This window comes from Gopherus flavomarginatus, chromosome 5, assembly GCF_025201925.1.
Source record: "Gopherus flavomarginatus isolate rGopFla2 chromosome 5, rGopFla2.mat.asm, whole genome shotgun sequence".
Taxonomy (NCBI): domain Eukaryota; kingdom Metazoa; phylum Chordata; order Testudines; family Testudinidae; genus Gopherus; species Gopherus flavomarginatus.
The window spans coordinates 66,907,836-66,979,924 of NC_066621.1; the positions used below are offsets into that span (position 1 = coordinate 66,907,836).

At 43.8% G+C, this 72,089-nt stretch overlaps 2 protein-coding genes across 2 annotated transcripts; one reads left to right on the forward strand and one right to left on the reverse strand.

Annotated features, from left to right (window-relative positions):
- Window positions 1-12,358: 12,358 nt before the first annotated feature.
- Window positions 12,359-38,821, reverse strand: RCN1 (reticulocalbin 1). Its single transcript, XM_050955152.1, has 7 exons — window positions 38,628-38,821; window positions 38,109-38,344; window positions 27,120-27,313; window positions 22,733-22,911; window positions 21,642-21,702; window positions 15,944-16,143; window positions 12,359-14,981 (listed from the first exon to the last, which is right to left on the reverse strand). The coding sequence occupies exons 2-7, from the start codon at window positions 38,333-38,335 to the stop codon at window positions 14,874-14,876; spliced, it is 969 nt and encodes a 322-aa protein (XP_050811109.1). The 5' UTR covers window positions 38,336-38,344; window positions 38,628-38,821; the 3' UTR covers window positions 12,359-14,873.
- Window positions 38,822-63,405: 24,584 nt separating this feature from the next.
- On the forward strand, window positions 63,406-63,741 carry LOC127052023 (histone H4-like). The gene has a single exon (XM_050955193.1). The coding sequence runs from the start codon at window positions 63,418-63,420 to the stop codon at window positions 63,727-63,729; it is 312 nt and encodes a 103-aa protein (XP_050811150.1). The 5' UTR covers window positions 63,406-63,417; the 3' UTR covers window positions 63,730-63,741.
- The last annotated feature ends 8,348 nt before the right edge of the window (window positions 63,742-72,089 follow it).

A 72,089-nucleotide genomic window follows, 5' to 3' on the forward strand; every position in this document is an offset into this window, starting at 1 on the left:
AGTGCAGACCTCACAGAGGGCTTATGTGGTACTGAGGGCCAGTCCTGGTCACTGTGCTGAGATTTGGTGGTGTGCCTGAATTATTTTATTACTTTCCAAACAAATGGAATTTTTATACTTTAACCTTAAAGGCACAGGAGGTGAAATGTATCCTTTTCCTAATGGTATTGTGGTGATCACACACATACATACACACACAGCACTCGTTGTGGAAATCACACACACCTCGTTATGGCCTCTCTAAGCTATGCCATTGATATAATGAGGGAATAGCTGTCTGGGCAATGCCTCGTGCATAAGAGGGTTCCCCACCATGGGCACAGAGCTGATGGAGCAGCCCTCTTGCATAGCCCCAGCACAGGAGTATTTCCTGGGTATGCCAGGAGAGGGAGGAGTGTGGGAAATGGGAGAGTGTAGGGTTGGTCTGGCAATATGAGGTTGCTGTAACATATAGTAGCCTTTGGGGATGCTCTGAGTTGTACCAGGGGCCAGGTAAGTCCACAGAATTAGGAGGGTGCAAAGGTAGAATAAAGCTGCTTGTGCCCTCCTCCTGCCTGTATTGTCTTGCTGGATTACACGGTTCCAAATTAGCCCACACTGTGCAGCACTTTTCCATTTACACTTTGGAATTCCTTTTCTTTAAAAACGTAGAGAATGACTGTCAGAGGACCTAAGTACCCCTCCCCCAGACCCTTGGAAGCCCAGCATCTCTGAAAATCGGTTGTGCTGTCAGGATACAGTGTTCAGACATACTCCCATATATTTTTGTTAGAAGACCTGCACTCTTCTTTGTACAGCATGTGTATATAGGAGCATTCTTAAGTACCCAGAAATGCAAACGTATATTTCTAGTTATATTTTGAGGAGTATGCAACAAAAATAACCTATGTCAAATACTGTTTGTATATTTTTTCCTAATATGTCCAATGCATTTATTTGTTATGTGAGCACATTGATATGTCACATCTTGCAAAATGTAAAAACATATTCTTTTTAAAAAGATCTGTTTCTTCTGCCTCTAGGTGTTCAGAATTTAGATTCTGGGTTGCATCCTGGACTCTCCATAGTTTTGTTGGTGACTGAATGATGTGATTCTTAGGTGCACTAAATGAGAGAGCTTGATGAGTCTCACTTGTTTAGTTAAACATACCTGTTACCAAATCCAGCCTCCCTGAACAGGCAACTCCTGCTCTCTCTTCTTTCTCTTAGCCCACAACAGGGAGTGCTAATCAAATTGCCATAAGAGATCAGTACAAGGGTCCATCTAGTCTGGTATTCTATATCCAACAATGGCCAATGCCAGATGAAACAGCTATGGAATAACTTACCCAGAGGAGAAGTTTCTCCCTAACCCCAGACAGATGAGCCAGTGCATCTGCTCCATGAGCAGGGAAGAGGAGCACCACAATAACAAAGTGAATGGTGTGTCATGGCTGAATTTTATCTTAGGGCTTGGCTACACTACAGAGTTGCAGCGCTGGTGAGGGGGTTACAGCGCTGCAACTTAGGATGTGGCCACACTTGCAAAGCACGGCCAGCGCTGCAACTCCCTGGTTGCAGCGCTGGCTGTACACCTGGTCGAGCCTCGGGTGTAGGGATTCCAGCGCTGGTGATCCAGCGCTGGTCAGCAAGTGTGGACACCCACCAGCGCTTTTATTGACCTCTGTGGTATAAGGAGGTATCCCAGCATACCTTAGAAGCCTCTCTGGTAATCATGCACACTCCACTGCCCTGGGCTCAGCTGACCCCTCCTTTAAATGCCCCGGGAATTTTAAAAATCCCCTTCCTGTTTGCTCAGCCAGGTGTGGAGTGCAATCAATCATTCAATCAATCAGCGACCATGCCTCCACGCCCCAAACGAGCCCCAGCATGGAACAATTCCGAGCTGCAGGACCTCATCAGTGTTTGGGGTGAGGAGGCTGTGCAAGCACAGCTGTGCTCCAGAAGGAGAAATTATGATACCTATGGGCAGATATCGCAGTCCTTGCTGAAAAGGGGCCATGAACGGGACGCGTTGCAGTGCAGGGTCAAAATAAAAGAGCTGAGGAGTGCTTACTGCAAAGCCCGTGAGGGAAATCGCCGCTCAGGAGCTACCCCCACAACCTGCCGTTTTTACAAGGAGCTGGATGCCATACTTGGGTGTGACCCCACTGCCAATCCGAGGACCACGATGGAGAGTTCAGAGCAGGGAGAAGTGGGGGAGGGTGTAGAGGAAGCCGACAGTGAGGCTACTGGCGTGGAGGGAGACACCCCGGAGTCCCAGGAGGCATGCAGCCAGGAGCTCTTCTCAAGCCAGGAGGAGGCTAGCCAGTCGCAGCAGCAGGAAGTTGCTGGTGAGGAAGAAACTGAGGAGCGTGCTCGGGGTAAGCAGATTTTTATGTTTTGGGAGAGGAGGGTTTGGGTTATGGCTGCCTGCATGCATGCCTAAACGTGGAATAGCCCATTGATGTGCTCTATCACGTCTCTGTAATCTGCCTCGGTAATCTCTTGAAAAGTTGCGGCCAGAGCGTGCGCTATGTGCTTTCTCAAGTTTATCGGGAGAGCCACCGTGGTCCTTGTCCCGGTCAGGCTAACTCGTCCAATCCACTGTGCAGCGAGGGGTGGGGGGACCATGGCTGCACACAGGCAAGCTGCATAGGGGCCAGGGCGGAATCCACATTGCTGTAGAAGACCCTCCCTCTCTTCCCAGGTAACACGCAGCACTGATATATCTGGCAGTAGGAAACCCTGTTGAGAATTTAGGGATACTTGAGTGCAGGGCGCCAGGTTCGCGGTCCCCCCCCAGCCCCGCAGTGCGTTCCGGTCTCCCCACCCCCTTCCCAGCAGGCAGCCAGCCCCGTGGTGCACTCCGGTCTCCCTTCCCCCTTCCCAGCATGTAGCTAGCCCTGCGGTGCGCTCCGGTCTTCCCCCCCCCTTCCCAGCACGTAGCTAGCCCCGCGGTGCGCTCCGATCTTCCCCCCCCCCCCTCCCAGCAGGCATCCAGCCCCGCGGTGCGCTCCGGTGTTCTCCCACCCTTCCCAGCAGGCAGCCAGCACAGCTGTGCGCTCCGGTCTTCCCCCCCCCCATTCCCAGCACGTAGCTAGCCCCGCGGTGCGCTCCGGTCTTCCCCCAACCCCCCTCCCAGCAGGCATCCAGCCCCGCGTTGCACCTCCGTGTTCCCCCACCCTTCCAGCAGGCAGCCAGCACAGCTAGTGCGCTCCGGTCTCCCCCCCCTTCCCAGCATGTAGCTAGCCCCGCGGTGCGCTCCGGTCTTCCCCCACCCCCCTCCCAGCAGGCATCCAGCCCTGCGGTGTACTCCGGTGTTCCCCCACCCTTCCCAGCAGGCAGCCAGCACAGCTGTGCGTTTCCCCCCCCTCACCAGCAGGCCGGCAGTTACGTGGACCCCCCCCCCGCCAGCAGCTCGCCACCTTCCTGTTCACTACTGTCCCTGTGCAGGACACCAGCTACCTCCGGTACCCAGTGCAGATAAACCCCAGTGACCCAGGTGCACTCGGCGGCAGAAAACACTCACCCCATTGCTCGCCATGACTTTCAGCTTCCCTGGCCTCTCTGGGTTATGTGAGGGTATGTGGGAAGGGATGCTACAAAAAGTCTAAAACTCCTTCACTGTGTGATAATAAACAATGTAGCCTCTGTGTATTACATGGTTCTATCTGTGTTTTTTCTAGTGACCTTGACTAATGCAGCCGGATCACCGCCTCACGTCGCTTGCAGAACTTGAGAAGAAATCCCGAAAATCAAAAGAAGAATTGATCAAGCAGTTATGAATCACTACACAGAGAAAGTAGGAAGACGCAGGAATGGAGAGAGAAATGTATGATGGAGAGAGAAAATGTATGACTGGAGGCAAACAGAAAGCAGGAGAAAGGAATTGGCAATCAAAAAAACCTCAAAGCAGATGATAAGCCTCCTGGCTCGCCAACTGAGTCTTTCGAGTCTCTCGTAGCCATGCAGGCAGATATGTACCGTGTAACCCACAGCCCTCCCAAGCTCTCTTTCTTGTTCCCAGTATTTGCACAAAAACACCTTTCTCCAGCAGCCAGTTTCTTATACCCCAGCTGCCCCCAACACCTGTATGATCACCTAGCCAGCCCTGATAACTATAATTCTTACCCTGTGCCTCTACCCCCATTACCCTGCAGCATAGTAATCCTGAAGTGCAGCAGACATTGAACAGTAATCAAACAGGACATATTCAAACCTATGAAGTACAGTCCACCACCCTAACCCCCCTGGCCTTTATGTACTGTACTTGTGAATAAAGGATTTTTTATGGCTTTTACAATACTTTTATTATTGCAGGAAGTGGTAAATATTGGACCCCAAGTAGAACAAAGCACAGCAAAGGCACCAACATTACTGTTGGCTCTCAGCATCAAATTGCTCCTTAAAGCATTCCCTAATCCTTGAAGCCCTTTCCTGGGCCTCCCTAGTACCCTGCTCTCTGGCTGTTTGCAAATTCATCCTCTAGGCGTCGAACCTCGGAGGTCCATTCCTCACTGAATCTTTCACCCTTCCTTCACAAATATTATGGAGGGTACAGCACGCGGATATAACAGCGGAGATGCTGCTTTCCCCCAAATCTAGCTTCCCATAAAGACACCTCCAGCGGGGCTTTCAAACGGCCAAAAGCACACTCTACAGTCATTCTGCACCGCTCAGCCTGTAGTTGAACGGTCCTTGCTCCTGTCAAGCTTTCCTGTATACGGCTTCATGAGCCATGGCATTAAGGGGTAAGCGGGGTCTCCAGGATCACAATGGGCATTTCGACGTCCCCTACTGTGATCTTGCGGTCTGGAAAAAAAAGTCCTGCCCTCCAGCTCCTGAACAGGGAACTGTTCCGAAGATGCGTGCATCGTGCACCTTTCCAGGCCATCCTGAGTAAATGTCAGTGAAATGCCACGGTGATCCACAAGCGCTTGCAGAACCACGGAGAAATACCCTTGCGATTAACGTACTCTGATGCCAGGTGGGGTGGTGACAGAATAGGAATATGCGTCCCATCTATTGCCCCTCCACAGTTAGGGAAACCCATTTCTGCAAAGCCATCCACAATGTCCTGCACGTTCCCCAGAGTCACAGTTCTTCTTAACAGGGTGCGATTAATGGCTGTGCAAACTTGCATCAGCACCATTCCAACGGTGGACTTTCCCACTCCAAACTGGTTCGCCACCGATCGGTAGCTGTCTGGAGTTGCCAGCTTCCAGATTGCAATAGCCACCCGCTTCTCCACTGGCAGGGCAGCTCTCAATCTCGTGTCCCTGCGCCGCAGGGTAGGGGCGAGCTCAGCACACAGTGACATGAAAGTGGCTTTTCTCATCCGAAAGTTCTGCAGCCACTGCTCGTCATCCCAGCTTGCAGGACGATGTGATCCCACCACTGAGTGCTGGTTTCCCGAGCCCAAAGGCGCCGTTCCACGGTGCTGAGCACGTCTGTTACTGCCACAAGCAATTGAGTGTCTTCAGCGTCAGGCGTTTCAATATCATCGTCTGACTCCTTAGTGTCACTTTGCAGCTGAAGGAATAGCTCCACTGCCATGCGTGATGTGCTGGCAACATTCATCAGCAAGGTCCTCAGCAGCTCAGGCTCCATTTGTAACAGAAATCTCAGAAATTGCGCTGCAGACTCACAATGCCGCCAAACTGCTCGGAATGTGTAGCAAAGCACCACGGGGCATTGGAACAGGAAGCGGAAAGACCCGCACACTTCCTTCCCCTTCCCACAAGCCACAGCGCCAAAATGGGACGAGGTGCTCTGTGGGATAGCTGCCCACAATGCACCACTCCCAACAGCGCTGCAAGTGCTGTAAATGTGGCCACACTGCAGCGCTGGTAGCTGTCAGTGTGGCCACACTGCAGCGCTGGCCCTACACAGCTGTACGAACACAGCTGTAACTACCAGCGCTGCAAAACTGTAAGTGTAGCCATACCCTTACACTGTTAATATGCAAAAACAATGAAGAATTAAAGACAGCAGCCTAAGGCTACTGTTATGAAAACTTAAGTATTAAATCGGTCACGTGTATTAAAGCCCAAGAAATGAAAGTCCTTTTGATTTATAGGTATAGACTTTAAAGTAGAACTTCTTGCTATACGGTAAGTAACCTTTAGCTGTATCTCAGATCACAGAGTGTGGCATGTCAGACTGTAGATCACCACACCGTTTCGTTGACTTATTTTGACAGCTTACATCCAGTCACTTTCAGTGATTTGTAAAACTAATGTTTCTCCTTTGTGAACCTTACATTCTTTTCTGCTGTGTTTGCTGGGTTCTTCACATAAAAGACAAGGAGGAGAGTATAGGACCTCATTCTCATTTACACACACTTGAAGGCTCATTACGCTGGCAGAGTGGTATAACTGGCTTTAGTGTAAATGAGTACCAGGCCTTAGGCTTGTATGCATGCAGCCATAGAGAGGTACTTATGAACTTCCCATGATATAAATTTGTCATATGATTTTTTTGTTTCTTACCAGATATTTTCTGTTTCACAAATTGGCATTATAACATTGTCTTACTTTCATGGCAGAGCATATCTGAATGAGCCATTTACTACTGACAGCTTTCTTAAATTATTGTCTGTGAATTCCCAATCTATTTAATATTTTCCTGTTGCTTTCCATATTTTAGGCACCTTTTTTTCTGTATCTGAAAGATAGAAAGCAGATAGTTATTTTATATTTATATTTCAAGACTGTTTAATGTTTAATGAAGCTGAATACTTTGTAAAAGCTTCAAAACACTCAGGCTGGTTAACATTTCATGATTGTCGACAAAGACAACTTTATTGATCTTTGAAATCATCTGCCAAACAAGACATGGAACAAATTGGATTTTGGACAGTCTGATTTGGCTGGTGTCTTAAATAATTTTTGGTCCACAAGCATCTTTTAAAATGATTTGTTTCCAGTTGAATGAAGTAGAATTTGGAGGCAGTATTTCATTGTGTGTATTGTATGTTCTGTATTGCTCTGCATGCTGCAAGTTGTTTCAATTTTATCACATTTGTATATGCTGCATATGTATGTTATAAAGGGATACTGATACTTAGTGTCTTGTTTGTGAAATTGCAACCAGGAGTGTAGTCAGCTTTGGGGGCAGAGCCTTACCTTACATATGTTCCTGACTGATTAGTTAAACTTTAATGTAGTTCTTTATTAGGTATATTTGATATTGATATGGTGTCTCTTACTCCAAAGAACACACAGATGTTTTGAAACTTCAGTGGTGCTTTATGCATGTAATTCATCCACTTTTAAGCTGGCGGGTTGCAGCTACACAAAAATATTACTGCTTTGTAGAAAATTGTGCATATGGGTAAGTTCAGTAGCAAGTCCACGTAAAGACCCAATAACTCAACCTCTAGTTCCTTATGTTGGTTTGAAAGGTTCTGTTCTATTTACAAAGTCAATTCCTAGCCTTTGTTATGACCATAAAACCAGGGCCGGATTAATTCCCCTGTGGGCCCGGGACTATTAGATTTTGTGGGGCCCCTGTGTAGAAGTCTTTTTCCTGATTTAAACAGAATTATCACAATTATGGCATCGAGGCTATTAATGCTATACTAAACTTGGCTTTTAATTGACATAAAGCCGTTCCATGATTACATTTCAGTCTTAAAACAAGTTGAATATAGTTAAGTTAATTGAAAATAGCCTACGTCTTACCTTAGAACAGCTGTTATATTAGTTTCTTTCTGGGAGGGAGTTTGGGTGCAGGAGGGGGCTCCAGGGTGGAGCAGACTGTTAGGGTGCAGGAGAGGGTGAGAGGTGTGGGCTCTGGGAGGGAGTTTTGTGCAGCAGGGGATTCTGACCTGGGGGAAGGGTGCTCGGTGTAGGCTCCAGTCAGGAGGTGCTTACCAAACAGTGAGTGGAATAAGGAAAGACTTTGATGTGATGAAGTTTTAATTTGGAAAGTGATGGTATGGGGGAAGAAGCCTTTGATTTTTTTTTTATATTTTTTTGCCAGAGTTATAGGACCTGTCCAGTCACTATCTTCTCTAATTCTCATTTCCCATGAAATTCACTTGTGGTTCCTTATGAGGTTCTCCTTATGATCTTGAAATGTATTATCTCTACATTATCATCAAATGAAAGATTCAGGAAATTTGAGAGATGCAATTGTATTGTACCCTTTCAGTTGATGAATTCTGGGATAGCATTTCTTTCTTTCTCTTGTGTCTTGACATTGAGAGTCCGTGTGAGATGGAGTGGAAGCAAAGAACATCAGCTCAGCTGAATCTAAAATGTATGGCATAAGGCCGGGAGGAGGGTGCTTGTCGGTGCAGTCAGTAATCTCTTGGCCTTTGGCATGCCAATATAAATCTTGCAGTTGATGTAATACTAAAATAAAGTTGTTTATCTTCTTATTGAAACATAAAATGTGCTGGCTTTTTGCCCAACAGAACCAGGAAGTGCCAGTTCTGAGAAATCCATGCCATATGGGGTTAGAAATTAATATCTGGAATGATTTTTGTTTAATTTTCTAGGTATTGTGCGCTTGATACCAATACATTAACCTCTTCAATGGTGGGATTCATGGTGACCACTAGATGTTCATTTCATAGGCCCATCGAATTTCCTCAGAATCCACTGGGTGCTTTAGGAGTGGAGAAGATAAGACGATCCAGTGTACACTACTGTCTAGCCTTATTTCTACCTACACCTCATTAGAACCTACCTGGATTACATCACAACACACTTATTGGTGGCTGTTTCTTAGACAGTCCAGTACTGTAAATGTTTGAGAGAGTAGCATGTGCTGGATTATCAACTCATGTCTTTGTAACACCAACCACAAAAACACCAATAAGCCTACCAGATGATTTTAAGAGATGCTTTCAGAAGCTGCAGTAATGTCTTTACCTTTCTTTCCACCTTGATCCTATGTACTTTTGTTTTATGGACGGTCCATCTATGTTCATGTCAATTTCCCATTTAATTGGTTAAAGATTTCTATGATAGATCCCGAAGTTTCTATTGTTACAATGAAATGTCAAACGTATTTCTAATACCACTGCTGCTTAATGGTCAGATTCAATACCATGCCTCTGGCTTTATATAGCGATCTTGGAATTAAAATAGTCTGTTTCACATGCAATAAAAAACTCTTGTAAACAAATCATAGCTTCAAACACTATACACCACTATCACCAACTGAACTTGTCAGACTTAAAAACTTGCCAATTACCTCCGGTAACTGGCTAGTTTACACTAGAAGCACTACAGCAGCGCAGCTGTGCCACTGTAGTGTGTCTGCTGAAGCTGCTCTCAGCCTACGGGAGAGAGCACTCCCATCAACTTCATTACTCTGCCTCCGCAAGAGGTGGTAGCTATGTCAGCGGGAAAAGCTCTCCTGACAACATAGCGCGGTCTACACTAGCGCTTAAGTCAGTTTACTTATGTTGCTCGGGGTGTGATTACTTACACCCTGGAGTGATGTAAATTATACAGACGTAAGTGGTTGTGTAGACAAAAGTATTTTTTTATCTGGGTATCTGCAGTATTCTGGATTTTCCTTGTAATAACTATAGAGAAAGTTAGGTATTATTGCAAGTACTGAGCTAAATGGTATATATTTATCTAAGACAAAATAGGCATGATTTTAAAGGTGACCAATGTAAATGGCAAATGTGCAGAGTGAGGATTGGAACTTGGGAACTTCTGCTCCCAAAACAAGAGTCCCTAACATTTTGAATCTCTCTTAGCTGTCAGTACAAGTATTAGTGTGTGTGTGTGTGTATAGATAGATTGTGGGGGGTGGGGGGTTGTGACTAGCCTACATTGAGTAACAGAATCCTAAGCACTAGAAAAAAGTCTCTCATTCCATCAAGTGGAGAAGCGGAAGATGCATATGTGCTTACACAAACATGCATGCACAATCAAAACCGGTACATTACACTTCACTGCGGGAATGCTAATACCTGCTTTAGCTTAGATTGCTCTAAAGTTTATCAGATTTGTAATAATGGCATTCAATACTGGGCTTAAAATAAATAAAATGCCATGGTTTCTGAGAAACTTCAGTAGAGCAACTAACGTTAACACCTCATTTGCAGTCAGCAGCCTTGGCTTACCCACCCATCTCTGTGCACAAGACACTGAAACAATTTTTGACTAAGAACACATTGGTACTTTGAGTTAGAAGCATAAACTGAATTATATAGGTGGAGCAAAATTAAGATGGTGCTTGCTCATGATGGAAACCTCTAAGCATTTGAATGCAAGTCCTCTGTTCCCACCATATGTCAGACCAGACATGAAGCTAAGATTGCCCCCTGCCCCTTCCACTATAGACATTACCAGTTTGCTGCTTATTGTCTGACTGGCTAAGGAATGTTGGTTACATTTGGTAGGAGTTACTTGCACTGTAAGAATGGCGCCAATACCATTCAGTGAATTGGCAAGCAAGAGACTATTGTAAGTAGATTTGTCATTCAAATAGGCTGACAGTTCATTGTACCTTAGCTTCACTGAAATGGAGATTACTGACCTAAATCTGCTCTTAACTTATTTCAGTGTAAATCAGGACAAACTCCCTAGAAGTTAACAGAATTACACTGGTGTGAGAACAGAATCAGGACCTGAGCGGGCACAAGATTGTTTCTACTCTGGCTTCTGATTGGCCCATTGTTCTACCATTAGTTTATATAACAGGTAGAAGCTAAGGCCTCAATCTTGCTTTCTTTAAAGTGACGGAAGAGAGGCGTTTTGCCATTGACTTTAGTGGGAGAAGGTTAGCTTCCGTATTGCAAATAGTAAAGCATTAGGCAACCATTTTAATATCATTGTGGAAAGTAATTAGATCAGTATGTGCAGTATTTTACCTTTCCTCAGGGAGTTACATATAGTACCTTGACTGGAAGACGGGACAGATTTAACCTGATTGAATCATTAAATGGAAATATAAGTCAATGAACATTAGCCACTTAGTTCATTTCATAAATTCTAATAATTAAAACTGCATGTACAATAATAAAGACTATTCCAGATATCTAAAAGGATAAAACATGCATCGTTGATGTGTCATGGCACCGCCATAATGAAAACATTTAGTTAATGGAGGATCTGTGTAATAAAAGTGACCGCACAGAACCTGCAGGTTGAAATATACAAACACATTTCCCAAAAGAATTTCACCATTTCACAATTCATTATGAAAATCTGCAATAACTGACAAGATAGGCACAAAATGGATTTTCATGTTGCTGGGATGAATTGTGGCTCCCAGCAATTAATGGTTTTAGTCATATTAAGCAGATAAATAATGCTATCTGACATTACAGTATTTCACATTACACTAAAATTTTGTAACATTTGCTCATAATCGAACTTGAAATATGTTACCTAGAAAAAATATGTTATCTCTGGAACAGTCAAACCCCATTAGAAACCTTAGGTTTGAAAAATCACAATGTTAACAGTTATATCCCCTAGCAAAGGTTTGCTTTCCTTAAATAGTGTTAAATTTAAACCCAGAAGCTCTAGTCTCTTTTAGAGTTACTCTTTCTTAGTGTATTGAGGTTGAAAGGAAGATTTATTACACAAAATGTACTCTATTCCTGAGCCTTGGTAAGTGAAACTTAAAAGAACTGCAGAAAGAAGAGAAGCCTTTAGAATGAAATTGTAAGCTGCCTTTCTAAATACCTTTTAAATATTTTGTAAAGCAAAATGTAAATGTGCATGGTCATGTTAAGGTTATTCACTAATATTGATTAACTAATTATTTTAATCTAGTTTTAAGCAGGTGATGAATTTTCTCCACAAATGGACACTTTAAAACCTATTTAGCATTTTCATTTATTTGATTTAAATCTTTCAGTAAAATTTCATAGGCCTAAGCTTACAGGCCATACTCATGTGAGTAATCTCACTGACGTCAATGGAGCCTACTTTTGTATTTGGATATTACCTGCATAATTAGACATTCAGAAGACACTGGGCTGCAGAATTGTGTCCTGTTTGATCTTAGTGCTCTCAAATATCCAAACAATATATAGAAGAAACTTTGCTTGTCAAAACTTGCATGCAGCGCTGTATGAACAGAATATGGTATATTCAGCAGTGTCATGTTTGGATGGAGACATTGATGCCTGATGTCTCAGCACCGAGCCCCCATTGGAGGTTTGTTTGTTTGTTTGTTTGTTTGAAAGAGCATTTTGTCTGAAACATTTAGGAGCTGCAGTAGAATTGGCACATGCTAGCTGTGTGTGGGAAGCATTCCAAAGTTTTTTTAAAATATCGAAATCTCAGTATGAAACCACTATTCAAGATGAACACTCCCAGAAATGTTTATGACTAATGAAGTATGCAGTAACGTGGCTACACAGTCAAATAATAAACTAAACACTGCAGAGAAATTCTGTTTCTGTGCCAAGACACAGTTTTATTGTTTCACAGATAACATTGCATTGAAGCATCACTTTGAACTCATGGGTACTGGAAGAGCAGAGACAAAAGTGTTTGCTTGTGGCTTATCACATTTTGTCCTACTGCATTTTAGTGTAAGAAGCAGAGGTTTTAACAGACATTTTAGGCAATGTCATAGTAAGGTAGAAACCAAGTTACAACACGTTATCAAAATTATCTATACTAGCCGAAACTAGATGGAATCTAGTTTGAATTGAAACAGAGGATGACCTAAAGTGCACTTGTTCTCTGAAAAGTGACCCTGTAAAAATGACATTGTTTATGGAAGAGGTGGTTCCAGGGTTGCCTTTTCAGCAATTTCCAGAACAAATCTGCTCAGTTTACAAAAAAACCAAAAAACCCAACCAAACAGAAAAAACACACACGATCTGTCAGAGATAAAAGCTGTGTTCTTTCTGGCTCACTGTATTATTACCAGTGTATGACTAGGCAAGGCAGATTATACCCCCAGTGATACCCATGCATGCCTTGTATACCTTGGAGTCACATAGTTATAACTGAAGAAAGAATTTGAGCTTACATTTGGAACTTAATTGACAATTCTGTTGACTGATAAGGCATAAATCAGAACAGACTCCAGCTCATTCTCCCATAGCTGCATTGACTCTGCATTGCCAACTGGAGTAAAAAGGAGCACAACTTTTCTTTGTTGTTTTAACTCTGCAGATATAATTCAGAATATGCACAGGGGGAGAAATTCAACCTCATGCAGAGGATTAGAACAAGGCCTATGCAGCATTGAATAAAATGGTGCCATTTTTACACAGTCACTATTAGTCACTTTTCCAAGTAGAAATGTATTTTTAAGGATTTTTTCCCTCTGGCCTAGATTATCACTTTTTAATTTTTTAGCTGGTCTTGAAATTAATTTGCATCCAAAAATAATATCCCCAAGTGTGAAGTCACCAGCAGAATGACCCTGCTCAGTGTTTAAAATGGGGGTTCTCAAGCTTTTTTCAGAACATGGAGCACACATCCTAAAGGGAATGTCTTGTGGATGCCTCCCCTGCCAGGGGTGATCCATTCTTTACATGGAACATAACATATTTTTATCTTCCTTTGGTGTGATTTATCAGTTGGAGATAAGAAGGAACCATGGCATGTGCCCAGCTAGCTCTCTGTGGGCCACCAGCAAGTGCTTCGTGGTCTACCTATGGTCCGGAGACCACAGTTTTGGGAGCTACTGTTTAAAAGCTTGCTGTTGGTTCCTGTCTTTACTTCCCCCTCCCATATGACTCCTCTAACATTTCTGCACGTTCATAGTATCAAAAAGAACGTCATGGTTTTATTGTGCATGTCAACACAGTAAAGGAGCTAAAAAACCCACACACGTGTATATAAAAAAGAACAGCTCATATTATACAGTAAAAAATTCAGCCATATGGAAGGTTTACTGTTCTGAAGGAAAACCATCCATCTATGGTACAATTTGGTGATATAAATGTGTGTATATATACAAACCAGCACTTTAAACCACATGCATCCCTGATGCAGCACAGAGGAGAACAGAAGGCCCATAATCTCAAGAAGGGTCCAGAGGGTACATGTCTCATTTCTTTTCCATGTGACATGAATGAGTCAGCAAAGGCCCTCCATGATAAAAGTGGAGTGTGTAACTCATACAAAGTGTGGGATGAGTTGGAAAACAGGTCCATGTGCCATAATTATTCTCAGGAAACAGCATAACCAACAGCCCACCAACCATCCCATATTACTTCTGCTGTTAGTAGTAGTAATTGTCAACATGGACTTTATTGTCCTCATCAAAGAACAACCTTGGGGTGACAGCCAGTGTGACAGATGTGCTACTTCTGATTAGTGAAAGGGAATTGGGGGCAGTGAGTAGTTGTAGGTGTTGCGCTCAAATGGTTAAGATCCATAGGGCTGGTGCACATGCCTATATTCCAAGAGGTCTTATTCATTCAGCACTTCTGGACCCAACCAGGAGGAAAGACTGCAGCATGGAGGAAAAAAGGCGATGGCTCTTATCAGGTAAGATCTCTCCTTTACATGGGAAAGGGAGAATATGGTTCTAAATTCTTAGTTACTATTTAAAAAAAAAACACTAAACTTGGAATCTGTTTAAACATTCAATAAGTTTCTTCCTGATCAAAACTGCATTTCCCTACAGAAAAAACAACGGCATTTAAAGAAAATATGAACAACTTCTAATGAGCCTAAGAACTAAGTCTTAGACATTCATTCCCAAAGTGATACTGCAATCTATTCAGAACAGTGAGGGTTTTTTTTAAATAAAATCATAGTGACTAGCTCTTGCATTTAATGGTGCAGAGTAAGAGGCTATTTCTACCCCGTTTCTGAGGTAATAAGCTGCTATGTTAAAAACATATTGGTGCAAGTTATTCAGCTGGAAAAAAACCACAGTCATGTCATTAATGTGGTAAGAAACTGAACAGTCTGTGGCACACTGAGTTGTAAAAAATATCATAGTTCATCGTGATTTTTTGTGAGATCTTCCCCATAATTGGTAGCTTGGCTGCCAACAAACATGTTCCAGTTCTCTAGAATCTCGTCTTTGGTTAACTTTTGATCCTGGGAGGGGGGAAAAAAATTAAGTCTCTATTAGAACATTTTAAATACCAGGTAAAAGAAACATCAGTACAGGTTTCCGAGATGCCCAGTAGGAGAAAATTCTTCAGAGAGGCTGCAGACAGTGGGTGAAATGCTGGCCCCTAGTGGAAGTCAATGGCATAATCCCATTGGTTTCACTAAGGTCTGCATTTCACTCAATTTCATAATTAACTGATTCCTACACAGAACTTTCAGCAGTAGGAATGTGGGACTCGTCTACTTGTGCAACCTCACCTTTTGTTTTTAACTTTTCTTTTTTGATTATTAATATGAAAATATTTTCTCTTTGGTTTTGGTGATAATGATCACCTACATTTAATAACTGAAGTGAAATCCTTCTAAAGTCAGTTCTATATAAGGGTGTCTTGATCTTCCAAACTCCAGCAGTGGAGCATCTGCAGGATTGGAGAGAGGGGAAAAATCCTGCTGAGCAATGGCTCCTATCCAGGTGCTGCTGAATTATTAGTCCCCATCATAGTGGAGGCAGAAGGGATGGGCCAGACCTTAAGCTGCAAATCTGTCTTATTTCTTATAGTCTTCTATTTTTATCTCTCTCCTATTTATCTCTTAGTCCAGTTTTATTCATAAATGTCCATGCACCCTTTCAAAAGAGAAAAATCTCTGTTAGAATTTTTGGGTGTAGAGACATAGGTTGGAAATCTCTCTAACACTAGGACAGCCAATGGGCCTACCTGAGTTCATACTTATTTTATCAGCTATTTCTTGTGGTTTCTTACTTTTATCAACTCAAATTTATTTTGTTGCAGTAAGGCATTAGCAAAACCATTTTTATCATCTGAAGCTCTACTCAGACTCTACTAATAAGAAAAGTCATTAAGAATCATCTCTTGCTGGCTGACACTAAAGGGAGCCACTTAAACTCTTAATCTAACATTTATGAAATATACCAGAGCAATGAGTACCTTGTCTACGTCGGATTCATAGACTAAGTGCCTGGCTTCAGCTTGTGCGTGATCATAGTCTTGTGGGAGAATCCAGTGCCGAATCTCCTCTTTATCCAACTTCCCATCCTTGTTTATATCTCGAAAATCTGAAAACTGCTCACGCTCAGTAATTACCCAGTCAGGTTCGGGTCCACCTTCCTCATGTGAAAACATATCAGCTAGAGGGGAAACAAAGGTTTCAAAGTCCTATTTAGCTTGCAAATTATGCACAAAATGAAGACAGGCTAGTAGTAGAAATATCACAGTAATAGCTTGCACAGAGGTATTGTATGTTGTGTGGGGCAGGGCATAGGTGGAAGAGGAATAGGCACATGGATATGCACCTTGCTTTGCTCAAATGGCTTCACTATTGTTAGTTTTAGCCATTCTAAGATCACCCTTTTAGGATGCCAGAGCAATGCCACTTAAGTTAATGGGCAGTCCCAGGTGTAACTGAAAAGCAAATTGGCCCCGAATGTCTTCACTCAGTGATTTTTTTTACCCAGGTTACAAGCATGTGGTGATGTACCGCTCTTGCAGGATCCTCTCTTAATCTGCACTCATGCTCTTTCAAGATGAGCTCAGAGGTATTGGGGAAAGAGGAGAAGACCCACAGCTGCACTGCATCTTGTCCCTGCCAGCAAATGTCTTTGTCGATAACATCAGAATCCAACCAGAGAGTGGACGAGGGAATAAAAGGCACAGGAAAACTTAAGGAAACAAAAATCTGCTAAATGGAACTGGGTGGCTTTTGTCCTGCTTTTATGGAAGTCTCTGTGTGAGAGAAATACAGCTGAGTAGATATGTACCTTTTTAACCCTGGACTACTGAACAAACTGCAGCAAACTCCGCTGGAAGGTAAGGGGCTGCGCTATACTAGGAAAAGATCAGAAGAGTTGTGATGCAGCATGAGTTGATATACATGAGAGAGGTACCTACTATGCGGAAACTACACCTTATGGACATGATACAGCCCACTCATTGGTGACCTGGGCTAGGGAAACAACTTGTGATAGACAGTGGATGATCAGTTCTGTTGCTCATTGCCCTGGTCCTCCCATCAGGACTCGCACACCAATCAACTCCCCCTGTCAGCGAGGCTCATTCTTTCCCACCCCCAACCTCTACTACTGTCCTGTTTAAAACTAAAACCTATTTTTTGGCCTCTGCTCGCAGCCCAATATGGTTTTGGTTGTCAAGATTGTTCACATGGTTCTAGGTCAGGCTAAGCTTGAGGCCAACTCCATCCATGGGAGGTGTAGGTGCAACCCTCTTGAAGATTTGGTCCAAAATTAGCAATAAAAACAACATGTATGTACTGTACTAGGCTGGATTCTCCACTGCCGTAAGTGGATGTAGCTCCCATGACTAATAGAACTGAGTATGCCCATTTTAGTGAGAATTTGGCCCATTCTATCTAGGTGTTGTAACATGATTGGGAATTTTTAGTTTCTAAACTTTCTTGGGACCTGATACAAAGCCTATTGAAGTGGAGAAGGGCCAGTGCCTTCAATTGACTTTAGATTGGGCCTTTGATGGGGAGGAAAAACAAGCTGTGCAATGTCTGTGCGGGATTTATTTATTTTTAATCGACACAAAGCAAAAATGTGGGTATGACGTACTGTAGCCATAGTTTAAAGCAAAAAAAATTGCTGCTCTGTTTAGTCTAATCAAAGCACATGGGAAATTTGTGCCTAAATTATCGTAACTGTTGAAGAAAACTTCAAGAACCACGCAATGTTACTCTTTATTTTATTTTTTAATAAGTGCAGGCATACAAGAGTTACATTGTTTATTTGAAGCAACTGACATGTCCCGTCAATTTGATTTTATCATCTTTGCCAATGTGAGGTGGTCGTGACAAGAACATTCTATGCTCCTATCTATAGAAGACAAGAGGAACCAGCATTCATATGGTAACGAATGTTGACAACTACCTTGTAATTATATGTAGGTAGTGTCACTGAATAAACTTAAATTACTGTGGAAATTATGCTGCTCTGTTATTTCAGTCATACAAAAGCATTCACATCTTAAGGCTAAATATATTTCCAAGGAATAGAACCCCCTATGATTAATTAAGGTGTGGATATTGTTCCTGATTGTATGTGATGAGTGATCTTTACAGTAGCATTAGAAACAAAAAGATTTTATCTGAGTTTGGTCCAATGCTTTTATGGTGCAAATTTCCTGATTAAAAAAAATCAGTCACAAAGGGGCAGAGTGAGATGCTAGCTTCAGTGTCAGCATGACCTTTCACAAGTATAACACACACATCCTGTACTGCTGAGTCCCTGTCTTATGCTGCCACTGTGCCTTCCTGGCTCTGAGAGCAAGAGAGCAGACAAAAACCCAGTGTGCCTGAATTTTGACTAAAATAACTTGCAGGAACAGACCTGCAGTTTACATTTCCCATTCTGCTCCCTTTGTGCCACTAGAGTGGTGCACGACTAATCTTTAATTCAGGTATTTCACAACTTCTGAGTGCTTGCCTTTGCAAATTTAATGTCCTGGTAATAGTTTATTTTTAATGCAAGTTTTAAAAAAGTCAAAATTGAAAAACTAAAAATTCCATCCTGTGGAACCATCCTAAATCCCACACATGCATCAACAGCAGCATTGGGATCTTTAGAGCTACACCACTGTCCTCCACTTGAGCTAACAGAAAAATTGGTAGTAGTGCTGTTAGGCAATTAAAAAAATTAATCACAATTAATCGTACAATTAATTTTTTGATTAATCGCGCTGTTAAAAAATAGAATACCTATTTTTATTACAAATATTTGCCCTTAAAAGAAATAGTATTTTTCAATTCACCTCATACAAGTACTGTAATGCAATCTCTATTGTGGACGTTGAACTTATAAATGTAGAATTATGTACAAAAAAATAACTGCACTCAAAAATAAAACAATATAAAACTTCAGAGTCTACAAGTCCACTCTTTCCTACTTCTTGTTCAGTCAATCATTCAGACAAACAAGTTTGTTTACATTTGCAGGAGATAATGCTGCCTGCCTCTTGTTTACAATGTCACCTGAAAGTGACAACAGGTCGTATGATGGCACTGTTGTAGCCAGCATCACAAGATATTTATGTGCCAGACGCGCTAAAGATTTGTGTGTCCCTTCATGCTTCGACCACTATTCCAGAGGACATGTCCAGGGTGATGACGGGTTCTGTCGATAACGATCTGAAGCAGTGCGGCCCGATGCATGTTCACTTTCATCATCTGAGTCAGATGCCACCAGCAGAAGATTAAGATTCTTTTTTTGGTTTGGGTTTTGTAATTTCCACACTGAAGTGTTGCTCTTATAAGACTCTGAAAGCATGCTTCACACCTCGTCCCTCTCAGATTTTGGAAGGGACTTCAAATTCTTAAACCTTGGATCAAGTGTGTAGCTATCTTTAAAAATCTCACATTGGTACCTTCTTTGCATTTTGTCAAATTTACAGTGAAAGTGCTCTTAAAACGAACAACATGTGCTGACGGGGTCATCATCCGAGACTGCTCTAACTTGAAATATATGGCAGAATGCAGGTAAAACAGAGCAGGAGATGTACCATTCTCCCCCAAGGAATTCAGTTAAAAATGTAATTAATACATTTTTTTTTTAACAAGCCTTATCAGCATGGAAGCATGTCCTCTGGAATGATGGCCGAAGCATGAAGACGCATATGAATCGTTAGCATATCTGGCACGTAAATACCTTGCGATACCGGTTACTAAAGCGCCATGAGAATGCCTGTTCTCACTTTCTGGTGACATTGTAAATAAGAAGCGGGCAATATTATCTCCCATAAATGTAAATAAACGTTTTTGTCTTAGTGATTGGCTGAACAAGCAGTAGGACTGAGTGGACTTGTAGGCTGTAAAGTTTTACAGTTTTGCTTTTGGAGTGCAGTTATGTAACAAAAAAAAAATCTACATTTGTAAGTTGCATTTTCAGGATAAAGAGATTGCACTACAGTACTTGTATGAGGTGAATTGAAAAATACTATTTCTTTTGTTTATATTATTTTATCACAAATATTTACACTGTAAAAATGATAAAGTGAGCACTATACACTTTGTATTCTATGTTGTAACTGAAATCAATATATTTGAAAATGTAGAAAAACATCCACAAATATTTAATACATTTCAATTGGTATTCTATTGCTTTACAGTACAATTAATGCTACGATTAATCGTGATTTTTTTTAATCGCGATTAATCTTTTTGAGTTAATTGTGTGAGTTAACTGAGATTGACAGTCCTAATTGGTAGCAGTAGAAGGCTGTTATCTTATATGGACCGGCCACTAGAAAGGATGGAGAGGCCCATTTTGTCAGTGGGTGTCACAGCTATTTTCTAGACAGCAAAGGAATGATGAGACTCAGACATAAAGGGTTCGATTCTGGGTTCTGTAAGGGAGTGTTCTCTAATGGTTATAGACTCTTTTGCCCCAGTCTCTCCCTGTCCTCTTCAGCTCCTACCCTCTCCCCAGCTTCTGCCCGTTTCCCTGCTGCCAGTCCCCAACCCCCGCTCCTAGCCTTCCCCAGCTCCTCCTCCTGTTCCCCTCCCTGTCTCCTTCCCCAACTCCTTCCTCTGCTTCTGCCCCTTACCCAACTCTTGCCAGGACCTCCTATCTCCAAGAATCCCCAATCTGCTTGTATCCTCCCCCCTCCAGCTCCTGCTCTCTCCACCACACACATTTTTCTATTCCTGTCTCACTGAGCATTTTGTTCTTATCCCACTCCTATATCCTGCCCCACCTCTGCTCCTGCTCCAATCCACTTCCCTCCCAAATGTCAACCCCTCCCCTGCCTATGCACTCTGCCTCCTCCCCTTCGCGGTCTCTCTGCACTTGAGGCAGGCTCCTCCATGCTGCCTGGGTTCCATCGGGGAAGCATTGACATCACAGCAGGGAGCCCTGGCTCTTGGGAGGAGCAACCTATCCCCAGCTCAGCTCCTGTAGCAGAAGGTCAGAGCGTGATCACTCACTATGGAGATCGCACCTGAACGGAACTGCGTGAAGATGAAGCATGGTCAGTGCAGGTGGAATCTTCAGAGAATTTAGCTGCCAAATGCTAACAAGACCAAGCATATGGGAACTGATTTTTTTTCAGAAACTTGTAATTTGGCCCTATTTTCACAGGTGCTGCAAAAGGCACATCCCTGATGAGAGGGTGACCCTTTCCACCCCTCCCTCACCAAATTTCAAGTCTTCACTCCAAAACATGAAAGGACTAGAGCTTCACAAGGAAACAGTTAATTTTTTTTTTTTAAACATGGGAGAAACAACATTTTTCTCTAACCTTTTTCTTGGAAGTGGCTGAACCATTTTACCTGACTTCCTCAGGGGGAAAAAAATGACTTTTAGGTAGACATTGGGCATGGAAAAAAAAATCAGCCCTCATCTTTTAAGTTTGCCAAAGTTGTAAGAAACTATAAACAGAGTCTTATAAATGGAAAGCATTAGGTAGACTTTGCTCTAGGTGTCACTACATGCCTAAAATTGACAGAAACTTTTTGGTTTTCTTTGTTTAAAATGACTGAGTATGGGCATGGAGGTGTTTTTCCTTGTGATACAAGTGTTGACTTAGATTTGAGATGAGATGGACTGGTGGAGTGGAGATTTCTAAAGTACTTGTGCTAAATGTTAAGGAGAGTCAACCCCATTCCAGCACTTACCAATGTACTCATCTTGATCCACAAAACCATCCTCATTTTTGTCTATGTCCTCCAGTGTTTCCTGGAAAACAATTTTTTTGTCAAAATGATCAAGAAATTGCCAAAAATTCCAATAGCTCTCTTTACTAGTAGGTACCACTTCTCAAAATTATCAAAACTGAAATCCTAAGGGAAATCCTGAGTTATTGTACCATGTTTGGCTTTTCTCACTGCCCTTTTGGCAGATTTCACATTTGGGAGATGGCCTGCTCTTGTATTCCTGGTGCACAGAAATCTTGACACTGACCAACTCCAACGTGAGTTTCGTATTCCAAGGAACACCCAGATCTCCTGTCTTAGGGCTGGTCCACACTACGGGGGGGAAATCGATCTTAGATACGCAACTTCAGCTACGTGAATAACGTAGCTGAAGTCGAATATCTAAGATCGGACTATTCACCCGTCCACACCGCGCGGGATCGATGTTCGCGGCTCTCCCTGTCAATTCCGGAACTCCGTTGGGGTTGATGGAGTTCCGGAATCGATATAAGCGCGCTCGGGGATCGATATATCGTGTCTAGATTAGACGCGATATATCGATCCCCAAGCAATCGATTTTAACCCGCCGATACGGCGGGTAGTCTGGATGTGGCCAGAGTGAAGAAATTCCATGCATATGAATGGATTTGGCCACTTTGCTGTTGAACTATCTAGGTGGCACCTATCACTCTTGAATCCAGACACCAACTCCAAGTTTTAAGTAAGGGCTTGTCTATATACAAACTTGCACCAACACATCTAAATCAGATTCTGTTCACAACTACTGCTATTCCGGTGAAAGTTGGTGCCATGGATACTTTTATTCCCCCCTTTTTAAAAAAAACTCTAGTTAACCTGAAACAGGACTCTTACTTATTAATTTCACTGCAAGTCTATGTGTAGACGAGCCCTAAAAGAAGTGAATTCCATGAAGCACTTTCCTTTCTGTCCCCGAGCTGGCTACTATTTATGTGCAAGCCTGGTTCTAAAATCCTGAACTGAAAGTTTAGGGAAGTGCATCACAGCTCAGAGGAATAAAAGCAAAGGAATTCAACTGGTTTTACTCTACTTACTAAGACAACAATGTCTTTCATATGCTCAAACTCCTCTGGATGAAGAAAGGCCGTGAACTCCTCACGAGTGGCAGTTGAGTCTCCATCCAGGTCTGCAGTTTTGAATCGCCTTTCATCCCTGGGCAGCATTTTCTTAAAACTGTGTTGATCAGTCGCATCTTGAAATTCTTCTGGGTTTTCTAGAAATTAGTTAGACAATCTCAGAAGTGTGTCTCCCTGAAAATATTGCTGCATTGTCACCATACAATACTGCAATAATAGTGTATAGAAAAAGCTGCTGAAATACTTAGATCCTGTAGATTCTAAAATTACAATAGTTCATTGTCAGGATGGTTGCTAAAGTATCAGGATTTCCCTTGTGAAATCTTAAATTCATGGCCAGCCATTAAAGTGTGTTTGTGATCACAGGACTTGTGCTTACGAATGACTAGCTCAGTTTAGTAGTAATTGTGGTCTACAGGTGGGCAAGTGGAATTTACCATAAACTAAGAAATTAAGGTCCTCGAACAATCACTGTCATTTAGATCCAGTTTATCTACATATACGCTGAGTCTTGTACAGAGCTTTAGACTCTTGCTGTATAGGGCTGATGAGGTAGTTAAGAGTCTGTATCCCAGCTTGTAGGAGGGAGATGTTTGTTCTGTTTTTTTTTTTCCTGGTTTTGGACATGATCTTGTTGCATAGAATATACAGGATTTAGAGAAGCAGATTCCTCTGTTTAGCAGGGTATAGTGCTGCCACCTTTGCCCCTTCCAGCTGAAAGTGCGTCTTTATAGCGTTTAGGGCCCCAATTCAAATTCCATGGAAGTCATTCTGGGTGGATCTGTTGATCCAGAAGCTTTTATCACTCAGTCTTTATCTCTTAAGTCTGTATCACATAAGAGTCCCCAGTGCAGGTTATTGCAAGCAAGTTTTGATTTGATAAGATTTTTCAATGATGGGAATTGATGTCTGTTTACTCTATGCTTATGACTGGGAGAAATCCTTTATGTCTGGGCCAAGCAGCTTCAGGACCATGATAAACACAAAGTTTACCGTGTCCTTGTGTTCCTGCACAAAGATTTTTTGCCCAAGTCTGATTGTGTAAGGATTCCACTGATCTTTTTAAGGTGATTAATGACGTGTGAGCAGTTTAGAAAAGCTCACTTATCTTTTTTTGGTTTGGTTTGTTTTTTTAAAAGAAGAGCATGATCTAATATCTCTAAAAAGAAATCATAAAGATTTTATATTGCAAATCTCAGCCAGCCAGCATCACAGTGATGAATGCAGTATAAAATGCTTAGCTAGATGAAACTGCTGATTGGCCTGCAAAAAATCCTTACCATCTCCAATTCCTACATCATGAATAAGGCTACGATTTGGTCATGGAGGTCGCAGAATCCGTGACTTCCGCAGACCTCCGTAACTTCAGTATGCAGTGGCTGGGAGCTGCACGGTACCTGTGACAGTGTACCCCAGGTGGGAGTGCTCATAAATATGTATGATATAACTGGAATAGGGTTTTACTACATATGCCATGTAACATATCTATGTAAAGGTTATGTTCATCCTAGTTGTATGTAGGCACCATTTGTGTGTTCAAAGTTATGAACACTGGCTGTATAATTGCTTGATTTCTAAGTAGCCTTAGTTAAAACATTTGGTCACTTCTCGGGAAAGGAATGTGCAAATTAAGTGCTCAATCCAGAAGCACTTAACAGACAAAAGAGCTTGGAAGGCTCCAATCCACATAAGAAGTCTTCCTGGAGACATACAAGATACCATGTGTAAATTGGCTTCTGCCTGTAAAGACTGAGTCTTGCATGGACATGTGACTTGCCCAGGTGACTCCAGAACTCCATCTTGGAGCTGGACTTTGCATAGGAGTGAGGAAGGGGGTCTCCACCCACAAAAGAGAGTCTATTTAAACCCATGAGAGACCCCTCCATTTTGTCTTCAGCTGGCTAAAGAAGGAGACTCTCCACACCCCCAAGAAAGGAAACTGGAACAAAGGACAGTGTGCAAGGGATGTGAGTGATTGCTGGACCCAGGCTAAAAGGAGATTAGCCTGTGAAAGGGAACATTCTGGAACTGGTGAGGAACTTACCTGTATTTAGTTTGATTAGACATAGATTTGCGCAGTTTATTTTCTTTTGGCTGGTGATGTACTTTGTTCTGTCTGTGACTACTTGGAACCACTTAAATCCTACTTTCTGTATTTAATAAAATCACTTTTTACTTTTTAATTAACTCAGAGTATATATTAATATCAGGGGGAGCAAACAGCTGTGCATCTCTCTCTATCAGTGTTATAGAGGGCGAACAATTTATGAGTTTATCCTGCATACGCTTTATGCAGGGTAAAATGGATTTATTTGGGTTTAGTCCCCATTGGGAGTTGGGCAACTGAATGCTAAACCAGCACACTTCTGCAGGTAAATCTGCAGCTTTGGGGCAGGTAATTCAGACCCTGGGTCTTTGTTGGAGCAGACAGGAGTGTCTGGCTGGCAAAACAGGGTGCTGGAGTCCTGAGCTGGCAGGGAAGACAGGAATAGAAGTAGTCTTGGTACATCGAGTGGCAGCTCCCCAAGGGGGTTTCTGTGATCCAACCCGTCACAGTACCCCCACCTCCTGTGGTAGCTGGGAGCTGTGGGGTACCCCTGCCACCCAGAAACAACAAAACTGAAGAGACTAGGGAGTTCTGGTTTCAGAAACTCACTAATGTTTATCTAGCAGCTACCTCTCTCCTAGGTGGAACCTAAAAAATATTTTTGTTTATAACAATGAGATTTAAACTCAGTGGTATGAAACGAATGAGAATTCTAGAAAAACAGCATCACTAAACTAATTAAAAATCTTGAAAAAACAATTTCAAAATGAAGGCCTTTATAGACGCATCTGATTTTTAAATGACTACTTTGGGAAATGGTTTTGTGAATTTTAATTGTGCATTAAAACAAGATCAAGTTATATCTGCCGCTCTCCAAAGCCTGGCTCTTGCACACAGTGAAATGTGTGTGTAGAAAGTCAGCACAAAACTGGGCACATCCTGAGTCTCACTTACACCCTCAAAATGAGATCAAAGTGGTGCATAAGAATTGTGCTGACCCTCTGCGTAGACATGAATTTCATCCAGTCATGTAGAGCAGTGTGAGGTGGCCTTTGAGTCTGTAGGAGACCTTTTCCTCCAGAATGAAAGTCAGAATGTTGACATATACTTCAGTCAATACCTTCCTTCAAGTGCTTTGGGTCTCTCTCTGATTACAACTTGCCCTAATTAAAGAACCTTCAGATGGTCTCCTTTGATCACATCTGAAAGCTGTACTTTTTAAAATAAGATGTGCAGTAGAATATTTCAGTTATATCTTATTTAACCTTGTGTCATCAGTGATTAACTTTTTTTCTTGGGTAACCATTTTTAAAACACACGTATGCCATTTTCATTTTAAAACAATTAAATGCAGAGGAGATTCACGTTTTTCAGAGTGATTTCAGTGCTTATGAAAGAGCTTGGGCTTATGGCCCTGGTGAGAACTGGAGTATCAATAGTAGCAGCACAAGTTTCCTCACCCCACCCAAATACGTATTAGCCACATGCTGGAGGGTCCACATCCATCTTGGAGGGAGAAGAGAACCGTAATTCATTCAGGGCCTGGCTTCAATGGGCTTTGGATCAGGCCCTTAATCCAAAACCCTGCTGTTGAAATTGCAAACAGAAGTGCTGGTTTCAATGGTGGATACTTGCCCAATCAGAACTGGATCGAGACACCCTGACCCCTTATGCCATCCAATTTCTGTACATGAAACACACTAAAACTGTTGAACTGTTGCCATATCAAGCACATCAGATTAAATCTTCCATGGGGACAAAAGAAAAGAATCACATCTTTCAAATGTATTTTCAAATAAATGTTGCTTTAGGGGTTTTCATTTATAATTGATCATAATCTGTGGCATGTTCTGACAGAATAATTACATTCTATTTAGACCTGACATAAATTTTTAGCATCCAAACCGAAACTTCAGAGAAACAATGCAGCAAATACTTACTGGTCTCAACATATTTCTTTTGAAAGAAAGGTTTAAAAACAACAACACAGTTCCCTTAGTTTACTAATAGGAGCAGAGGCTTTTAACTTAGCTTTGAAATTTTATTCACTTATTCTTCCCCTCCTGAAATCCCTATGCATAGAGGTGACCATGGTGCAGATTGGCTATATTTTTCAAATGCACAACCGAGGAACTTTTGATCTTTGAACTATATTAATTCACAATTTCACATAAGACTAGAATCTCCTAAGAGAGTTAGGTGCCTGTGTCCAGTGATTTTGATAGACATGAAATTTCAGTCTCCCTAAGGGTTCTTTGAAAATTCCAGCTTAAAATGTTGCTTTTTGACTAATCTTACCTAGATAATAACCATACGTGGCTTGTTTGTATTCTTCCCAGGATATTTTGTTATCCTTGTTTACATCATAATCTCTCCAGACTTTAGCCACATTTTCATAGATATAGCGTTTCTGCACTCGCTTAATCCAGTTTTTCAGTTCCTCTGTTGTGACGTAGCCATCTTTGTTATCGTCTATTCTATCAACAATTTTCCTGCGAAGAGAGTCACATCTTTAAGAGCTGGTAAAAAGAAATAAAATGCACATGCTGGTCCAGCTTTGCTAATCTACATAGGACCCTGACTGTGCCTGCCCTCTCTCCACAAAGAGGTACAGTAACTCCTCACTTAATGTTGTAGTTATGTTCCTGAAAAATGCGACTAAGTGAAACGATGTTAAGCGAATCCAATTTCCTCATAAGAATTAATGTAAATGGGGGGGGTAGGTTCCAGGGCAGATTTCCCTACTCTGCAAGCACCAGAGACGGGAGGTTCAACCTTCAGCCCACCTACTCCACTCCTTCCCCCAAGCCTCCACCCTTGACCCACTTCTTCTCCCCCCACCTCCTCCCCCTTTACTTCGCTGGCTGCGTCCCAGCTCCTCCCCTCTCCCTCCCCTCCCTTCTAAACGCCAAGCCAGCTGATTGTCACGTAGGGGAGGGAGGGGGGAGGCGGGCTGAGTCCTCGCTCCTCCCCCTCCCTTCTGCCTGGGGAAATCAGCTGGCCGGCCACGTTCGGGAGGCAGGGGAGGGAGGGGGAGCCTGCATGCCGAGTCCTCACTCCTCCCCCCTCCCTCCAAAATGCCGCAAGCCAGCTGATTGCCATCAGCAGGAGCGGGAGTGGACGTGCGCCGAATCCTTGCTCCTCTCGCCTCTCTCCTGCCCAGGGCAATCAGGGAACTTGCCGCATTTGGGAAGCAGGAGGGAGGGGGGAGGAGCGAGGACTTGTCAGGCCTCCCCCCTCCCTCCCCTGCCTCCCAAATGCCACAAGCCAGCTGATTGCCGCCAGCAGGAGGCGCCTGCGCGCTGAGTCCTCGCTCCTCCCCCCTCCCTCCTGCCCGGGGCAATCAGCTGGCTTGCCGCGTTCAGCAGGCAGGGAAGGGAGGGGGAGCCTGCACACTGAGTCCTCGCTCCTCCCCCTCTCTTCTGCTTCCAAAATGCTGCAAGCCAGTTGATTGCTGCGGGTAGGAGGAGGAGGGGGAAGGCACTGATCCACAGAGTCTGCCAGCGGGCGGGAGGCGCTGGGGCGAGGGAGCCGTAAGAAGGCTGCCAGCTGTGGAGAAAGCAGGCAGCCAAACAACGTAAGGGTGGAGCATTGCAAACTTTAAATGAGTATGCTCCCTAATTGATCAGCAACATAACAAAACAACGTTAAGTGGGACGACTTTAAGTGAGGAGTTACTGTACGAGCCGAAAGCTGCAGAAAGATGCTCTATCACAAAGCCCTGGTCTACACTGGGGGAGGAGGGATGAGGGGGAAAAATTGATCTAAGTTACACAACTTCAGCTAAATGAATAACGTAGCTGAAGTCGATGTAATTAGGTCGACTTACCGTGGTGTCTTCACCTGCTCTTGAAATTAGGTTAATTCGTAGTCACTGAAGTCTCAGCTGCCAGGTGCAGCCAGATTGGCCTTATTTAATTCAGCCACCATCAAGCAATATAAAAGACCCAACAGAATTGTCTAGTCTTCATTGACCCACAATGAGTTCAACCTAAGTGAGTTGGCTGACATTTTGTTCAGTGAAGACTAGATGATTCTGTAGGATCTTTTATGGAGAAAGGGATGGGTGAGTCTGCCCCTGTAACTGCTCCTTCCATCTAGGGCAGCAAATTGCTCTCCATCTAAAGAGTGTTCTTTTCTGAGCTACTTCAGTTCAATACCAAGTATGGGTTTTACTTAATTTTCAGCAATGATGCGTTTGATCTGCTATCGTCATTGGATTTGTAGCACATTGCATCTTTACAGATCTCATTCCAGACACAGGGTACAGACACATGCAGAGTCTGCCTTCTGCATTCATAACCAAGACTTTTCTGAAGGGGGGAAAAGAGAAGTGCTGCTAAATTTCACCTGAGAAATAAAAAAAAGCACGTTACCTGATTGGCCAGCCTTTTTCTTTTTGTATGTACCCCTCAGTGAATCTCCCCTGAAAGTCTGACACCACAATGGGACATATTCATTGATGGAGTTGTCCCACAATGAATTTAACCTAAGTGAGTTGGCTGACATTTCGGTCTATTGTTAAATGCTAAAAATAACTGAAATGTTTCTGCCAGAGGCCTAGGAAATATTTTACTCTATTGTTATTTTTAACACTTCCTCGGTATCTCCAGAACTGGTCAGAGCCAAGAGCTATGCTGCTTGTAGTCAGCACTGTTTATTTTTCCCTCAAGTGCAGTCTTCTATTTTTCTAGCTTAATTGCATCTCTGCCATGATCTATATGACTTATGGCTGCTTCCCACTAAAATGAGGGTGGGTAAGAAACAAAGTCTTATGTCTTTTTAAGGATGATGTGGCAAGAGAACAATAGCCTTCCGAGTGCTTTACAATGCAGCTAAAATTCATTCTTCAATCACAAAAGTCGTAGTGTCCCCATTTGAAGTGGCTCATTCTTTAACAAAATGAAAATTCAGAGGTTTCACCGCCACAAGGCTACAAAACCAAAACTATACGCAATACTCGTTAAGCTGTCCCCACAAGCCCACAAAACTAAAAACCTCTTTCTCCCAGGGCTAAAGGGCCTGCTGCACCAAACCTCATATAGTCCCAGCAACTTCAGCGGGACTATGTTCAATACAAACACTTAGGGAACGTCCTGCCCCCAGCTCTCTAGCAGTGAAATCAGTTGCCCAAAGGGAGGGCAAATCCGGAGGGACACACAGAGGGTGCACAGAACCTACAGGTGCAGAACCTTGCACTACATATGGTAGCAGGGATATTTGGAGACGGGTGAAAGTAACTTAAAGGACTTACCAGTACTCCGGAGTCCTTAGGAGGGGGAGGGGCCTTTAAATACCCAGCACTTTAAATCAGGATTTAAAGGGCCCGGGGCTGGGGCTGTGGTAGCAGCAGCTGGAAGCCCCGGGCCCTTTAAATCACCCCCGGAGCTACCAGCTGCAGAGGCGGCTGGAAGCCCCAGGGCTGATTTAAAGGGCCTGGGGCACCAGCTGCTGCTACTGCAGCAGAGCCCTCGGCACTTTAAATCACCATCAGAGGGGGTCCCGGCCTCTGGTGGAGCTTAAAAGGTCCTGGGGCTCCACTGCAATAGCAGTAGCTGGGAGCCCCTGGCCCTTTAAATCACCGCCAGAGCCCCGCAGCTGCTACCCAGGGCTCCAGCAGCAGGGCTTGGGTGGCTGCCCCGGGGTAGCAGCGGCAGCCGGGGGTTTGGGCTGCTGCTACCACCCCGGGCCCTTTAAATAGTCCCTGGAGCTCTGGGGTAGCGGCAGCGGTGCTCTGGCGGCAAGTTAAAGGACCTAGGGCTGTAGTGGTGGCCAAGCACCTGGCCCTTTAAATCACTGCCAGAGTCCCACCACCGCTACCCCAGAGCTCCGGCAGGCTCCGGAGATGATTTAAAGGGCCCGGGGTGGTAGCGGCTACCGAAGCCCCAGGCCCTTTAAATCATCCCCAGAGCCCTGAAGAGGCGGTGGCAGGGCTCCCACGGCTATTTTAAGGGCAGGAGCGGTACCGGCTGCTGCAGCCCCAGACCCTTTAAATAGCCACGGGAGCCCTGACGCCGCTACCCCAGGCCTCTGGGGACAATTTAAAGGGCCTGCTTCCCCAGGGCTCTGGCAGCAGGGCTCTGGCGGAAATTTAAAGGGCCCAGGGCTCTAGCCACTGCTGGGAGCCCCAGGCGCTTTAAATTGCTGCCCAGGGAAGCTGATCCGCCCCGGTACGGTGCACCGGCTCTTGCCAGTACACCGTACTGGGGCATACCGGCTTACTTTCACCTGTGTTTGGAGATGAAACAAGGATGAGCCAGCTACAACGGGAGTTGGAAGGGGAGGGATTCTGAACTTCAGCCTTTTCTGCTTATGCCTGGTTGCTGGGTTGGGTGTCACTGCTGGTTTCTGGACTGGGTCTGATGCACAGCAGCAAAATTTGCCACACTGGGCCCATATATGGTGCCAGAAGCTCAACAAGCATCTTCCTACCAATAAACAGACCTGAATGTCTTATTAAACTAGGATTAGACTGCACAGCAGCTTTATCACTGGGCTGGCCTGGAAGGCCTACATGACTCTAAAGCTTTTGTATTTGTTTGTTTGGGTTTTTTGTCAGGAAGATTTCTCTTCACTAGTAGATGAGCCTAAGTTTAGAGTATATCAGTCAACTCTCTTTTGCATTACAGCAACAGCAGAACATGGCTTTCTTAGGCCATGTCTACAGTATGGTTACTACAGGAGCATAGCTGCAGTGCTGCCGTATTGTAGACGCATCCTACAGTGACAGAAGGAGTTTTTCTGTCACTGTAGTTAATCCCCCTCCCCAAGGCACTAGCTAGGTCAATGGAAGAATTCTTCCATCAAGATTATGCTGTCTACACCAGAGGTTAGGTTGGCTTAACTATGGCATTCAGTGTTGTGAATTTTTCACACTTCTGAGTGCCAGAGCTGTGTCAATCTAACTTTTAAGTGTAGACCAGGCCTAAGTGTTTCCATTATAAATCAGTCATATACAACAGACTTTGTTATGTTTATACCCATCTCATTTGTGTGAGAATTACTTATTAAAGAAGCTGCACTCAGTTTGCTTAGAGTTGGGTCATGAATATTCTTATGCTGAATTAAAAGTATTTCCCAGACAATGGTTTTAAAAATAATGTTTTTAATTAAATCTGTCCTCCTCCTTAAAGCCAACAGCTTGCTGAAAAGTTATACCATTTGTGACCAAAGCTGCTGGGGATCCTAGCATTAAAAAGCGTAAGGTACTTTTTGTCCTGATTTAATAAGCATCTCTTTATTATTTAAAGTTCCTCTTCTGTTGCAAAAGTTATTTTAATCAAAAGTGTGAAAAGCAGCAAAAGGCCTAAAAATGCCCAATTGAGTTAGAAGCTTTATTTGCAAAGTTTGTGTCCTGTGATGTGTTTTCCACTTTGAGACTGTTCAAAATGCTGGTAAGCATAATCCTGGGGGAATTCTGTGCCCAAAAATGAAAAATTCTGCGCACAATATTTTAAATTCTGCAAAATTCTACACATTTGTCAAAATAATGCAATATAAACATGCAAGTTTCAATTACTTTGGTAAATTATTTAAACTACAGTACAATGGGTGAAGCATAGGAATGGGGAGCACTGGAGGAAATCCCCAAGCCCTCTTTGTCTAATAGTAACGTAGCTAGGTTTGACCCTTTATTTCTAGTTGTCAGTCAACAAACATATGCAGCCATGTGCTCAGTGTTACATTATAGGCAACTGAAGAGCAAGTGAGGGATGGGGAATCAAAATCACAATTTATATTGGCTACTGACCATCTCCAGAAAGATAAGTAGCAAACAGCTCAGGAGCACATTTTGATAGGAATGTTTTTTCAGTCCAAAAATTTAGACCAGTTCTAATCACTAAAGCACCATAAGCATTTATAAGGCCATCCTGTCCTTTACGCCACTCTGGCAACATAAAGGAGCCTTAAAACTTTTACACCTGTTTTATACTTCTGGGGGAATTCATAAAGACAATGGGAGCAATTTCACTAAGCAGGCAGGCTGCTACATTCTGCTCTCCCCATGCCTACCTCCTCAGAAACACCTCAAAGCCTTGCCTCTCCATGCCAAGCATGCTGCAACAACAAGCAAGAGGGACAGAGTGTGTCTCTCCCTTTCACACGCACGACTGCCCAGGCCCCCCCCCCCGACCCATCCCAGTGGTGATTTACATCTCTACCGGCTGCTTCGGGTGCCCGAACCAACCAGCCTGCGCTGCCAGGGAGGGGCACATGACTGCTCTTGTGGGCTTCCCTTTGCTTCCGCACCAGAAGTCATTTTTCTGTGGGGAAGAAAAGAAATCTGCGGGGAACGTGAATTCTGTGCATACACAGTGAGACAGAATTCCCCCAGGAGTATAAGCAAAACCACTTCAGGATTCTTTTAAGACACATAGAATAAATCCATTTCTCAGAAATGCCGTATCAGGACAAATGTTCCCTTAAGTATGTGACACACATTAGTTATATTAAAGACTATACTGTACTGAATTAGAAGGCATTGTACTTCACACGACCTATCAATCAAAAAGCAAAACTATGCTTCTGTAATTATAGCTGAAGTTGGAGCCCTAAAGATTAGCTTACAGTCCATTTCTCCTTTATGCATATTACTCTCATATAGAGTGATACAATTCTCATATAGAGAATTCCTGTGAATTCTCCCATCATGGGGGAAAAGAGTTTGAACCCCACAAAAGGGGGCCAGGAGTCCATCTACCAAACCTCCAGCTACCCAAAGTGAACTGGGGGCAAACAGCAGTTAGTCTGTCGGCAGATGAGTTGGGGAGAGATTTGTTTTGATAGCAAAAATGAAGTAGATGTTTTCTTTATCAGAGAGTACTCAAATTCTGCTTGGACAGGAAGTCACAAACCATCCTGCCCCAGAGCAGTCTGAAATTTGAGATACCAAGGCGGATTTTGTTTCTTTAAATATTGTACTGACTAATGGATGCTGTCAAAGAAAGGCAGCTGCAGGATCAAGTTAAAGTAATGGCTAACGATCAACAATGCTAGGAAAATCAAAGAGCCATGGGTGTGTCTGATTCTGAAAATGAGAACAGTAGAGATTTGAAAAGGCATTCCAATACCATCCATTTTAAAGAAACCAGAATGTACATAACTAGGGAGGAGGAGGTGGAGAAAGGAAAAGATGGTTCAAAGCATATCTGTATTAAGTATCCCTGTATTTCCATATTTAATTCATGGATGTTTAAACTGTGGAACTTCCTCTTTCGAGGCTGCACTCAGTTCTGGATTGAGCTTTCAAAACCCAGGCAGTATGGACAGTAGGATACTAGAGAAGCATGTTGGAAGCTGTCCTACCTTAGGTGATATTTAGTCATTGAGCAACACACCAGTACACTTTCTTGTTCCTCAGATCTGTGTCCAAGCGGACAATCAAAGGGAGAGGTGTAATATCCTAACTGAAGCTCATAATATGAACCATGTATGCCAGAGACGAGAGTTCAGGTCCTGAGTTTACTGCAGTGCTAGCTTTTTATTAGTCATAAGTGAATATGACTCAGTGTTAGGAATGGAATCCTGTATAGGACCAGAATAACTGAAAGAGTGCCTGCTGCCCTGCATCCCAGTATCATTTGGTGATGCTGAACTTCACTGAATGTCATCTAGAAAGTTTGCGAGGCAAGGCCTTCTTCATCCGGGGAACCACAACTCTGGAATCCATAGATTCCGAGGCCAGGAGGGACCTTTGTGATCATCTAGTCCAGTGGTTCCCAAACTGGGGTTCGTGAACCCCTGGGGGTTCGTAAAATGTTACAGAGGGTTCTCAGGGGAAAATTCCCTAATGGCGGACAGAGCTTTCCCTAGGGACCCCGGGCAGCAAGGGGCCAGCAGCCCGGAGCCCCTGGACTTCCAGGAGCTGAGCAAACATATATATTACACTGAGGAGATTTAAACTTCAAGACTCCTTATAAGAAATGGAAAGGGAGGTGGATTTTTTTTTTTGCTGTTTTTTAAATTAAATAGGCAGCGAGTATTGTTTTTTAAATTATTATGAAGAACAAGTTTAAGCTTTGTTGTAATGTGTGTTGTTTGCCTGGACTGCTCAAGCCCTGAATGCTTGTGTAGGGGAAACTACTTGAGTTGGCTTCTTAAATATCTTCATGCTGTTTCACATCTGATAGTCCTTGATGAAACATAAGAGACTTGTTTTAAATGTTATTCAACGTGATACAAGCTACAAAAGAGAGATCTTGGAAGAACGTTGCCATTTTCATAATGTAATAAAAATACTGTAATGATAAATAATTAATAATAGTGTGTAATAAGCATGTCATAAAAATAAATTGTATATTTCCAAGATCACTGCTTTCATAATTTATACTCAGGTAAAGGAGAAAATACCTGGAAATATTCATTTTTAGGAGGGGGTTCGCGAGACTTGATATTTTGTTGAAAGGGGTTCACGGGTTGTTAAAGTTTGGGAACTACTGATCTATTCTGATCTCTGTATAACACAGACCATAAACTCCCCCTGAGAAATGCCTAGTGTAGATCTTTTAGAAAAACCTCCAAAATTGATTTTGAAATTGTCAGTGATGGAGAATCCACCATGACCATTGATGAATTATCCCCTCAATCTTCATCACAATGCATAGGCAGTATTTCTGTCAGAGAGTCTGAAGAGCTCTGTGTATCCTGTTTAGTATGCTATTTATTGTAGCGTTGGTTTAGTGTGTTTACCCATGTGTCTGTCTGTATCTCCTCTACATGATTCATGGGGTGAAAACTGAAATAACGGAAAATTAAATTTCACTTTGTGCTGATTTAGAATATTAAATAAAATTTACTGCATACTATTTATATATAATTACATGGAGTTCCTGTTTCCTTCCATGGAAATAGCAAAGGCTTGTCTGCACAAGAAAGCTGTACCAGTTATATCTGTACTGATATTCCCATACGGAAGGTGAATAAATATACTGGTGTAAGGCACTTGTAACTTAATACCAATAATTATACTGGTATAACTTTCAAGTGTAGCCCCAGGCCAAAAAGTGATTCCAGTTTAAACTGAGAAGGTCTAAGATGTTTGTATATTATATGTGAATCAGAGAGACAGTTTGCTTTTTTTATGTTGGGAGTGCTGAGTTTGTAATTCCAGGCCTTTCAATAATTTGGACAAGTTACCCATTTATGCTAATTATGTTTTAAATATTTGTTACAGCATCTATTACTATTATTACTTGTATTTCAGTATCATTCAATAGGATCACAGACCCACTGTGCTTAGTACTATACAAGACAGTCCTTACTCCAAAGAGCTTACACTCACATCTGAAATAAGATGCAATGAGTAAGGATAACAAACAAAGCAAGGGAAGGGGGAGGCAGGCTGAGGTAATGCAGTCATGTAGTTCTACAGGATAGCTCAGGGCACAACTTGAGGCTTACAAAGAATATGAAAATATTTTCCTTTACGAAATCAATAAAACCAGCTCTCTTCAACTGCCATTAAACCTACCAGTCCTATAGATGTCACAGCAGAAGTGGGTCTTAAGGAGGGATCAGAAGGATGAGAGGGTGATGGACTAGATCAGGGACGATGTCCCAAGAATAAGGGGCAACATGGAAGAAAGAACAGGCACACTGTGGGAGAGGTGGACAAAGCTACCGTAGTTAGCAAGGGGAGAGGACAACATTGTAAGTAAGGCTGCGAGTCTGTCACGGAAGTCAGGGATTCCATGACTTTCTGGGATCTCCATGACTTCTGCAGCAGCCGGAGTGACCGACCCCAGGGCCACCTGAGCAGCTCAGGCGGCTCTCAGGCCAGCCGCCCTGGCCGCTGCTGGGGCAGTCTTGGCCTCCCTCCCCCCAAGCACCAGCAGAGGTCCCAGGCTGCACACTGCAGCCGCTGCTGCCTCCTCCCCAGCCCCTGAACACCACCAGGACCTGCAGGCCACCCTCTGCCCCAGAGCACCAGCAGCGCCCCCAGTGCCTCCGCCACCCCGAACACCCAAGATTTAGTCAGGCTTATATAGTACAGCTCATGGGCCCTGAATTTTTGTTTACTGCCTGTGACCTGTCCCTGACTTTTACTAAAAATACCCATGACTAAATCTTAGCCTTAACTGTAAGTCATGAACAGGAAGTTGTAAAGGGCAGCAAAAGTGAGGACAGGAAGCTTAGATGTGCGATGCTGTGACAGTCAGCAGAGAGTTGCAAAGTGAGGACTGACAGGGTAAGAGCAATAGGCCAGCAGGGTGACTTTAACAGCTGCATATTAAAGGAACTGGACGGCTGAGCTGGTGCAGAGGGAGTTGCAAGCAGTGCACTCAGGTGATGGGAGAAGGGACGCTTGAATGTTATAGTCTCAGTACGGTGCTGCATGTAGCTATCCTCAACTGGAGGAAGAAGAGCTTCAGTGCAAGGCCAGAGAAGTTGGACGAGAGAAAAAGAAAAGATAATTTAAACAGAGGGAGTGAAACTAAGCCTTGAGTTTTCAGCAGTTGTTTGTAAAATCAGTTTGGGCTGTGGGAAGAGAGGCAGTGGTCAAACAAATGTCACCCTGTAAAGTTCAATTTTGCGAGGCAACTTTTCCCACAAGTCCCCTGTGAGTGGACGGGCAATGCTCTGAAGTGACTAGCGCCACTGGAGATCGGCTCGAGAAAGCCCTGTCACTCAGCTGGGCGTCAGCAAACCTCCCCAGAGATCTCTTGCTATGGAGAAATTTGAAACCGCTGCATAATGCCTGCGGCACTTGAGTTAATTCTCACTCCTGGCCACTGCCACACATCCCTTCACGCCTGCCTTCAGCTCGGGTGCAAAGTTTCCGTTACAAAAACACAAAGCGAAAGTAAGATTGAAACTTTTGCCTCTGAGGCTTCTTCCTGGCTCTTTTTCTGCAGAAATAATCCTTTCCGTACTATGCAGTGATGCAACGGGACCTCCCCTCTGCCACGTTATCAGCGCTTGAAGGGGGGGGAGATTCCTCCTCTGTCCTCTCTCCCCCTGTTGCAGTAAGTGAGGCTCCGTGGCTGGGAAAGCCTATATTCCCTCACACTAGGGGCTGTTGCAACATAGGTGTACAAGCCACAGAAATCAAGGGCATTTCCCTCTCCAGTAAAAGCTCGTGTAGTTTCAAGGGCTCGCGCTCAGCCAGCCTACAATTACAGCAGCACTTCCAGGTTCTTGCTAGTGCAACACGCCCTATTATTATTTCGATACGCTCATTTCACTTCCACTTGTTTAAAAGTTATGCATTAAACTACTGCGGCAGGGTCCCTGTAATGCATCTCCTTGGAGAGGCCGTTCCCTTCCACTCCTAGGAGCCCATCTTACCCTAGCTTCTCTTTGCTTTCTTCTGGGGTGAGCTGATCGAAAGTCGTAGCTTCCTCCTTGCCCAGAAAAGCCTCATGGTCATATTGGAAGCTTTGGTTATCTTCGTGCAGCTGATCGCTGAGCGGAGGGTCTGGATGAACGACCCTCTCCTTCCGGAGAGTGGGTTTGCTGAGTGACCCTCCTGTGCAAAGCAGCAGCACGAAACAGCAGGCAGCCTGGAAGCCCATTCTCTGGTCCTAGCAAGGCGGGATCCGCCACAGCCCGGGGGAAAGAAAGGGAGAAAAGTGCTACATGAGTTCGTTACAAATAAGGAATCAGGGGAGAAGAAATGTCAACTTATGACACATGGATCAAGTCATCCAACGCGCTGCATCGCCTCCAAAAGCACCCGGACGCGTGGGACCTCTAGCACCGGTCCCTACATGCAGCAGCTGAGCCTGGTACCTTTCAGCTCCCAAGCACACACACTCACGCTCCCCACATCTGGACAGACAGCGAGTAGCACCCCTTGCCACATACCAGCTGTTGCTGAGAGTCTATCGCCCAGGCAGCCCTGGGAATGCAGCTGCAAGTTGCAAATGACCCACTGCAGGCTGTGATCACAAGCCCCTCAGCCTTCCTCCCCAGCGAGTCACGTGAGAGGTTGCAAAGAAATGTTGCTCTGTCCCCAGATGTTACAGCGCTTTGCTATTGGGCAGGGGAGGCTGTGTGCCTGCCGGAGGGGGCTGGATCGCCACGTTTGCAGGGCCGCTCGTGTTTCCCCAGCGAGACTGCAAAGAGCGCTAGATTTGAGCTGCAGGGTGTAAGGTTTCAGCTGGGGAGTTCCCGGCTCCAGACTAGGCACAGCTCAGTTGTTCTGCATAAAACAGAGGAAGTTTAACACACGGGGGCGGCTTTTTAAACTTGTTCTCTCTCACCAAACACTCTAAAGTTTGCAGCCACACAGTGACACCAGAAAGCGAACGACGGGTCACCTGGATTGTTGTGTGACCCCGGCAAGCTGACAAAGATGAGAGCTAATTGCAGATCCTCACGGAGAGCAACATGAACCTTCTCTGCAGCCTCAAATGTCTAACCGCAACAGACCGTCGTCACCCCGCAAATCTCGCCAATCTACAGGGCGATCCCTCATTTGGGATCAGTTTAAAGCAGGTGAAGCCTTTTGCTGTGTATTGAAGGGACGTTTATATTCTCGCCGCCCGGCTGATTCTTCTGACTGCTGCAGGAGTTAATATTCTCTGCAGCCTTGCAGCTCGTCCCAGGCCTGCTTCAGGGAGGCATTGATTACCTGTGAGTTTGGAGTTCTCTCTTGGGGTGGTGTGACAAACAACCCAGCACCACAGAGTAGGGCTGGGGTGTTTCATCTTGTATTTATTATTGTGCCTTTACCATGTACATCAAATAAATAAAAGTCCTGGCCATTATTTTCCTTTCCTGTCACTTTAACCCCATTGCATCCTCCCTCCCCATTCATTGGAATCTGTCCGCTGCTAACCCCGTTTTCAACACATCAACTTCAACCTTCTTGTCTCCATTTTCCAAGCCCTGCCCTGTTCCTTTGCCCCATTTAATTTAATGTCGCCTCCCGCTACTGGTCAGCATGTTAAGCAGTAGCCTAACCATTGCTGAGTTTTTTGTAGGCATCATGAGAGAGGGGCATTTTTAGGAGGTAATTTAAAAAACAACTTTATATAAATTATAAACACATAGCCAAACAAACCATACATAAATACATGCTCAAGATGGAAACAGTATGGAAATAATGAAATTCAACCAGGGCTGCCCAGAGGAGGGGTCAAGTGGGGCAATTTGCCCCAGGCCTCGGAAGGGCCTCCACGAGAATATAGTATTCTATAGTACTGCAACTTTTTTTATGGAAGGGCCCCCGGAAATTGCTTTGACCCCTGGATCCTCTGGGCAGCCCTGAATTCAATGGAGGTATTTCAAGGAGGTGGCTTTGTAGAGAGCACCCCCCTTCAATAAAGGGTGAATATAGGAAAGCATGCAAAGATGCTCCTTTGTAAAGTTTACAAATGGCAGTCAGGACTGCTGTCATTGGTGGAATGGAGGCAGAGGTGACATCTCAGTAGTGTATGACGGCATGTCTACACAGCAATCATGCGGTGTGACTACAGCTCAAACAGACATACCCAAGATAGCTTCAATCTAGCTTGTGTACCAAAGCAGTGAAGCCATGGCAAACAGGCTTCAGTGTGGGTTAGCCACCTCAGTAGTTACCCAGAGTTCTTGGTGGGCTTATACAGCTCATGCTGAGACCCATGCAAGCTAGATTAAAGCTAGCTCAGGTATGTCTACACAAGCTGCAATCACACCTTGTGATTTCAGTGTAAACACACATAAAGAGTGCACTGCATCCGAGGGTGCTAAAAGAGTTGGCGGACGTGATTGCAGAGCCATCGGCCATTATCTTTGAAAACTCATGGTGATCAGGGGAGGTCCTGGATGAGTGGAAAAAGGCTAATGTAGTGCCCATCTTTAAAAAAGGGAAGAAGGAGGAAGTGGGGAACTACAGACTTGTCAGCCTCACTTCAGTCCCTGGAAAAATCATGGAGCAGGTCCTCAAGGAATCAATTTTGAAGCACTTATAGGAGAGGAAAGTGATCAGGAACAGTCAGCATGGATTCACCAAGGGCAAGTCATGCCTGACTAACCTGATTGCCTTCTATGATGAGATAACTGGCTCTGTGGATGAGGGGAATGCAGTGGACTTTACTTGACTTTAGCAAAGCTTTCGATATGGTCTCCCACAGTATTCTTGCCAACAAGTTAAAGAAGTATGGACTGGATGAATGGACTATAAGGTGAACAGAAAGCTGGCTAGATCGTTGGGCTCAACGGGTAGTGATCAATGGCTCCATGTCTAGCTGGCAGCTGGTGTCAAGCGGAGTGCCCCAAGGGTTGATCCTGGGCTGGTTTTGTTCAATATCTTCATTAATGATCTGGAGGATGGCATAGATTGCACCCTCAGCAAGTTTGCAGATGACACTAAACTGGGAGTAGTGGTAGATACATTGGAAGGTAGGGATAGGATACAGGGGGACCTAGACAAATTAGGGGATTGGGCCAAAAGAAATCTGATGAGGTTCAACAAGGACAAGTGCAGAGTCCTGCACTTTGGACAGAAGAATCCCATGCTCTGCTACAGACTAGGGACCGAATGTCTAGGCAGCAGTTCTGTAGAAAAGGGCCTAGGGGTTACAGTGGATGAGAAACCAGATGTGAGTCAACAGTGTGCCCTTGTTGCCAAGAAGGCTAACGGCATTTTGGGCTGTATAAGTAGGAGCATTGCCAGCAGATCGAGGGATGTGATCATTCCCCCTCTATTCGGCATTGGTGAGGCCTCATCTGGAGTACTATGTCCAGTTTTGGGCCCCACACTACAAGAAGGATATGGAAAAATTGGAAAGAGTCCAGCAGAGGGCAACAAAAATGATTAGGGGGCTGGAGCACATGATTTATGAAGAGAGGCTAAGGGAACTGGGATTATTTAGTCTGCAGAAGAGAAGAATGAGGGGGGATTTGTTAGCTGTTTTCAACTACCTGAAAGGGGGTTCCAAAGAGGATGGATCTAGACTGTTCTCAGCAGTAGCAGATGACAGAACAAGGAGTAATGGTCTCAAGTTGCAGTGGGGGAGGTTTAAGTTGGATATTAGGAAAAACTTTTTCACTAGGAGGGTGGTGAAGCACCGGAATATGTTACCTAGGGAGGTGGTGGAATCTTCTTCCTTAGAGGTTTTTAAGGTCAGACTTGACAAAGCCCTGGCTGGGATGATTTAGTTGGGGATTGGTCCTGCTTGAGCAGGAGGTTGGACTGGATGACCTCCTGAGGTCCCTTCCAACCCTGATATTCTATAATAGGTAGGGTAAGGTTAGGGGCAAGTGCAGACATACCCTAAAGGGGCAGACCACCCCATTACAATGTTCCTGATTTCTCTTTCTTTGGAGATAGAAAAAAACACCACTGAAATGTCTCAAAAGTTCTCCTTATATAACTCAGAGCCAGAGATGAAAACACAGCTGTCAGGATCACAGAAGGGAAACAGGCAGAGGAAAGAGGAATCTATCACTGGTATTAGATAGGGGGGGAAATGTAGGACTTCCCAGAGGCACACTGTCATGGACTCACAGGTTGTGCCCACTCTTGGCCCCATGCAGTCCCTGGGGCAAACCCCTGTCAGTGAGACAGCCCTTTTTGGGGGTCCACTCTGTATCGGGGATTAAGCCACTCCACCTCGCTCTGGACGCCTGGGGCCTCCACTCCCGGAGGGAATAATGCAACCCTGATCTCTAGACTGGAATGACTCTCAGCTAGCGTAAAACAGGAGGGTTTATTGAGCGTCTGAACACAACATAGGAAACTGTCAGGGTCCTCAGGCCTGGCCTCCGTCACCGCAGCACATCCGAAGTCTCTCCTGCATTCTGGTAGGCTCTGCCTGCTCTCTCTCTCTCCAGTCCCAAGCCCCCAACTGGGCATCTGATATCATCGGCTCCAAGCCCCGCCTCTGTCCATTGTGTTCTGTCCCGGTAAACAGGGTCGCCTTGACCACCTCTCCTCTCTTCTCTCCTCTCCTCTCCTCTCTTCTGTCCCCTGGCCCCCTCTGGCTAGAACTGGCTGGTGAGGTCACCAGGGTCCTCTCTTCACATCCCATTGTTCTCCCACTGGCCAGAACTGGCTGTGACTCCTGAGCTGGGCCTCCCGGTCACCAGTCACTGAGGTATCCATTCTCCAGGCCATTGGCTGGGGTCCCAAGTTCCATTGCCGGTTCTCTCTAACAACAAACTCTCTTTCCCATCACCTCGTTAAACTAGTAACACCCAGGGAAACTGAGTCCCATGCCCTCTGCGTGCAAACCATTTGAAAAAACAAGGAAAAAACAAGACACCCCCACTTCGTCACACACATTATTCCTTCACGTTGAGACACTGATCACTGTAGACAGAGCTGAACCTTGCTAATACTTTATTATAGCCCTACACATGAAAACACTGACTTATGGTTCTCTTTGTTGATACCTGGAATTGACCATCAGAACTATTTCAAATTCCCTTAGTGGGACAGAGACCCATTTAGTTTTATATTTGAAATATCTGGCTTTCAGTGCAGTCCATATGATACGAGAGTCACATTTATGATATTCTAACTGGTATATACACAGTAATTCTGTATGTATAGTATCTTTTTATGGGGCTTACTAATAATGGAACCTAGGCTTAGTCCAACATGCTCTCCTTTCTGTATTGTTTATTTGGGAGAAGTGTGGAGATCCTGGACCTGAGCCTGAATCTGATCTCACTTACACTTGTTTTACACTGGGATAAATCAGTTTGAACCAATCCTCGGGTCTAGCTGAACTGCACTCAGCAGAGGATCTGAGTGGGGGCAAGGGGAAAAAGCTAGCCTTAGCTCCTCAGTTCTGGGGAGAGACAGATCAGTCTATTGTGCAAGTTAGAGCAATATTAGGGCTTCTCTAACTTACGCCAAATACTAATGGCCCCTAAGGACTGTTACATCAGTCTGGAGATACCAGAGTGTAGCAGCATTCCCGCCATGCCCCTACCCCGGGCATGTCCCCAATCCCTTCCTCGTCCCCACGTTGAGGAATCCTTAGCTGGCCTCTAAAGTGAGTTTTAAGTCTGCTTTGTGCCCTTGGCCTCTGAGATAGATAAGCAGGGAACCCTATACTTTCTTGTGGAGGTGTCTTTTAGATGATAAAAATACAAGACCTGACAGCTCTACAGGAACATCAAAATCCCATGGAGTGGGGATTTATTCTGTTTTCCGTGGCTAACATTTCCCTCTCCCTGAGTTGTGCACTTTGCTCTTTGAGGGCTGATTGCTGCCCCCCTCCACATCCACATGAGGCGACTGCAGTGAGTGGCAGGGCCAGCCTTAGACCAAATGGCACCCCAGGCAAGGAACATCTTCGGCGTTCCCCCCTCCATTTGTAAAACTTTTAAATACCTTAGTTTATATTGCATTTGTAGCCCATTTCACAACTTCAATGTACAATTTACATGCATGGTTTATCCTTGTCATATAAGACAATACATTTGCACACTAGGATCTGTAAATCTGTATTTCTTCGTGTCATATAGAAGCAAATAAAATTTGTTTCCTCTAAGATTATATAAACTTTTTAATTTTTAAGAATAACTGAAAGGTACTAACATTGAGAAAGTGAACTGTGCACCAACATTGGGTGGACCAGTATTGAATAGCATCATAGTAGGTGACAGACATAGAATGTTAACCCTAATCCTTTAGTTCAAAAGGTCACTTTTCTCGCCTTTGTCCTCATGAATTATAGCACAGTGTCTCATTAAATATGTCCTCTATTAGCCACTACTTACACTCTTCAAGTCTTAAAGCACAAGTACACTTTCACAATTATACAGTAAAACAAGGTTCACAATATTGCAGCTGGGCTTTCACTTCACTTCGTTCTATCTCACTAATTGACTGGCAATGCCCCGCCCCTTATATTTCAGCGAGGGCATGGCTGACAATATTCTAGGAGGTTCAAGGAAAATGTAGTTCTCAGAAAGTCTGGACCTTTGTAGAATCTCATGGAACCTTACAGAACGTTTTAGGATGTTAGTGGAAAATGAATTCGTATATAGAATACCTGAAACATTTTATTTCAAACATTCTATTTTCCCTTTTGTCGCTAACAACAAAAGTGGTACGTTGAGCCTGGCACCCCCCAAGTCCCGCACCCCAAGCAGTTGCCTGGGTCACCTGCCCCTAAATCCGGCCCTGGTGAGTGATCTTGTATATTTGCAATGTGTGCTGAGATCCTTTGGGAAGAAAGGAACTATTTACACTTACAATGACAATGATTATGGTACCAGAAGACATTCTCTCAGTTTCAACCATTTTGACCTTTGCTATGAGTCTACAGAAAGTTGTACAGGTGCTCAGCCATCCCATCCTTGGGGACTGTATGCAACAGCTGCAGGTATCAGATGTCCAAAAAGCCAAACATACTTTGCATTTATTATATAAGCCCAGATAAAGCAAACCACTGAAGCACCTACTTAACTTTAAGCATGTTAGTAGCCCATTTCAGATCAGAGATGGGTGGGCAGACTGGTTTCAGTGGGACTACTCATATGTTTTAAAGTTAAGCACATACTTCCGTGCTTTGCTGGTAAAGGCCATTAGAGTCAAATGGTACTTACTAGTGTGTGCCAGTTTTTGCTTTAGTTCTATAAAGTCAATGAGATTTATTATTATTATTTATTTACTTGTATTAAATTAAATTTGTGTATTACCACAAGGCTATATTTTTCTCTTTAAGTCTTTCAGCAACATCTATTATGTCATTTTCGGAGCTTACTTTCTCTTGTGCCAGATGTCTTGGATTCCTGTCTGAACGTTCAGTTAGACATTTTCAGGGACACTGGAAATCCATGTACATTGAAAATTTCTGTAACTAGCATTCTCACAGACTTTGCTGCATCTGTCAGATTCTAAAGCTTTTAGAAAAGCACTGGTTGTTAAGACACCCTTTCCAATACAAACCAATATGCTCAGGCAGACAGAACAAGGGGCAAAATTCTCCTTTCCATTCTGCTCTGTGGATCTCAATTGCATATTCTGACTTTTGTTATTTAAACTCCCATTGACATCAAGGCTTGATCCTTGTTGCTCCTTTCTATATCCAGCCCAGTTCCTGCTATCTCCCATTCTATCCCATACTCTCTGATCTCAGTCTATTATAGTCTATTCGGATTCTTATACTGTGCCCATCACTGAGGTGTTTGAGCATATTCTAGCACATTAATCTGATCCATGAACCTCCATATTTCCAGCCTTCTGCTGTTCCCCTCCAGATGTAATACAGTGGAAGGTCAGAGCTTTAGCATGATCTCCTTCTAGATCCTAGTGGATCCAGATCCATTTCACTTGACTGAGAAGGAAAAAGCATGGTTACTCTGCTGATATATTTGGTGTGTGGCTAATAGCAATGCAGTTAGTCCTTGGCAAAGGGTTTGGGTTACAAACTGGTTTTATTGCCCATACGCTATTCAATTATGTACGCTGTTGTCATGGTATAAACCCCCAATCTGAACCTTAGCGTCCAAAAGATGGGGTACCAGCATGAATTCCTCTAAGCTCAATTAGCAGCTTAGTACTTATAGCGCTGCCACCAAGCAGGAATTCCAGTGCCTGATACACTCTGGTCCCCCCAAAACCTTGCCCGGGGACCCCCAAGACCCAGTCCTTCTGGATCTTAACACACGGAAAGTAAACCCTTTCCCTTACCGTTGCCTCTCCCAGGCTTTCCCTCCCTGGATTACCCTGGAAGATTACTGTGATTCAAACTCCTTGAATCTTAAAACAGAGAGGAAAATTCACCTTCCCTCCTCCTTCTCTCTCCCCCTCCCAGACTCTCCCTGAGAGAAAGTAATCCTAACACAGAGAGAAAATAACCTTTCTCTCCCCCTTCCCTCCTTTCTCCCCACCAATTCCCTGGTGAATCCAGACCCAGTCCCCTGGGTTCTTACCAGAATAAAAAAACAATCAGGTTCTTAAACAAGAAAAGCTTTTAATTAAAGAAAGAAAAAACAGTAAAAATTATCTTTGTAAATTTAAGATGGAATATGTTACAGGGTCTTTCAGCTATAGACGCTGGGAATACCCTCCCAGCCTAAGTATACAAGTACAAATTAAAATCCTTTCAGCAAAATACACATTTGAACTCCTTCCAGCCAAATACACATTTGCAAATAAAGAAAACAAACATAAGCCTAACTCACCTTATCTACCTAGTGCTCACTATTCTGGACATATAAGAGACTGTATCAAAAAGATTGGAGAGAAACCTGGTTGCACATCTGGTCACTCTCAGAACCCAGAGAGAACAACAACCAAACACTAACAGCACACACAAAAACTTCCCTCCCTCAAGATTTGAAAGTATCCTGTCCCCTGATTAGTCCTCTGGTCAGGTGACAGCCAGGCTCACTGAACTTGTTAACCCATTACAGTCAAAAGAGACATGAAGTACTCCTGTTCTATTAACCCTTAACTATCTGTTTATGACAGCTATAGCTTGATACATGTTCTTATTAGTAAAGGAATAAGAAGTTCAGGGGGATGGGAGGGTAGTGGGGAGATCACACTAAATAAATATTGTAACAGATTCCTCCACAAAAATTTGGAGTTCTTTCTATGGGAAGAGATTAGTAATAATCAGAAATGGGCCCAAGCTGCAAAACATGGTTATTCATTTCAAGCACTTCAGAATGTGGGGTGATTGCATCTGAGATTTGGAGGGGTTGACTATTGTAAAGGAAAGGGCCATTTGCTAAATTTTAATTTAAATCCATGTTCAAATCAAGTACAGGCGCTCAGATTCTGTGGCAGTATACAAGTACCTAGACAGATGGAGAATCAGGGGTGTTCAGATCCCTAGGGATTTCATACAGTACCCTCTCTAGCAGTAATAAATATCTTAATGATCTGTTACTGTTTATTGTAAAGAGGTAGCCATTAAAAAAGAAATGGATCGGAGAACTCTACTCCTTAGATTCTCACTCTGAAAGCAAACTGTGTTTGATCAGAAACCACTATTGATCCAATCTCAGTGCTGCAGGTTTCTTATTTCCACAGGTCAGAGATGCAAGATATATTGTTTGGAGTTGTGCAGCCATGATCTCATAAAAGATCTTTAGCTCTCAGGAGCCAATGAAAAGTCACCATTTCTAATGACCATTTCATTTAATTTACAAAATTGTGGATTCCTCTGTCCCTAAATTCCTGAAACAAAATACAGATATTTTCTTCTTAAAATATTGCATAGTTTTCACTGGCTAGTTGATTTAAAAATATTTTAATGAACATAATAGTATAAAAGTATAATCTCTTCTGCCTGGGAGAAACCCACTGCTACTGAATTTCAATTATTCATCAGGTTTAGACTTCAAAATATCATTTTCCTAAGCTACGCTTCTCTTAATGATTCATCTGAGCTTTGTAAATTTTGTACATAGCAAAATATTGGATCTGCAACATGGATAACATTTATTTAGCAAAACATTTATGCAACCGCAGGCATGCTGAGTAGTATATAAGTTCTTAATGAAACGTTGGCAGATATTAGGGTTTTATGGAGTGGAAAACAGTGCAAATCAAAGAGCTTTGCTTAGTGTTTATAACATTTCCCCCCTCTGAATCTAACAATATTTATCCCACTTTTTACATCTTGCATTTGGCTCATCGCCTGTTGACTTTCTCTTTCACTGATATGTTCAAAGCAAACAAAAATAGTGTGTACTCAATATACCCAAGTCTACGGTATGCCTGGCATCTTTTGAGTCTGATCTGCAGGATTTGGCTGCAGGTGTGCTGTTCCTTCATATATGGTTCTGCCATAAGCCTGGATTTATCCTAGTAAGGATATATTTAGCCATTCCAAACCTTGATTAAGTATTTCTGATCATCGCTAGTTGTCCCTATGGTCCAGATCTTCAAAGATATTTAGGCACCTATCTTCCTGGGGCCTAAATTCTCAGATGCTTGAGATTAGTTACTTAACATTTATCAGCATGAAACCCTGTATATCTATCTTGTGTTTGACATCTATGGCCTGGTCTTCAGTTTGTTGAAATCCATAGGACATTTGCTATTGCTATTGACCTTAAAGGGATTAAGATTGGTTCCTGTGTGTAACTTGCTGTATACGTCAGAATTCTGGCTCCTACTCAAACATGTCATTTTTCACAAATGAATTATGATTTATGTGCAAGTCCCTCAGAAAATGTAACATGGCCATTTGTGTACATGTGTTTTTCTGAATCAGGCTTTAAAGATCACCTAGAGGAAGAAAAAAAATAGGCTTGTCTACTTTTTTCCTTTACCATGTATAGATGCATGAGAGTTTGGGTTTTTTTAAAAGTTTTATAATGTTTTTGAGGCATGTTTTTTATTTGGTTTGGAAGTTTATTTTTGTTTGTTTGTTTCATTTGTTTACATTATAGTTTCATGGCCTGTTTAATTTGGAAGATTCTGTGATGACTAGAGAGCTAGTGATATGATTCTATCACAAGCAGTTGAGGTTGGATGAGATTTTTTATTTTTATTACAACTTGCACTGATTTAACTAAAGCTGTCTTTTTCAACTGATTTCATTAAACTGCTGCAACTCCCAGTGTGAACATGCTGATTTAAACTTGGCTTATATCAATTTTTCTTAAGTAAATTCCATACCGACTTAAACAAAGTCACTATAAACCAGGTACAAATCAGTTTAAGTTTATCCATGCAGGATTTGCAGCAGTAGAACTAAATCAATTTAAAACTTGATTTGAGTTTAAACTAGTGCGACTTGTAACATGGGCAAGGCCTTAGCCAGACTGTTTAAAATGGTTTGGTTTTAGTTAACACCTCTAAGTTACAATAAACATTTTGGACACAAGATATCTTTATTAAAGATTAAACACACTTCCACTGTCCCTTGAATTAAAATATGAGATCTACCAATATAAATCATCTGAGACATCCAGTAAATCCTCCAGCAAAACCAGAGAGAACCAGATTTTACCTTTCTAGTGTTCCTAAGTAAAGAAACAAACAGGGGAATAAAGCCAGAAAGTGTATCAGTCCAGTTCTTAAATATCCTTTGCAGGTCTCCTTAATCTTTTGTTGTAAACTATATTACACCATGCTAAGAAACAAAGAAGGCTTCTCTCATGTAGGGAACAGTAATCTGTGTAAGGTTCTCTCACCTGAGTCCACTGGATGCTCTAATAGGGAGAGAGGGCTGTTGAACTAACTTTGCCTGTTCATAGAATAACCAAAAAGTTTAGGTTTCAGAGTAGCAGCCGTGTTAGTCTGTATCCGCAAAAAGAACAGGAGTACTTGTGGCACCTTAGAGATTAACAAATTTATTTAAGCATAAGCTTTTGTGGGCTACAGCCCTGCAGCTCACGAAAGCTTATGCTCAAATAAATTTGTTGGACTCTAAGGTGCCACAAGTACTCCTGTTCTTTTTGCTAAAAGTTTAGCTCTTAAAACCTGTGGATCCCAGGGGACCAATCCTTGGAGGATCTGTGTCTCCACATTCTCTCCTGACTATAACCTGTTCTTACCATTGTCTCAGCCACACTGTTCCTTCAGGAACACATCTCCTCTCACTGAGGACAATATTTGAGTGCTTCTCACTGAAATATCTGAACTACTTGGACAATGCAAACTTTATCTTTCAAACGAAGAGCCTGAATCTCCTCTCATTTCCACCAATGTAAATCAGAAATTACTCCAACAATGTCAGTGGAGTTACACTAATATAAAACCAGGAAGTGGAGTCGAGTCCAAAGACTCCAACAAATTTTGGGTAGAGTGCAGATGGTGAAATTGATGCTGATGCTACACCTATATGTCTTCTGCTAAAAAGCCTCAATTATAAAGCAGCTTTGGAATCCTTTTCCATCTCCTGCTGTGGGGTCTGATAACATTTATCCAAAAGATTGTTTGCCATTGCAGATTCCCACAAGATGAAATGTTTCTTCTCATGCTCCAGATTTGTTTTGTTTTGTGATCAAAATATGTACAGTAGATCATGGTAACTAGTACCTTTTGGATACCAAGATACATAGATGAAATGTTGATCTATTACTCTGTTTTTCTCATCAACAAATCATGTTCATTCCAATAGTCAGTTTCATTATGATTAACAGTACCTTGAGACAACCTCACAAAATCGGGAGACTGAGAAAGTATATTCAGCTCCACAGTTCTGGCAATAATGACAGTATTTCATTATTATGAAGTGTAGGCTTGCTGGGGGGAATCTAGGCACAGGTAAACTTGATTTGCTGTGGAGGATTTAGTGAAAAATCATGGTTTTTGGGGTTAATACCTCCATCAGCTCAGAACATCAGTTGTCCAGGGAAGAATATTAAAGGGGTCATGGCCTGAAATGGTGGTTCCTTCCATGCCTGTCAGATCTATTCTGCAGCTGTCAAGGTTTTTCCCCCACTTTGAACTTTAGGGTACAAAAAGTGGGGACCTGCACAAACACTTTTAAGCTTAATTACTAGCTTAAATCTGGTACGCTGCTACCAGCCAGTATTTAGTGTCTGGCACACTTTCTGTTCCTCCAAAACCTTCCCTGGGGAACACAGATCCAAAACCCCTTGGATCTTAAAATAAGGAGAAATTAACCATCCCCCTCCTTTTCCCCCCAGACTTTCCCCTCCCTGGGTTGCCTTGAGAGGCTTCACACAGATTCAAACTCCTTGGATCTTAAAACAAGGAGGAATTAACCATCCCCCCTCCTTTCCCCCCACCAATCCCCTGGTGAGTTCAGACCCAATCCCTTGGATCTTAAAACAAGGAAAAATCAATCAGGTTCTTAAAAAGAAAGCTTTTAATTAAAGAAAGAAAAGGTAAAAATTATCTCTGTAAAATCAGGAGGGAAAATGCTTTACAGGGTACTCAGATTCATATAGACTAGAGGGACACCCCCCTCCCAGCCTTAGATTCAAAGTTACAGCAAACAGAGGTAAAAAATCCTTCCAGCAAAAAGACACATTTACAAGTTGAGAAAACAAACGTAAGACTAATCCGCCTTGCCTGGCTATTACTTACAACTTTGAAACATGAAAGACTGATTCAGAAAGATTGGGAAAGCCTGAGTGTACATCTGGTCCCTCTTAGCCCCCAGAGCGAACAATGAACAAAACAAAAAACACAAACAAAGACTTCCCTCCACACAGATTTGAAAGTATCTTGTCCCCCTGTTGGTCCTCTGGTCAGGTGTCAGCCAGGTTTACTGAGCTTCTTAACCCTTTACAGGTAAAAGAGTCATTAAACCTTAACCATCTGTTTATGACAGCAGCTCAGTCAGAGAGAAGAAGTTTGATAATAATTGGCCTCTTCCTCTCCTAGTATTAATGGGAGGTAAAAGCCAGTGGCTATAATAAGCAGATCATTCCTAAGATCAGTAAGAGAAGACTTATCCTCCAGAGGAAAACTGGAAATGGAGAATCTAAACAACCTGAAGGTGGACCTACAGAAAAAATACAGATAGTTTTCTCTGTTCCTATCACACAATTATATGAAATTTTGAGGTTTAAGCAATAAATCAACAAACTTGGAGGGTTAGGTGTGAAACATCAGCATGGGTAAAGTTTTGAGATGGTCATTTTAGTGGTTAATTTATGGACATCTTTGATGGGTTGACTTCTTACAAAATTGAGCTGGCACCCAGAATCAGGATCTGAAATCTTCTGGGGCAAATGGGCACAGAAGATCATGGATATTTGCTCATAGTGTTTAAAAGCCGACTTCTACTCTGTTACACCACTGTAAATCGGGAGTTAAATACATCACATTATACTGTAGATGTAACGTAATATACATGGGCATTTATGCAAGCTGAAGGATTGTTTTGGATAGATAGGGGACAATGATGTCACACTTAAATTAAACGAATAGAAGTTGGTTTTGAGTAGTACTTTTCATACTCCTAATAGCCCAAAATGTTTCACAAAGACTTAGATAATCACAGCATAGTGTATATTTCAGGGTCACACCTTTTCTTAGGGCTCAATCAAAAGCCTATTGGAATCAATGGAAAACTCTCATTGACTTGAATGGGCTTTGGATCAGACCCTCAGTGCGCAATTCTGTTGCCTTCTATTGGAGGTTTAATTGCAGCAATGTTTCCGAGTGTGTTCTTTTGCGTCATATGGGGGAGGAGGGAGGGTCAGAGCGAGAACCTGATATCCAAACTGTAGGCTGAACCCTGTGGGGTGCTGGGTATCCCTTAGAGATGCTGAGCATCCTCAATCCCCATTGAAGTCAGTCAAGTCAACAGTTCTCAGGATCAAGTTCAGTACTAGCAATGGGATGGACCAAAACTGTTCCCACAATGAAATGTCCTGTGATACAATGCCTCCTATGATACCATGCCACACAATCAGATGACATGGAGACTTGTTTTTCAGTGGCAGTCATTCAAGAGAGAGGGTTAATGTGGAAAGATAATAGAGCCAACATTTTCAATTTGCCAAGAATTAAGTTCCATATTTTGGCCTTCTTTTCAGAAAGTTAATTCAAGTCTCTATGAGCTGGAGGAGCTCAGCACCTCTGAAGATCAGGCTGGTTTTATTTAGGTGTCTGGATATAGATGTAGAAGCCTAACTTCAGTCTCTGAGGTTTGAAAATGTTGGCCTAAATGTGTGGCGAGCATATAAATGTGTGATGCACTCTTGTGTTATGGAAACCCAAAGGGTTAATGTACCAGTACAATGTCATCTCTTAGGTCACTAAGGAGCACCCATGAAAGGTTTTCCCGTATCAGGAGTCTCTCTTATTCATGTCTGTTCAAACATTTACATTTTCAAGTATATCCAAAGATCCTTTGCTTCTGAGAGGCTCTGTGCACTGCATGTGCCACGAGACAAGCAACTTTTGCCCTGGTAATTACTTATGTATGGTGATAACCATAGCAACATCCCAGGTAGATAATGTCATGCAAATTACTGCAGCTCCAGGGATGGAAGATGTTAATACAGCATATACTTGCACCAGGACCAGCGCTAGTGTTTTTAGTGCCCGAGGTGCACAGCCATTTCGCCACCCCGCACGCTGGTCCCGCGGCTCCGGTGGACCTGCCGCAGTGGAGCCTGCGGAGGGTCCACTGGTCCGCGGCTCCGGTGGAGCTGCCACAGGTATGCCTGCGGGAGGTCCACCAGAGCTGAGGGAGCAGCGGACCGTCCGCAGGAATGCCTGCGGCAGCTCCACTGGAGCCACGGGACCAGGGGACCCTCCACAGGCACGACTGCGGCAGCTCCACCGCAACCGCCTGCCATCCTCTCCCGGCAAAATGCCACCCCCCAATAATCCTGGCACCCTAGGCGATTGCCTAGGCCACCTAAATGGAAGCGCCGGCCCTGACTTGCGCCCTGGTCTTCAAAATTTTGTGGAGACTCCCTTCCCCTTCGCCCCCCATGAATACATGTTGTTTTTAAATTTGATTTCAACCTCCTCACTATGATCAAAAGTGAGAATAAGACCTCGTCCCAGTTTCTCATTGATATTCACATAGAGGGGGAGTAGGGAAGTCCTTCTGTGGTTCTGTCCTGAATAATTTTGTATGCATAGTGGAACTTCCACAGTGTGCATAGGGCATTAAAGTCCAGATACTTGGGTACATTTTTGGAAGCAGAGGTTCTGCACATGTAAAACTGAAGTGTAGGATGAACCTGGGCAGAGGGTTAACCACAGATGTTTTCACTGAGCTGTAAACCTCCCCAGATCATTTACAGAGATGATGGGAGTGTAGCTTTGTTTTTCAAAGCATCCTGCTGTGGCTGAAGCCTTAGCAGAACCAATTCATTGTCACCAAAATGAAGAAAGCAGAGAGGAAGCTGCTAAAAGTTACTACTCCTTTTGAGTCACAATCAGAGCACTAGCACACACACACACACACGCTGAGAGTGATAAATCTATACAGATTCTAATCTGCCTATACACTAGTCCTTGTGTGACTTTAGTTATAACATTGTGAGATTATAATAGAAATAACTTCAGATATAACTAGTGGCTTTTGTTAAAGATGTAGAGACCAAAGCAGGAAAACTGATTAGGCAAAGGTTTTCTTTTTATGGTAAAGAATGTGATCCACTGATTAATTTCACTTTTCTAGTTAAATATTGGTAATATGAGTATTATTCCTGTGATCAGTGTCACAAGTACTGATTGCCAAAGGCTGATCTGTCCCGGACCATGAAGTCATGATATTTCCATTAATGAGAGGGTAAGATTTTAAAGAGGACTTTCTGGTAACTTTCAGATTCAGAGTCTGCTGGAGCTGAAAGAGATACATGTAGCTAGATTCCAATTTGCAAGGAAGATACTGTAAGAACAAATTGAACTATTTATTAGGCCAGCATTGAACTGGCTCTATCATAAAAATACAAACTCCAACTTGTGCTTCTTGTGGTAGAAAATGGAGACCAAATTAGTGAAATAATTGAACAACCTGATTTACCCCAAAGATAGTAAAGTTGGAGAGTGTAAATTAAATGGAGTTAAAATATTAGTGATCTGTATCCTCGAGTGTATGGTACAGAGAGATTGTGAACTGTTAATTTACAGATCTGCCTGTAAAGGCCAGGTTGGAAGGTTTAATCTTTTTCTTTCTTATTTATATTTGAGGAGGGACCTTGTAACTTGGTCACTGGGCCACATACTGATCAGTCATGCCAGCATAGATCTGGAGTAGCTCTATTAATTTCAGTGAAATCTGAGAGCAGAATTTAGCCCATTTACTGTTAATCAAGTCTGTTGTTAAACCTCCAAACAGTGCTCAGGGCTACAAAGGTCCCTGACTTGAGCGAGAGATTTTGAACAAACATCTAATGGCATGTCTATTTAATAAAAATGGACTGCACCACAAAGAAACTTACAAACTCAGTGATCCAATTTATTGACAGAGACTGTTGAAAGTAATTGACAGCTGGAGTTTTGTCTACTTTTATCGACCTTGCATATACCATACACTTGTTCGCTATTTCTTTCTTTCTCTGTCTTAAGTCTTAAAAATCTTGCAGTGGTGCCTTGAGGGTGGTCTCTCACCAGACTCCAGATGACAATGAAGAGAATGGTGAACTCCTTCAGTTTCCAGGGACTAGATAAAATGGGAATCAATGAAAGTGAAGAACCTGTTCAAAATGAAGTTTCTAATATTTGCACCCCTGAAACCTTCTGAAACCAGTTGGCCAGTTTGTTCTGGTGATAATTATCCATCTCTTTGTTTTTTTTTTTTCCCATTCCGAGGTTGACCTCTCTGGAGAAATACTGAACTCGTTCATGGAGGGACAATATCTTTCAAAATAAACATAGTTAATTTTCAAGAGGTTGTACGGTCTCAGTCTGATGGCAGGCTCCAGCAGTTGCATAATACCATGTTATTTTCCCCCTCCCCCCCAAACACCCCCCTCTACTTTGGTATTTATAGTATGGGCTTTTGTGTTGGAGAGAAATACTCTTAACACTTGAATTAAAAATGAAAGAGACGAGTGTAATATGGAAATATCTACCACAACTATTAAGAATTTCTGGGGAAGATTAATAATAACAACAACCCAGTACTTAGCACTTCCATAATGACTTCCATCTAAGGATCACAAACCACTTCACAGAAATGAATTGCTTAAGCATCACAGCACCGTTGTACAGTAGATAAGTATTATCCCCATTTTACAGATGAGAAAATTGCTGCACAAAGAAGGGACTTACAGAAGGTTACCCAGCAGGTTGGTGCCACATGTGGAATTAAGATCCACAGTTTTATGACTCTGAGTCACCTGTTCTAACCATTAAACAATGTTGTTTCCCTAACTATACTTCACAGCTTAAACCTTTGCTTTTGTTTTTTGTTAAAAGTTATCAAGGGAAGAGTCTGCCAGTATGTGAAAGTGTTATGTTGATCAGATATGCAAGTTAGCAAAGCATCTATGTCTTAACAGGTGGCTAAAAAATAAAAATTGGAACTATATGTCAAAATGATGCATGTTGAATAGAGAATGATTTATGTGGATAATTTTTATTTACTTTTCCTCTTCCTCACAGTTTCCTGCCTCACTGGCTGCCCACTTTTGCTTGATGTTCCAGGAGGCTTTGTATCACATGCAGCAACACACCTGAAGAGAGAAATTCTTTTGTCATTAGTAATAATTATAAAATCAATTCTATGATAAACCTGTTCTTGACCACAACCACTCCCTCTTAAAACTAGAAGTGACACACACACACACATACACACTCTCCCATCTATTGAATGCTTTAATCAAGGCCATGCACAAAGGCCAAATATAAATGGGTTTTGTGCAGGAAACTACATAGGCACTGCAAGGAGGTGGCCTTTGGGCCCACAAAGACCATAGCTACAGGGAAAATTCAGCTTTCATTTGTAGCTCTGTTCTTTCACAAAATATCATTAGAATTGAAAACTGCTTGCTCGGGTTGAAAGTTTGTCACTGATTTATTTCCTGATTCCTCTTTCTCCCCTGCCTCAGTCCCTTTAGCCTACCACCAGCAGAAGGGGGCTGAACTGAGGCTGACTCAGCTGGGATCCCTGAAGACTAGCATGAAAACAAAGCCTCCAAGGAGGAAGTCTGGAGATGCTGCTCCACTCCAGAGCAGGAACCTTTGTCAGGTACCCAAACTCCAGCTGAGGGTATTGTGATGGGCCCTGTTGGACTGTTAAAGCAGTGAACCTGGGGGGGCTGCAGGACATTACTGAAGATATTGAGATAGTCCTGGTTGGACCGTATACTCTGGAAGGGGTTTGTATTGTTTTCACACACAGACTGTGTGTGACTCAGCCGGAGGACTGAGTCACTGAAGACCCTCCTGATGAGTGCAGTGTCCAATGGGACACTGTGAGTGGAGAAATTGAGAAAAATTGCAGGCATGCACACAGTCGGGTCGGGGTGCTCACAAGAGGTGGGTGCCACCCCATTACAGTGTGGAAATAAATTGCTATCACACATTCTGTGCATTTGGGAAGTTATTCTGCCTTAAAGATGATCATTTCACTGTTAAGGTTTTGCAGTAGAGTCCAAGTTTGATTAAGCTGGGGTACACATTGCTTGTTGACAGCCTTACGAAGCCTTGGAATACGTTATTAACAGTGATGTAGGCAATATGAAGTTGCAGAGGAATGGCCAGTTCTTTCCCCTTAACTTCTTATGTCTATATTTTTAAGATTTTGGGTGGATCGGATGTGTCCTGCCACAACCTTAACTGTCTGTAAATGTAGTTTTTGTTTGCTAATAAAATCTAATCACTATAAGCCACTGAAGTAATGCCACTTCCGAAGCGAAACATATTGGTGATTATAAGGACCTCATCCAAAGCCCGCTGTAATCAGTGGAAAGGGTTCTACTGACATCAGTAGGTTTGGTTCAGCTCCTAGCTGTGCAAAGTAACACTGCACACCAGTTTAGGCCAGAAAGTGAAGAATGCCACAAACTAGAAAAATCTACATTTGAATTCTTTTTGGATCACTAAGGTGATTTCAAAGAAAAATTATAAACAAATAATAAACTACACAGACACTTAAATGCCCAAGTAATGTACAATAATAATGGAGAAGGCTGCTCTTTTGAACAAACAAATGAAATTGAAATGGGCATCTCAACTGAATTGTACTTAATATCACATTCAAATTCTTTGTCCTTTAGATCTTTAAAATTCTAACTTGACTGTTAAGGATGCAAAAGTTTAATTAGACAAAAGCTTGCTTGCAGGAGGAAACAAATCAGCGAAATTTCTTCAGACAATAACATATGAACATCTAGAGACTTGTTTGAAAGATTTCATGCAATGCCTTTCACATTTAACTCATGTTTGCACACAATAAAAGTTTTATGAGGTTCGTAGTATATTGGCTGTTCATAATTTACAAGCCAGTCAAACAGAATACACAATAGTTGCAAAGTTCTAATTTTGTGTTTGTGTGTAAGCGCAAACTTGCAAAAAGGGTTAGCATCTTTAAAAATGTCAATTAAGGGATAATTCCCAATTATCTTTTTTTGTTTTTGTTTTTCAGCTATCAAAGCTGCAACACACCAGCTCTTAATTCATCACATGTATAGTGGTGTAGTAGGTATAGAAAGCTGCAACTTCTGTAGAAACACATATCAGCAAGTGCCAGAGCTGTGAAGTGAATAGAAGATTATTTAGTTTATCTAAATAATCTGATAGCTATAGTACACAGTTGTAAATGTCAATGAGCCAGACAGGCTAATTCCTTGCTTGTGAAGTAGTGTTAGTATGCACATTATATGCGGTTTATGCTAAAATATAAATACACGATTACCTCTTAGGTTGTGAAATGGAATTGTATATGAAATAAACATTACATCAAGGGTCCTCCATGACTGAAAACTGTTTATGTCAAATACAGTTTGTTTAGTAGGGTTGATGGGCTTTATTCAAGGTTCCTAGAATTTATCTGCCAACCATAAATAATTATTTAACAACTAATAGGGCAAGCCCAGAAATATAATAGCTTTTATGTTGAAATTAACATCAAGTGATCTGTAGACATCTGCTCAGCAAGCCAAACGTGGTCCACGTGTTGTATGTTTTGCATCACTGCCTCAAAATAACAAGCGGCGTTTATATTTGGAAGGGCAGTTTTCCTTGTTAAAATGAAAAAAAAAATACACTGATAGAAAAATCATTTGCACTATTAGGATCAAATGTGTGGTGAACATTAAATAGCCTTACAAATTTAAATAATGCTTGATGTAGAGATTTCGGCTTTGCAGATGCTCTTGTTTTCTGATGTGGGGGCAGTGTTGGTCAAAAATAAAAAGAGGTGGTTCTGGTTGTCAGAAAAAATTGTTACCCCTGGGCTGAGGGAGTTTAGCTATTCGAGCTCAGCTGCAGTCTAGAGAGTGTGGAAGCCTAGACCTCAACAAACTAGGCCTGTTTTTTCCAAAATAATCAAAAAGACCAGACTTCCAGAAGGGGACTGAAAATGTGATGTGGGAATGGTCCTTCCTAAAAGAACCAACAACGCTGTATCTTCTAGAGAGTCTGTGCAACACACGCTGTCTTGTATATGGTCTAAAGTGTGTCCTGCAATCTTATTTGCTTTATGCAAGAATTGACAGATTTCCATTGTAGCTGTCAATAGTTAACGTTTTTATTTCTGTATTTACTTTTATTAATGAAAAGAATAAATCAATACAGCTTTTTTGACTAACCTGAACAATAATGAATGAATAAATTAGCAAATGGTAGAGGCTAACCACCTAAGATAGTACCATCCCAAAACACAATTAACATATGTAGAATGGGAGCTGACATTAGTAACCAGGCCTGTTTTGGATGGTACAATAGGAGATTCAAGGCTGTGGCTTGCCATTGAAACAAAGTAGAATGCTCTGACTCGGAACATGCCACTCTGTGGCATGGGGTTATGTCTACACAGCAATGTAAGCCTGTCTGTGGGCCTTGGCTCAAGGCTACTCCCACCCTTGCATCTACGCTGACCCAGGGTCCCAGGACCTTGGCAGGAGGGTCCGAGCTCAAGTCAAGCCAGGACCTAGGGCAGGGGTTGGCAACCTACGGCACGCATGCCACCTTTGGCACGTAAGCCAATTTTTGCCTGGCATGCGGCTGCCAGACAGGGTCCCGGCCACCAGCCCTGCTTAGTGCGTGGCTGGCTGAGTGAACGGAACCCCAGGCTGGCAGAGGCTGAGCGAGGCCGGCGGCTGGGACCGCAGACCAGCGGCAGGTGCGCCCTCTGGGTCCCCCCTCACCGTGCTTGGGTTCTGTGGATCCCGGGAGTGTGAGCCACCAGGGCACGGGGCCCTCAGCCTGCTGCGGGAGGGGCAGCGGCAGCAGCTCACACTCCCGGGAGCCGCAGAGCCTGAGCATGGTGAGGAAGAAGCTGGGAGGCGCACAGGGGCCGCCACCCGCATGCATCCGCTGCAGCCCGGGCAGGCGCATCCCCTGGCTCCCCCTTCACCACGCTCGGGTTCTGTGGTTCTCAAACATGTGAGCTGCCGCCGCTGCCCCTCTTGCAGCTCCCTGCCCCCGGCTGCCTCAGCACTCCACGTGGAGCCAGCGTCGGACCGGCATGGACCTGGTAAGGGGAGTCCCAGAGGCAGTCAAGGAGCAGGGAGAGGATTGGATGGGTCAGGAGTTCTAGGGGTACTGTCAGGGCGCAGGGAGTGGTTGGATGGGGCGTGGGTGTTCCAGGGATCTGTCGGGGGGTGTGTGGATAAGGGTTGGGGCAGTCAGGGGACAGGTAGGGGGTAGGGTCCTAGAGTAGCAGTTAGGTTGGGGGGAGTCTCAGGAGGAGGCAGTCAGGGGACAAGGAGCAGGGGGGGGTTGGGGGTTCTAACCTGGGCAATTGAGGTGGGAAGTGGATGGAGGCGGGGCTAGGGCAGGGCTCTCCCCTCTTTTTTTCATTGTTGAAATATGAAATATGGTAACCCTAGGCAAGGGGGGAGCCTGGGAGTGCATGGGGGCTGGCACCCGTATACATCCACTGCAGCCTGCAGGAGCCCCCGGGGGACCGCCAGGCCACAGCCTGGGCAGGAGGAGCGGGAGGGGCGCAGCTGCTCCCCGCTAGTGATGCCACTGCCTTTGCAGAGCTGCTGCCCCCCTGCAACGTGCCGGCTCCTCCATGGCTGGGGCTCACTGCTTCCGCAAGCGGGACGCTCTGGCTCTCCAGTACCACCGGAAGATGGCTCCTCCCTGTCGAGCTGCTGCAGCAGCCCAAGCCCGGCAAAGCCAGTGAGTGGACTTGGGGCGAGGGCCACCTGGGTGGGATGGGGAGGTTTCACGGGGGGACTGTGCACCCTCCAGGGGAGTTTGGGGGCGGAGAGGGGGGAACCTGGTCTGGGGAGAAGCCCCTGGGCATGGCTGGCCCCTGGGGTCTATAAAGGCTCATTGGGATTTGCCCCTCAATGAACCGATGTGCAAGGAGGGGGCCACAAGGTGGAAGTTTTGCCTAGGGCGCAAAATATCCTTGCACCGGCCCTGCCCCAGGGGGTGCGTGCACCCCAGGTTAAGAACCACTGAGCTAAACTGATAAGATCTGCATTTTAATTTAATTTTAAATGAAGCTTCTTAAACATTTTTTAAAAACTTGTTTACTTTACATACAACAGTGGCTTATAGACTTAGAGAGAGAGACCTTCTAAAAACATTAAAATGTATTACCGGCACGCAAAACCTGAAATTAGAGTGAATAAATGAAGACTTGGCACACCACTTCTGAAAGGTTGCCAACCCCTGACCTAGGGTCTGACCCTTATTGCTTTGCAGTGTAGCTACAGCCCAGCTTGACTCAGGTCCTGGGAGTGAGTCAGAAGTATCCACAACTCCATGAGACAACTTCCTTTGTCCTCTCTATCCCAAAAATCTGCATTGATCCTATTGAAAATGGAAACTGCCCCCCATCTCTCCCCATAGGCAATTGGCGGCAGCAGCAATTCAGGCTCGCATTAACCGGTTGTCTTCTGATCGTGGATCTGCAAGAACACTATCAGAGAGCCTCCTGGGTTTGCAAAGGAGAGCGAACCGAGCAAGACGTTTGCAAAACAAGTTGCTTCCTTGTAGCATGCAGGGCAGGCAGTAAAGTTTTTCCATGGTGCACCACATTCCTAGAGCTAGAATGGCCACATTTTGGGATGGGTGTGTGCTAGGGATTCTTAGATACTTTGAGATGCAGATCTGCACACTGCAGTTTGGACACCAGAGCCCTAGGTTCAAGCAGAGGTCAGAAAAAATTCTTAACCCAGGGTTAAAATACAATGTGGACTCTTAAGCCCAGGGTCCCCTAACACAGGTCAGCTGACATGACTCCCACTGCTCTGGGCCTACAGTTCAGTGTAGACACCCTGGGAAGTCCACTTTCATTGAACTCAGCAGAAGTTTTGCTATTGACTTCAGTGTAAATAGGCTTTTATGAAGGAAAGGAGGATCAGATTCTCTGCTACCCTCTTTCTCTGCCTCAACTCCAGAGTACGTCAGGGGGGCAAGTGAGGCAATTTGCCCCAGGCCCCCACAAGAGTTTTTCGGGGCCTCTGGAGCTGGGTTCTTTACTCACTCCTGGGACCTTGGAAAACTCTCGCCGGGCCAAGGCCCCCGGAGCTTCTTCCGCTCCGGGTCTTTGGTGGCGGAGGGATCCTTCCACTCAGGAGAGGAAGGACCCCCCGCTGCCGAATTACCGTTGAAGTGGGACCTGCCGCCAAAGTGCTGGGTCCCGCTTCGACAGTAATTCAGCGGCGGGGGCCCCCCGCCGCAGGTCTTCGGGGCACTTCGGTGGCGGGTCCTGGAGCGGAAGGACCTCCCTCCAAATTACCACCAAAGCGGGGGCCCCCCACCACTGAAGATCCCAGGCCTCCTGAATCCTCTGGGTGGCCCTGGAGTATGTTAGAGCAATTTAGGGCTGCCGTACCTTACACTAGCTGTCCAGGTCTCTAAAGGTCTGACGGGGAGGGCATAGAGGAATGCATAGTGCTCTGGCCAAACCCCACATGCTCCCTGTGACTGGAACTGCAGGAACGAAGCACAGTATTGGTCTAGGCAAGCTCTATACCCACTGCTGACTCCTCCCACCAAGCAAGTGACAAGTAATCTCTTTTCTCTTGACAGTGACTGAGTAGTGGAATGGGCCAGAAAAGCTGGCCAGAGATGAAAAGAGGCTGGCTTGGTTAATCTAAGACATTTCCCCAAGGAGCCAGATTGTGATTTTGATGTTCCCTGGAGCAAACAGCTGTGTTTGCAACTCTTGTGAAGATGTCTGGTCGTGGTAAGGGAGGCAAGGGTCTCGGGAAAGGAGGTGCTAAGCGCCATAGGAAGGTGTTGAGGGATAATATCCAGGGCATTACAAAACCCGCTATTAGTCGTTTGGCTCGTCGTGGGGGAGTGAAGCGTATTTCAGGTCTCATTTACGAGGAGACTCGCAGGGTGCTGAAAGTGTTTCTGGAGAACGTGATCCGAGATGCCGTCACTTACACCGAGCATGCGAAGCGGAAGACTGTGACTGCTATGGATGTTGTTTATGCGTTGAAGCGCCAGGGTCGTACTCTGTACGGATTTGGAGGCTAAGCTGTGCCACTAATTCTCTCCCTGGAGCATTTCCAAACTACACATGAATAGCAAGAAGAAATTCCCTTGGAGTGAAATTTACCTTGGTGTGAAGGACCCATGCTAGACTTTCTGTAGCACCTTAGCCCACCAGTTGGGCTTCAGAGGAGCAGGGAGCTGCTGAGAGGAGGAACTGTTTTCTCACTCATCCCACATAACCCTCCACAGAGAGCAATATTGAGGTTTGGCTGCGGGAGGAGCTATGAGGTCCATCGTTCTTTAGATATAGCAGCCCTAACACTGGCACAAGTGGTGAGGTGAGGCTGTGGACATTGCTCCAACTTTGTGAACTGGAATAATGCCCTTGGGTCAGCTGCATTGCAGCCCTACACCTAATTTGGTGGAACGGGTTGGGTTTTGCCTCCCTACACCATATGATTCTGATGACTCAGGTTTTATGTGGATGAAGTGAACAGTGACTTAAATGAAGTGGTGCATAACTTGCTATTAGAACTCAAGCTTTAGAGCTACACTGAGGATTCATAATAGCCTATTTTGCTGCTTTGATTAAATTACCCTATATAGTACAGAATATATGGCAAAGCTGTAATTTTTATATGATTCAGAATGCGACATTATTGTATTTCAGCATGGGCAAAGGTGTAATTTCCACACAGTCACTGCTTTGTCTTCCATGAAAAACAAATTCTCTACAAGCAGATGCAAAAAGTCTGCTGAAGATTTAGTAGTATTGATGTTTACAGTATTTATTGTGGTGCTGCCTATTAATTACTGCATTTAGAGCACCCCCATCTTCTGTGAGGGGTGGGCGTCTATTTGGAAAGATGCTTCTCGAGAAAGTGTTGACACTAATTCAGCATCACTGCGTTTCTAAAGACTTTTGGGGCTGATTCTGCTTTGATGTGCCAGTGCAAATCAGGACTAACTCCACTGAAGAAAATGGGGTAAAGTTGGGATGAGAGAAGAATCAGGCCCTTTGATTTAAATGATTCCTTACAATTCTGCCCTAGTACAGGCTGGTGGAGAGTGGGACACTATTGATCCCCAGTTTTCATATCTGAGGGTGAGCAGAAAGCATGAGGGGTGTTATTCTTATATTCTACCAGGCCAAATACTGTTCAGTATTCCACTGTTGTTCTGGAGGCTGGGACTGTCATTTAGAATCTGTTTGCATGGTGTCTGAGCCAAGGGGGCTCTGATAGCTAGCGTCTGCCAGAATACAAATAATTTCTGCTTCTCTCCTCTCTCTGGTGGGCCTAATGCTGGTTCTATGTATTTGGACAGTAAGGGTACGTCTACACTACAGGATTATTCCGATTTTACATAAACCGGTTTTGTAAAACAGATTGTATAAAGTCGAGTGCACGCGGCCACACAAAGCACAATAATTCAGTGGTGTGTGTCCATGTACCGAGGCTAGCGTCGATTTCTGGAGCATTGCACTGTGGGTAGCTATCCCGTAGCTATCCCATAGTTCCCGCAGTCTCCCCCGCCCATTGGAATTCTGGGTTGAGATCCGAATGCATGATGGTGCAAAAACAGTGCCGCGGGTGATTCTGGGTAAATGTCATCACTCATTCCTTCCTCCGTGAAAGCAACAGCAGCAATCATTTCGCACCCTTTTTCTCTGGATTGTCCTGGCAGACGCCATAGCATGGCAACCATGGAGCCCATTTTGCCTTTTGTCACTGTCACCGTATGTGTACTGGATGCCGCTGACAGAGGCGGTACTGCAGCGCTACGCAGCAGCATTAATTTGCCTTTGCAAAGTAGCAGAGATGGTTACCAGTTGTTCTGTACCGTCTGCTGTGCCATTGTAAATTGACTATAAGATGACGGTTATCAGTCGTTCTGTACCGTCTGCTGCTGCCATGGGTGCTCCGGGCTGACCTTCGCTGAGGTCAGCCAGGGGCACAAAGACAAAAATGACCCGAGGGGGGGTCATTCCCTCCTTTATGTTGTATCTAAAAATAGAGTCAGTCCTGCCTAGAATATGGGGCAAGTGTACTAGAGAACCAGTGTATCAGACAACCAGAGAGCACAGCTGCTCCGTGTCAGATCCCACAGAAATGATGAGCTGCATGCCATTCTAGGGGGTGTCCCTGCAACAACCTCACCCATTGCTTCCCTCCTCCCCCAACCCTTCTGGGCTACCTTGCAGGGTCCCCCCATTTGTGTGATGAAGTAATAAAGAATGCAGGAATAAGAAACACTGACTTTTTAGTGAGATAAAATGAGGGGGAGGCAGCCTCCAGCTGCTATGATAGTCCAGGCAGTACAGAATCTTTTCTTTAGACATGAACGGGGGGGGTGGGGGCTGATGGAGTTCAGCCCCCAGTTGCTATGATGAGGACCGTTACCAGCCGTTCTGTACCATCTGCCAGGAATAACCAGGAGTCATTCCTATTTTTATCCAGGCACCCCTGGCCGACCAGGAGCACTCACAGGCTGATGATGACAATGGATAGCAATCATATTGTACTATCTGCCACCAGGGAGGGGAGGGGAGAAGATGCTGCTGTTCATTGCCCCAGCACCGTGTCTACCAGCAGCATGCAGTAGACATATAGTGACGTTGAAAAAAGTCAAGAAACAATTTTTATCCCTTTTCTTTCATGGGGAAGGGGAGGGAGAGGGGGAGTAAATTGACGATCTATACCGTGAACCACCCCAGACAATGTGTTTGACGCTACAGGCATTGGGAGCTCAGCCAGGAATGCAAATACTTTTTGGAGACTGCGGGGACTGTGGGATAGCTGGAGTCCTCAGTCCCCCCTCCCTTCCTCCATGAACGTCCATTTGATTCTTTGGCTTTCTGTTATGCTTGTCACACAGCACTGTGCTGTGGACTCTGTATCATAGCCTGGAGATTTTTTTCAAATGCTTTGGCATTTCGTCTTCTGTAACGGAGCTCTGACAGAACAGATTTGTCTCCCCATACAGCGATCAGTTCCAGTATCTCCCGTACGATCCATGCTGGAGCTCTTTTTGGATTTAGGACTGCATCGCCACCCACGCTGATGAGAGCTCCACGCTGGGCAAACAGGAAATGCAATTCAAAAGTTCGCGGGTCTTTTCCTGTCTACCTGGCCAGTACATCCGAGTTCAGATTGCTTTCCAGAGCGGTCACAGTGGTGCACTGTGGGATACCGCCTGAAGGCCAATACCGTCGATTTGCGGCCACACTAACCCTAATCCGATATGGTAATACCGATTTCAGCACTACTCCTCTCATCGGGGAGGAGTACAGAAACCGGTTTAAAGAGCCCTTTATATCAATATAAAGGGCCTCGTTGTGTGGACAGGTGCAGCGTTAAATTGGTTTAACGCTGCTAAAATCGGTATAAACGCGTAGTGTAGACCAGGCCTAAGTGCGAAAACCACTTGATGGAAGGGCACCAGTTTCTTCAGTCAGTTTCCTCTCAGCACCAGCTGCAGCACAAGGCACCAGCTGATCAGATTCTCCCCTTCACACTCCCCTGACTCTCACCCCTCAAAAAAGAAAAACTGGTGTTAACTGCCACACTCCCAGTCCCAACACTTTGGCCAGCTGTGGGCACCCTTGTGAAGTTTCAATGTGTGCTCATTCCTATGAAAAGGGTGTCGGAGGATCCACTTCCAACTCTTGGCACCAGCCCTAACCCCTGACTGACCCCTCCCAGACTGTGCTCTCATGTGTAAAAGTTGTGCTCTTGGCTCCTTCTGGCATACATTGAGGCTGTCTGTGCACTGTATTGTAATGCAGTTTTATTTCACAGGGGTTTTATGGAGGGGCTTATCTGGTGCTAATTTTAGTGTCTTTCAACTCAGTGTGCTGTTTATGAAGTGTGACATCAAACAGATGATCTGCCCTCTAGGAAAACTATGGTAGATAATGGCCTAAGAATTTCCCAGTGTGCTGGTGTTTCATGCATCTGTCTCTGACTGTGATCTCTTTGGGGCAGGTGCTGTGTTATCTCTGATTTATATACACGGTCAGTGATAAATAAACAAGGCTAGCTCTTACTGTTATCACAGGAAGAGACAAAGTGGAAAATGGACTTGATATTTCATGTCATTTAAAAGATGTTGCTATTTGAGTTGCTTTGAGAATGCCCCGTGTTACTCCTGGGTGACAATAAAGGGCAAGGTCACCTGTTGCAGGCATATTAAAATGAGTGTTGTACAGCCAGCCATGACTCATCAGAGTTGTTGGCCGGCCGGCTGTGGAGTGAGCGCTGTTGGAAGATGATATCACAAAGGAATTTCGGTGTGGTGATGCTGAGCACTGCCACACCTAACTTTTAGGCACTTGGAAAATCACTGGGATTCACAAGGCTTGAGTTCTGTACCTACGCGCCTTATACAATGACTGGGTGGGGAGAGATTGGCACCCAAGAATGAGATTCACAAAAGCCTTCGTACTTGGTGGCTCCTTGCCTAAACTAGCCACTGGGAGATGTTAACCAGAGGAATATGTGCTAAGCCCGGCCCCTCTCTAGGAGATAAATGCCAACATCCAGGCCTCCGGGGAGACTTGAGCTGGGGTCTCCCACATGCCCAGTAAGTATCCTAACTAATGAGCTAAAGTTTCTGAAGGAGTTTCTTCTGCTCTTCCTCCTCATCCCGTCCCTAGGTCATTTTGTGTAAGCTCTGACCCTTTTCTGTGCTTTGGCATTACTTGTATAGGTTGTTGTGCCAGTGAAGTCTCACTGAATCGAACCTAACATCTGGGACAATCCAGATGTTCTTCACTTGTAATTAGGGTGACGAAGAAAATATTGGGACACATTGCGGGGGGGGGGGGGCGGGGGTCCGCCGGCGGAGCAAAAAACCAAAGTGCTGCTGGCGGAGCAAAATTTTGGGACAAATTGTATCCTGACCAAATATCAGTTGGGATGCGGGACAACCACCCAAATATTGGGACGGTCCCAATTTTATCGGGACATCTGGTCACCCTACTTGTAATCAAGTGAAAATCTCTCACCACTGAACTACTTCTGCTTTACAGTACATCTAGAGCCTGTTACTGCACCCCTTATGTGAATACTTTCAACAACTTCAGTGCCAGTTTTCATGAAATGTAACCTCAATGTTTGAAGTAAGAAATTTTGATTCAATGGTACCTTCTTGGATACCAGTTTTAATGCACTTCCCACAACCCTGTTAACTCTATTAAGATTAGGTTAGTAAGGTTAACAAGGTGAAGGTTTATTAAGGTTACATGAATGTAACTGCACCCAGAATTGGGTTTTCTTGTATTTAGAATGAATTGACTTTGCTCTGCAATATCTGGTATGATTTGTCACACTTTATATGTAGGATGGAGCAATATATTTAGAACCCAAACCTCAGCTGGTTGTATTAAAGCCAATAGAGCTTTGCCAATTTACACCACGCTGAGGATCTGACCCAGATGCGGTATGAAATTAGGGCCAATATTTTCAAACCTGGGTGCCTAAAATCAGTCACCTAAATATTTACTTATCCACTTATATAAAAGTGGATTGATTTCCAGAATTCCCACAAATCTCATTGAGGCCAACGGGAGCTAGAGGTGAACAGTGCTTTTCAAAATCAAGCTGATATTTTTATTTAAGTGCCTACATATGGATTTAGGAGCCTAACTTTACACATCCAGGTTTGAAAATATTGCCCTGTATCCTTTTCACTTCAGTTTCAAGACTGAAATGACATTATTAATTGCAACTATCCCTTCTAGTCAAGGCTGACACTGCAGTAGCTCCACCTGCTGGAGGATAAAAAGAGAAGAATGTATGTATTAGTTTAATTCATTCTGGTTTAAAGGATATAATAGCGTACTTCAAATTTTATATTTTAGCAGATTATATTATGCCACTTCTTCAAACAATCCCCCTTCTTTTCTTTTCCTCATTAATAATCCCCACACCCTCCCTCCTGAACTATTATCGTGTGTGTTGCCTTGTATTTGTCTTATCTTATTTAGATTCTAAGCTCTCTGGAGCAGGGAATATGTCTTATCTATGCTTGTAAAGCACTGTGTAAATTTATTCTCTATATAAATGTTTGATTATAATAACAATGATCTTTTGCTTTTACTAGCTGTGCATTCACAGTGTTCTGTGTGAATCTAAATGAGGAAAAAAATAGCAATGTTATCACCGAATAATTAGAGTATTTAAGGTGATTTAAGGTGTAACTAACCTAAGGAGTGCTGCTTTATATATTTGTTTTTCTAAAAAAAAAAAAAAAAAAAAAATTAAGCATACTGTATTCACAAAAGAATAAGACAGCTTTGGAGCAGGAAATGCAAAGGTGAGAAAGAAAAGAATCACAGTCTATTTTTAGACATCAGTTCATTAAGGAACTTAAGCATATGCCTAACTTTAAGAATATGAGCAGTCCCATTGAAGTCAAGGGGAGTATACATATATTTAAGTATCTTGTTGAATCAGGGCCTAAAACCCTCAATTTTCCTCTTTCAAGAACCAATTTACATTAACTTTGTCAGCATCTCCATAACAACCTTATTTTTAGAACTGTTCCCTAGTCTGCAATGTGACAGTCTACATCTCATCTTGAGATTTGAGATGGTTCTAGCTGCAAAAATTGAGTCTGCAACCAGATTCCAAATATACTATATTTCACAGGGGTTTATACACATCTCTACCTAGCAATGAGCAATGTGTGGGCTTATATTCCCAAACAAATAACTAAGTTAAAATAGAGCTAAGGTTAAGTGTTTTAGTAACTTAAGAGTAAAAATAAATGAAATTAAATTCACACCCCAACAACATTTTATTAGTGATGTGAATACAGTTCAATTCTGAGACTATTTTGAGAGGGAAAGGAAAGAACTTCTGAGTCATCTAATCAATCTGTCGCGGCAAGACTGTCTTCATACATACAGCTTTAAAAAGAATCATACTATTTTAAGTGTTTGCATGTTATGCAGTGTGGGAGGGGGACTGTCTCTCAAGGTTTCAGCTACATGTATGGAATGAGTGCTAATGGATGGGGAAGGAGTTCAAAAGTTAACAAAACCAAAAATATTTAGGGCCAGAGTGCTAGCTGGTGTAATCATAGACATACATCATAGTACGATTTGCCTCAGACAGACAGTCTGGCCCTTTAGCTTTTAGGAGAAAGGTTTGGATTTCCTAGACTGGTAAGCTTTTCTGTTTCTGCCTCTAACTGAGCCATTGTGTCTTTGTGATTAGTGGGTGAAAGTCAGCTAGAGGTGAAAGTAAGCTGGTACAATCTGGTATGGTGTACCGGCAAGAGCCAGTACGCCGTGCTGGGGATTTAAAGGGCCCGGTGCACCAGCCTCTGCGGGGAGCCCCGAGCCCTTTAAATCCTGGCCCCAGCCCGGCTGCCGGAGCTGCGGGGGAGAGGGGTTTTAAAGGGCTTGGGGCTCCATCGCAGGCAGAGCCCTGGGCCCTTTAATTCACCCTGAGCCCCAGGGGTTCCAGCCACCTCTGCAGCTGGGAGCCCCAGGATGATTTAAACACCCTGGGGCTCCCAGCCACGGCCCACGCCCCAGGGCCTTTAAATCTTGAGGCCCTGCCTCTTCCTTTTGAGGCCACGCCTCTTCCGGGTGAGGCCACACACCCCCTCAGGACTCCGGCTGTACCAGTAAGTCCTGTAAGTTACTTTCACCCCTGAAGTCAGCCATAATTTAAAGACTTAAATGAGTCTCTAGTGGTGCATAGGCCTAGTGCTGGCTCTCTGCATGAGGTGAATTAGGGAGAGACTTTTAATTAGTAAGTGTGTCATGGATTGTAGTGATTCCAGAAATGCAATGCATGTACATGCATAACAAAGAAAAGAGGAAAATATGGCTCCTCTACTTTTTGCTTTTGGAAAGTCCCACCTGAGTGTGTTCGACTTAAATACTTCTCACTGTGACCTCACAAACTGAAACCACCATTCACAGTCCTGTATCACACATGATGTAAGAAAATGTCAGTTTAAAATTATCCTTCTAGGTACATTAGACACTGATTTCATGTTATTACCACATAGCATATAAACAGTGTAAGTGCTTGTTTTACTTATAGACAATTTTATCCTTCACTTCATGGGAATATTAATATTCACTTAACCAAGGGTCTAGCGGGACATCTTTGTGGCAACTAAGTGTTGTGACGTGTCCTAGTGCCCAAAAAATTCATATGCTACCATTAGGATGTAAATAGGGTTTAAGAATTGTAAACATTTAACCTATTAATATTCTATCGGTTAAACGGTTAACCCCTAAGGGGTTCACATAGATGGAAAACTAGGGGTTCAGGGGGTGCTGCAGCACCCCCACATTTTATGCAGGGCTCCGCTGCTGCCCCAGCCCTGGCATCCCGGCTGGAATGCTGGGCACTGGGCAACAGTGGAGTTTAATCGTG

Coding starts and splice junctions, on each gene's coding strand:
- RCN1 (XM_050955152.1), bottom strand. CDS start 38,335: ATGGGCTTCCAGGCTGCCTGCTGTTTCGTGCTGCTGCTTTGCACAGGA. Junction 21,703..22,732: donor TGAAAGACATTGTTGTCTTA/GTAAGTAGAGTA, acceptor ATTGTTTTCCAG/GAAACACTGGAGGACATAGA. Junction 16,144..21,641: donor GGATCAAGATGAGTACATTG/GTAAGTGCTGGA, acceptor TTTCCCCTCTAG/CTGATATGTTTTCACATGAG.
- LOC127052023 (XM_050955193.1), top strand. CDS start 63,418: ATGTCTGGTCGTGGTAAGGGAGGCAAGGGTCTCGGGAAAGGAGGTGCT.